The 72089-nt window shown below is 41.7% G+C and overlaps 1 protein-coding gene and 1 long non-coding RNA gene across 6 annotated transcripts; one reads left to right on the forward strand and one right to left on the reverse strand.

The window, feature by feature from the left end:
- Window positions 1-8664: 8664 nt before the first annotated feature.
- On the reverse strand, window positions 8665-10762 carry LOC134297418 (uncharacterized). Its single transcript, XR_010004149.1, has 2 exons — window positions 9726-10762; window positions 8665-9051 (listed from the first exon to the last, which is right to left on the reverse strand). It is a non-coding gene; the product is annotated as an uncharacterized LOC134297418 (long non-coding RNA).
- Window positions 9485-36282, forward strand: LOC103278380 (uncharacterized). Of its 5 annotated transcripts, none has more exons than XM_008107670.2 (2): window positions 9485-9632; window positions 24449-36282. In XM_008107670.2, exon 2 carries the CDS (start codon window positions 24467-24469, stop codon window positions 25439-25441), a length of 975 nt encoding a protein of 324 aa, XP_008105877.2. In that variant the 5' UTR covers window positions 9485-9632; window positions 24449-24466; the 3' UTR covers window positions 25442-36282. The 5 variants fall into 5 exon arrangements, 2 of the variants coding, with proteins under 2 accessions (XP_008105877.2, XP_016848009.2); XR_010004147.1 differs by lacking the exon at window positions 9485-9632 and having other exon boundaries at window positions 12128-25064; window positions 27620-36282; XR_010004148.1 differs by lacking the exon at window positions 9485-9632 and having other exon boundaries at window positions 12128-24905; window positions 27620-36282.
- Window positions 36283-72089: the final 35807 nt, after the last annotated feature.

Genomic DNA, 72089 nt, shown 5'->3' on the forward strand with positions numbered 1-72089 from the left:
ATCAGCTTTTCCTTCAATTTTGTCAAGGAACTTTCCATGCAATGTTTTGTTGTGCCAGCTGTCAGCTCTAGTTTGTAGTGCGGTTTTCTTGTACTGGTTTTTTGTCTGCTGTGCTTTGAGGAGTTTCTGATTTTTGACTTCAAAAATTTATTTATATAATCTGCCAGGGCATGTTCTTCTTCTTTGACTGCTTGTTTTACTTGTAAGAGTCCTCTGCCCCCTGTTCTTCTAGGCAGATATAGCCGGTCAACATCACTGCGAGGGTGCAGTGAATGATGAATGGCCATGAGTTTTCTTGTTTTTCTGTCCAAATTGTCCAGTTCCACCTGTGTCCAATTTATAATGCCAGCAGTATATCTTATGACAGGTATGGCCCAGGTGTTTATGGCCTTGATGGTGTTGCCTCCATTGAGTTTGCTTTTGAGAATTTTTCTGACCCTTTGTGTGTATTCTTTGCTGACCACAGTTTTTACATGTTCATGTTTGATGTTGTTCAGCTGCAGTATGGCCAGATATTTATAGGCCTCTATAAATATCGGGGTATACTGCAGCTGGACAACATCAAATGTGAACCTCTGGGGGACACAGAAAGAGCCTCCTCGAAGACTGAGTAAATCCAGTCGGGCATCCCCTGCGCAACGTTTCTTGTAAACGCCCAATCTTTCCAACCCAAAAGCACTGCATCACTTTAAAGCATTTTTTAACATTTTAAATGTGTTTTATCTCTCCACAAATGGATGAATACCAAAGGTCTTTATCAAGACCATTGCTAACGATTATGTCTATTAATATAGAAGGTTTGTCACTTGTTAAGGAAGAACTATTAGCCAAAATGTCTGAGGACATCTTGTGTGACATCTTATGTATACAGGAAACACACAGAGACATCACAATGAGAAGACCAAAAATTCTTTTAATGCAATTGGCAGTGGAACGACCTCACAGACAATATGGTAGTGGTATTTTTGTACAATCTGGTATAGTAATATCTGCAATCTCTCTCACAGAAGTGAACAACATTGAAATCCTATCTGTGGAACTGGATAGTTGCAGTGTATCATTACTCTATAAACCACCTGGGGTTGATTTCTATTTTATGCCCCCAACCAATTGCCACAATTGTGGGAGATTTCAGTAGCCATAGCTGTGTCTGGGGCTATGACGAAGATGATAAAAATGGCGATGTAGTTCTAATGTGGGCTGACAATAGTAGAATGAGCCTCCTTCATGAAAGTAAATTACCACCATCTCTTAATAGCGGCCTATGGAAGCGGAGTTATAACTCTGATCTGATTTTTGTAAATGAAAGAATAATCCATCAATGCATTAAAAAGGCATTAAACCCAATACTCAACACAGTGTCCCATTCCACGGAAGATATAACTTCAATAAAGCTAACTGGACAAAGTTTATAGAGACCTTGGAGCAGCTATTTCTGATATAGAACCTTCTATAGAAGGCTATGATCTGTTTGTAGAAGCTGTGAAAAGATCCTCAAGGCTCTCAATCTCTAGAGGCTGTTGCACAAGCTACCTACCAGGCCTAAATGAAGAATCGCTAAATCAGCTACAGGAATATCTGACTATTTCAAGAGAATCCATACAGCAATGAGACTATAGCAGCAGGCCAAAAACCATCTACAGCCTTAGCTAATGCTAAGAAAGACCGCTGGATAGAGCTGCTTGAAAACCTTGATATGTCCAAAAGTAGCCGAAAAGCCTGGCAATCGCTGAGACTCCTAGATAGTGACCCTCTGGTCAACTATGGACACGCAAACGTGACACCAGACCAGATAGCTCAGCAGCTAATTCAGAACAGGAAAACCAACTGCAGTAGAGTAAAGATGAAAATCAACAAGGTGCCAGAACTTGAAACTCACCAGTTGTCAGCTCCTCTAAACTTGACAGAACTCAGAGAAGCTATCAAGTGATGTAAAACTGGTAAAGCACCTGGTCTAGATGACTTAATGATGGAGCAAATCAAACATTTGTGGCCCAAAGCTGAAAACTGGTTTTTGAAATTCTACAATCAATGCTTGGCACACAAACAGATTCACAGAGTATGGAGGAAAACTAAGATCATTGCCATTTTAAAACCTGGCAAAGATGCCTCCAATGCCAGGAACTACCGACCAATCTCCCTCTTATGTCATCTATATAAAGTATATGAGAGGATGCTTTTAAATCGATAGGACCTGTCATTGAACCTAAGCTTATTGCACAACAAGCAGGTTTCAGACCAGGGAAAAACTGTACAGGTCAAATTCTTCATCTGACTGAGCATATCAAGGAAGGCTATGAGAAAGGCTGCATTACGGGAACAGTTTTTGTGTACCTTATGGCAGCCTGTGACACAGTGCAACATAGAAAAATGCTGCATAAAGTCTACCATATCACCCGGGACTTTAACTTTACAAAAACTGTCCAGACCCTCCTGGTAAACTGCAGCTTCTATGTGGAGTTTCAGGGCTGGAAAAGTAGATGGAGGAGGCAAAAGAATGGTTTACCCCAAGGAACCGTTCTTGCACCGACCTTGTTTAACATCTTCACAAACGATCAGCCACTAGCACCACTCACAAAGAGCTTTATATATGCTGATGATTTTCCCTTCTTCAATGCCACTGTCGAACATTTTTCCAAACCAAACTCCATATTGATATCAGAGCTAAAGATTCAGACAGTGTTAGTCAGAGACTCAATTTTAATTTCAGTTTTCTCATACAGCTTCAGGTCATCCATGTACATCAGATGTGAAATTTTGTGAGATTTCTTAGACGTTTGGTAGCCAAGGTTTGTTTGGGTTTTTTTTGTAAGTTTATTGACAGAGGGATCATGGCAATAATGAAAAGCAGTAGGAATAATGAGTCTCCCTGGAAAATTCCTCTTCTGATGATGACAAGTTTGTAGTTTTCATTTCCAACAAATAGTTCAGTTTTCCAGTGCTCCATCATATTTTCAATAAAAGTGCCAACGTTTTTACAAATCCTGATGGCATCCAGACACTTAATGATCTAGATATTTGGGAGTGAGTCAAAGGCCTTTTTGTAGTCTATCCACATCATGTGAAGATTATTTTTTTGGCTTTTACAGTTCTCCAGAATCATTTTGGCAATTAATAACAGCAGCCACACTGTCACGATACAGACTCCTCTTAAAGAGTCACACACAATAAGGAAAATTAACAAATGTTTATTAAATGATATTTTGAACTTAGAAACACTTAACCTCAGTGTTTCAAACAAAAGTAAATGTCTTTGTTTCAAGAAACGTCAATAAGCAGGAACAGGAAAACAACTCGGATTATCTAGCTTGATAATCCGGTTCAAATTAAGCCAAAACGTTCACTGGAACTAGTGCCACGCTACGCTATGCCAACCGCTCTTTAACAATGAGTGCAAACTATACTGTTGTCAAAAGCCAAGACGAGTTCAAAAGCCAAAGGGGAGCCAGAAATGCCAAGGCAGGAGCAAACACTGTCGTCATCAGGAGCCAGACCAGATTCAGGAGCCAGAGGAAGCCAGAAACGCCAAACCAGAAACGCCAAACCAGGAAACGCCAAGCCGAATTCGCCAAGCCAGGAGCAAACGCTGTCGTCATCAGGAGCCAAACCGGAATCAGGAGCCAAAGGAAGCCAGAAAACGCCAAGCCAGAAACACCAAGTCAGGAACGCCAAGCCAGAAACGAGCGCTGTCATCAGGTGCCAAACTGGATTCAGGAGCCAGAGTAAACCAGGAACGCCAAGCCAGAAACGCCAAGTCAGGAACGCCAAGCCAGAAATGAACGCTGTCGTCAGGAGCCAAACTGGCTTCAGGAGTCAGAGGAAGCCAGGAACGCCAAGCCAGAAACGAACGTCGTAGTCAGGAATCAATCCGGATTCAGGAATACGAAGCTGTACAGCCAAGATCCAAGGAGAACAGGCAGCGACAAAGCAATGTCCCAAAAAGACACCTTGCCTTCTGCAAGGGACCTTCACTTTCAACTCCACTTTTAACTTACACCTCGGAGTCCGATGATGATGAGGCCTCTGCCCTGTCATCATTATCCACAGCTGATCTTGATCTCATATGTGAACCTCTCCCATCAGCCCTCCAATCACTCCATCTTTGTTCAAGACTTAGATCTCCCCATTTCCCTGGTGTACCAGTAGTTTGCCAGTCTCCCGATGCATCCTCAGAAACTGGTGCTGCACACACATTTACTTGAGTCCAACCTGCAGCCTCTTCCATCCCACTCTCAGACCCATCATACCCAGAAAAACCCTCAAACGTTTCATCATCTGTGGGAGCAGTAAGTATATCCCGGATCTTCTTTCTTTCCCTTTCCTTATCTGATACTTGCTCCTGAGTTGACCTCTTAGTTCCTCTACTTTCTGTTAACCCATCATCTTCCAGCATTGACTCCTCTTCACTAGAGAACCCTTCCAACGTTTCATCCTCAGTAGGAGCCATAAGTATTTTCCAAACCCGCTTTACTTGCTGTTCCTCATCAGACACCTGTTCACCATTATCCCTTTTTCTCCTACTAGCAATTTTACCAGTAGTACCAGAACTGCCCCTTGGCCCAACTACAACACACACCACGTCGGTCAATACACTTTTTATTATTATTATTATTATTATTATTATTATTATTATTATTATTATTATTTTACTGATATATATTTTATTATATATGTGATTATTTATATTTTGTAACTATGTATTTTATTATATAATTGCAATGATTGATGTTGCATTGCTTTTTTATATTTGGGTGGAGGAATAAGTTCAGGCTTCTTGTGTGAAAGAAACATGTGTGTGCGTGCATACACACACACACACAGAAGTCACAAGGAAAAGACTAGAGTCAAAGGAATGATAATAATTTTTTATGAAGAATAAATGTTTTTGGGGAGGAAGGCAAGAGTGGTGCAGCTACACAGCAGAGGGCACAGGCACACACACAAACACACACAAGCCTGGCACTGGTGAGGGGCAGGCACAGGTTTTGTTTGGTGTGTGTGTGTATGTGTGTGTGTGTGTGTATGTGTGTGTATGTGTGTGTATATATATATATATATATATATATATATATATATATATATATATATATTCCTGAAGGATAGATGAGAGAGAAGAGAAGCCTGGTGCTGTGTCAAGGGCAAAGTTAGGCTTCAAGCCTAGCCTAATTTTTTAAAGTACACCAAGCAAGGGATGGGAGGCCTTTGGTCTTCTTCACACACACACACACACACACACACTTCATTTTCTTTGTGTATGCATGTGTTTGAGGGAGGGGGTCTGTCTAGGATTCATTTGGTGGGGTTCTTTTTTCCTGCTTTTTTATTTTTAATCCTACAAACTGCTTTCATTATTTATTTTTCCTTTATCAATTGTGAATCTTTCTGAAACTTGGGAGAAGGAATGCCCTGGTTATGGTGTGTCATTCATGAGAAATTCTAGAGGAGAAGCTCATGTTTGTTTGTTTTTAAATGTTGTTCACAAAAACTCAAAAATATCCTTAAAATCAGTGGATGAGCAAAATGTTCTGAAACTTGGGTGGTTTAGATTGATAATTGTGTGCTATGATTGTTGCAAGTTTCATCACAAGAGTCCTAAAACTGTGGGAGAGCAGAGCCCCTGTAATGTCCCCATTGGCACAATGGGCGAATAACATAATGAAAAATTAATGATATTTTTGGAATGTCATAATAATTTCGACACAGACCCCTTATGATTTTTCCAAAACACTTTACAATAAAAACAGGGGTTGCTTGATTTTCATTAAGATAAATGAGGCAGTTTTTTTTGGGTCATGCACACCTCTACTACTGATTGAAGGACAGTTCTAAGGCCTAGGGACAACCACTGAGAAGGCATTTCTCGCATTCCCATTGACCATGCTTGCTAACAACAATCTTTAATAAAGTATAGTATTCTCTCATTTTCTCAAAGATGGGTTTTAGGAAGCTTTATTACTTAGCATTTATGAAAGGGGTAATCATTAATTGATCATAAATCTGATAGTCCTGATTACCATAACCATAAACTCACTGAATCAATAGAATTTACCTATAGTTTCATTAGCTATACAACTGTTTGAATGTATATAATCTGGTTCAAAGTAATCATGAGGATTCCAACCATTGTATGCTATTTCAGATAGTAATACTATGAAGTTGCCAGCTGAAGAAACAGGGAAAAAAGTGCAACATAGCCATCTTAGATCTGGAGAACAAAGAAGCATTGCTTATTCTAAAAACTAGAATACATGGAAGAATGAGGCAGTTGATATTCTAGTCGAGTTTCCTGTTTTGTCTGATAGATTATCATAAACAATAGAGGTAATAGTAAAATGGCCCTCTGTCTAAAGTTCTGCAATAATGTCAAGATGTTGACTTCAGATGAAACATCATTATACTTTGCAGCATAAGCGAATAGAGAGCGAGCCACACCAGCATCATTAACACTATCATAAACATTTGCCTCCATATTCTTCTTAATTAGGCCCAAGAGTCTGCTATAAGAAGATAAAGAAAAGTTTGTCATATGGTTTCTAATATATAAAATAGAGGCTGGTGAAATAGGATGCTGCTTATAATCTTAAAATAATTAACATTTTGAAGCAAAACGACCTGGGTAAAATTGGGGAGGTGGGAGGAATCTCACCTTGTCCACGTTCTCCATACAAACTGGTGAATTAAAATAAATTGGCACAATGGAGACACGAACAATCCAGACTAGGGAGTCCTTCCTTTCTTCTCATTCAGGCACTTCTCTCAATGTCATAAGAAGGCAATTACAGCTGTCAGGAGCTCACACAGATCTTTTCAGATGGCTGGAAGCAGTGACAGCGACACTGAAGGCGAGTTGATGGTCCAGTGGGGCCAGTGCCGTCTTAGACCATCTGGATCGTGTAGATTCCAATTGCAGAAGTTTCAGGGAGGTGTGTGTGGCCACCTCCAGGACCAATCTGGAGCATTTCTGCTCTGGCCTGGCCCTATATTTAATGCTTAATCAGGTTAAAAAAGAGGGAAACAAACAGGCATAATAGCATGCTATAATATAAATGATCCAATCCTACAAAATTTGTAGTGGTCAACATGGCAGCCACTACAAAACCTGCAAGGCTGGATCATTTATACTATAGCATGGCATTATGCCTATTTGTTTTCCTTGGTTTTTTTTTGAGAAATTACAGTAAAGATGCTCAAAGAGGCTTGCTCCTACCTTCTACTATTTTGTTCTCACAATAATTCACACATTATTTCATTCTGGGGAACTATCAGGAAAATAAAATGATTACCAATCAGAAACACCATGAAATGACAATGTGTTGCGATCTAATGCTCAAAAATTATCTAGGATAGGGATGAGAGGCATGAAAGAAGTCCTGATCACAAATACGCCATATGGAGAAAAATCAGCTTCTGGGAGGGCCAACAAAGCTATGGTAATGTGTTCACTTCAAAAAGCAAGAGTAGGAAATGTGGAGTTGCCACTGTATTCACTTCTCCTGGAAAAAAGGATCATGTAAAAAAAGTTAGTGCAAATGCCTGGGTACTCTAGCATGTAGAGCAGGAAATGAATAATGTTGGACTCCAGCAAAAAATGGGGAATTCATTATTTTATCAATTACTACAGCAGCTAGAAGTTTTTCCTAAAATAACATCCTGGGATGTATTAGGTTTGGTATTTTGTTGGTCTTCAAAACACCAGGTGGATGATAATATCATTGCCCATTTCACAAATTGGAAATATATTGCTTGGTACAAATAATCCAAGCCAGGGTTCTGCTCATCTGCTATGCAGTGCACAATGTTTACAATAACATAACTGTGTATTGGAATGCCAGAAACCTTGGAACATAGACAGAGAATCATATCATCTTTGTGTATTGGATAGCATCATCTATTCCAAATCCCACAATCCCTTTTAATCTCACAGCAGAACAAAATGTATTTATTCCATGGTATGTACAATTTGAGAGGAAAGAAAAGCTATTAGTGCTGTTCACTCTTAGTTTAGTAGACCAGAAATGAATTGATAATATTTGTGACCATGATAAAAAATATTGCCAACATATCTAAACAGTTCTTTTATTCACTTCTGAAATAAGAGTATAGCAAGTTACTTGTGAAAGTTCTGTAAAGCAAAACATGAAAGTGTACCTAGAAATGGAATGAAAAGTCTATTGGATTTTCCATTTTGTCATATTTGTGCAGAAGGTAAGCCCAGAGACTGAAGGGATAACAAGACAACATTCACAGCTGAAGCTACAAGTAACCTGCAACTAATAAATTTATACAAACTTTTGTTAGCTGCATGTACTTGGCATTAACAAGGTTTGATGAAAGGTATACATGACTTGGATCATATTAACATCTATGAAATCAATACAGCCTACTGGAATGCTAAGAAACAGGTTATTTATCCACTTAACTAAAATCTGTAACTGCAATGCAAGAAGGTTCATTAATGCACATTTTTATTTGGAAACTATCTGGTATTGATTTTATTGTGTTTAGGTTGAGAATGAAATACATTTTCATCAACAACATGTTAAATTGGATGGCAGTTGGGGAAATAGCTAGCTATTTCACAACTGCCTAGTTTTGTAAGTGTTATGATACATTTCAAGTAAATTAGAACTGTGAGCAAAATCTGAAATCAGTCAGCAAACCAAGGCATTTTGAAAACATTTTAATGAACTCCCTGCAGCAGGTCTGGAAACAATAAGTCTCTTGGAGCAATGTAACAGAATGAAAACATGCAACAAATTTCAGAATGATGCATTTATATTTATATGTATACATTTCATTGATGTATGCATATTTATAAAAATATTTTCAGCTCTTTATTTCATGTAATAAAGTTTTTAAAAAGCACTATTAAAAACATACATATTATGAATGACCATTACCCATTACCAGAGCTTGAAAAATCTCCTATTTTGAACCAATGTTCCCAGAATTCCCCCAGCCAGCATGATCTACTCTTATCTTTCACATAGTAGAGGCCTGGGTTATTTTTCAGCCATCTGGACTGTTTCATCTTCATTGCTTCATTCATTGCTGTGGAAGAAAAAATGCATAAATATGTATACCAGTGGATGATGACAATACAGTGCATATTGATATATATGTGTGTATCAGACCTACATCAGAACAAATTAGAGTGAAGTCTGATACCAAAGGGTTTGAAATAGAACTTTCAATTTTCCCTTTTGTTTTTAAATGAATTATTTCTATCACATTGTGAAAAAATATAAGCAGATTTCCATTTTACAGATCTCCAAAGAGCATAGCAGATGTATATTGTATTGCCAATATTTTTTTAATAGAAGGAAATGAAAAGGTTAGGTGAATCCTTCTCATGCCAGTCTCTCTGTCCCTGTCTCCCCATTCAGCTCCTTTTATCATTGCTATGATCCAGATTCATGTTTACTGAGAGAAGGGCCTTTCTCGCCCCAGCAAAGCTGGGGTGAGGGAGGAATTTGCCGCCTCCACTGTGGAAGAGGCTTTTTGAAAATAGTCCCTCTGGACTACTTTTAGAGGGGAGGGTGGAGCCAGGTGAGGCCCACTACCCTCCTCAGTCTTGGTTCAAACTGCTTGGAGGATGGACGTCTGGGACAGAGCCTGCCAGTCTACATTAGGTGATGTATGTGGGGCCTAACGCCCCAGATGCCCTCCATGTTTTTTCTAGGATTCTATAATATTTGGGGCCTAAGAGAGAGGCCTTCACTCACCTGGTTTCCTTTGCTGGCACTTTTCTTTACCCATGCTGCGGCCTCATGGCCCATTTCTTCCCCCAGGTTACAGCCGATGGCCAGTGTGAGGATGGGGGGGGGGAATGGCCAGGCGGGCGAGCAGGGATGCTCTTTTCTTTTTTTGCCTTGCCGTGGCCTCGGAGGTGAGGGGTTATGGCTCCCTTGCTCCTTCCTACAGCTGGATGTTGGGGGAAGAGGAGGGAACCCAGGGAGGTTCTTTGTGGGCCCCAAGCTGTGGCCTCATGGTGTGGGGATGCTGGCTCCTTCCCCCCCTCCCGGGTTTCTTTTGCTGGCACTTTTCTTTACCCATGCTGCAGCCTCATGGCCCATTTCTTCCCCCAGGTTGCAGCCGATGGTCGGTGCGAGGATGGGGGGGGGGAATGGCCAGGTGAATGGGTGGGGGTGCTCTTTTTTTCCTTTTTCCCTCGCCGGTCTCGGAGGTGAGGGGTAGTGGCTCCCTCACTCCTTCCTGTTGCTGGACGTCGGGGGGAAGGGGAGGCAACCCAGGGATGCTCCTTTGTGGACCCCAAGCCATGGCCTCAGGCTCCTCCCCCCCCCCACCCCCGTGGGATGGTGGCGGGGAGACGGGCAGGGCTGGGGATGCTTTTTCGTGTGTTGGGCTGGCTCCTTCATGGATGCACTTTTGGGCACCCCAGGCATTGGGCTGGCTCCTTCGTTCCTTCTTGCTCAGTTGCAGGTCTATTTTTCCCCACGCTGCAGTCTCGTGGCACGGAGATGGTGGCCGCGCAGCATGGGCATGCTGGTTCTGCGGCTGCTCTGTTTGTTTTCCCATGTCATGACCTTGTGGGTAGGAATCCATGCTCCCTTCCCTTTCCCGGGATAGCAGGGGGGAAGGGAGAGGTGAGAGCCGCTACATTTGCCTTTTGCTGCTCCCTTTGTTTTCCTGCAGATCCCTCCACGCTCCTTCCCCTTCCTGCCTCCCGCACTGCTCTGGAGAACTGGGACTGCCCCGTCGGCCTTTTTCCTGAGCCAGGGAGCTACTAGCAGCTGAGCCGGCCTGGCAACCTAGGGAGGCCGACTTTGGGGCCAGAGGGGCTCCTGCGAACATTGTTTTTTCCCTGCATGACTCCTTCCCCCGCCAAGGCCTGCTCTTCTTCTTTTCCTGCACTGCGGACTCATGGGCTGCCGGGGGGGGGGGGGACAGGAGTTCGCTCCTTTTGTCTTTCCAGGCATCTGGGGAGGCTTGTTTTCCTGCGCAGCAGCTTCTCTCCTCCCCCAAGGTCCTTCCAACCCAGCCCCTCTCCTTGACTCCTCTGATGTATCTTAGCTCCTCCCCCCTAGCCCTCTTCCTGCGGTGGGTGAAGGGGCAGTTATGATAGCCTTTTGTTCTGCTCAGACCAACTAGGCCTTTATGACCTCCCCTGCCAGTAAGCCCAAAAGGAAGGAGCAGGCACAGGGGTAAAAGGAATATATACACACACACACACACACACACACATACACTAGCTATGCCTGGCCACTTGTTGCTGTGGCTTATTCTGGTGGGGTGGTCAGTCTACATTAGGTTGTATTTATGCTGTGACCTCCACCCTTCTTTATACTCACATTAGTAGTAGTATTTGAAGTCTGTTACCTTCTTCAATTTTTGTGTTGACTGATAATTGCTTGAGATCCCTGTTGTATTTGGTTTGTTGTTAATCGTGATGTCTATTTCTTCTGAGTGTGGTTTATATTTTTATTGTGGTAGAATAGTCTTTTTTGCCTGTGTAGGTGTTTATTATTGTTGTTGTTGTAGTGGTGATGAAGGTTGGATAAGTTAGATGCTACTGTATTGTTTTTTTGGAGGACCAGTGTAGCACTGACTGGCCTCTCAGCTTCAATGCCTGGCTGCTTCTTGCCTGTGATGGTGTTGATTCTTATTGTTGTTGTTGTTATTGTTATCATTGTAATTGTTTTTTGGAGGCCAAGTGTGAATGTAGGGATTGGGGAGGTAGATGAGCACTGAATGGCCTTGTAGCCTCAGTGCATGACTGATTCTTGCCTGTGTAGGTGTTTATTATTATTTATTTATTTATTTACAGTATTTATATTCCGCTCTTCTTACCCTGAAGGGGACTCAGGGCGGATCACATTATACACACATAGGGCAAACATTCAATGCCCATAAACACATCAAACAGAGACATACAGACACAGAGGCAATTTAACCTTCTCCTGAGGGGATGTTCGATTCAGACCACAGGGGGGAGCAGCTGCTTCATCATCCACTCTGACGGCACTTCCTCATTCCAGGTCGTAAATTAGTTAAACTTGCCTCCCAACTTTTTTTTAATAAGTGGTACCTTATTTCCTACTTGATAGATGTAACTATCTTTTGTCAGGTTATTGTGAAATGTTAAAATCAATCTGGGTTATTTGAAATGCCTTATGTGTTTGTTTTTCGGCAAGGCATTTCCAGCAGTTATGGAGTTAATGAGAGTCTGCTATGATTGACGTATCACAGGACCAATGGGGTCAAGTTTGTTTTGACCGGGACTTTCTTTCCTGTTCCTGTGGAATGCAGAGGAGTTTCCTGAGTAGAGCGGAGAACAGCGTTGAGCAATGTGCTGTGTGTGCATGAGTTGCTTCGGGAAGCACTCATGGAGGAAGGACTGATTTGCTCTGTTTGTATATAGAAATGTAAATAAAAGATTGATTGCCGTTGGATTTCCAACCGAACCCTCATCTGCTGGAGTGTGTTTGCCCAGTGCTGTTTTTTTCCACACAGGAGACAGTCTGGAGGAGGTGAAGACCGGGATGGTGAATTTTTGGATTTCACTCTGCTACCCATCATCCCCGCTGACACTGGGTTATGGGCCCAGGCCTCCATGCTTCCCGCTGCGCAGTAGATGGAGATGCTGATGGCTGGTGAGCTTTCAGCAACTGTGTGGCCGTGAGAGGGATTCCAGAGATGGAGGGGACCCGAAAGAGAGCTCCAGTGAAGCTGCAGGAGAAGATTGTGACCGCCTGAGTCTGCACTTGAGTAAGTGGCAGTACGGCTTAATCTCGGGGACCGAGGGTCACGGAGGCAGCTGATTCACCGGGAGCTTGGGGTGTTGTTGAATCTTGATGGCAGAGATGGCTGGAAAAAGCTTCATTTCCAGCATGGAAAAGCTGTCTGACGAAAATTATGCTTCGTGGTCAGAAATGATGCGGTCGTTGCTCGCAGCAGAGAACTTGGAGAATACCCTCGATGGTTCAGACCAAAATGCTGAACACAGGAGGAAAGCCAAAGCATATTTGATACTGTGCCTGCAACCAAACCAACTGGTCCATGTGAGAAATAAGGACACTCCTGAGGAGATATGGCAAGCTTTGAGAGATGTCCAACAGAGGGAGACTTGCATGTCTCAGATGATTTGGACTAAGAGGCTGTATTCAGCAAAGCTTGTTCAGGGCCAGGATGTCAGAATGCATTTGGACAATCTAAAGCAATTATTGATTGGAGCTGAGGAAAGAGGCCTACAATATTCAGAAGCACAGAAGTGTTATCTGGTGCTGTGCAGCTTGTCTGAGGACTGGGACTTTCTGGTACATTCTTTTCAGAATGTGAGAGTCCAGGACTTAACTTTGGATTCAGTTTGTGGGAGAATCCAAGAAGAAGTGGACCGGAGGGCATTTGAACGAGCCCAGAAGCAGACGAAGGCGCAGTGCGACCAGGAGGGGGCGCAAGTGGTCGGCTTTGGTCCAGATGGTGTTCCTGGGAATCGTGAGGAGGTTGCAGTACATCAGGTCAAAACACGGCGTTGTTTTGTCTGCAACAAGCCGGGGCATTTTGCCAGGAGTTGCCCAAACAACAAGGCAAGAAGTTCTCGTGGGAACAGAGGGGCGAGAAATTTGTCAACAACTAAGCCCCAGGTGTTTATGGCTGCGGTGAATGGAAGGATCACTGAAAAGAACAAGTGGTATTTGGACTCAGGTTGTACACACCATGTTGTTACAAATCTTAAACGTTTGAAAAACAGAAGGGATGTGTCTGGAACAGCAGTGACTTTGGCTGATGGAACTGACAGGAAGTTCAACAAATGTAGCACTGTGTTCATCCCTTGCTTGAATGTGGATTGGGAAAATGTACTTTACATCCCAGAATTAAGTTCTAATTTGTTAAGTGTGGCTACCTTAACAGAGAACGGATATAGAGTAATTTTTAGCGGAATCTATTGCTATATTCAGAGAGATGGACGAGTAGTGGCAAAATGTGTAAAAAGAAACAAAATCATCATCATCATCATCATTTAAGTACTTATTAATCGCCCTCCATCCACGATGCTCTAGGCGATTTACAAGATAAAATTGTAAAGGATAAAAATACATACATACAAATATTGATTAAAAAATATTAAAATAGATTAAAAGCTCTAGTAAAGAGTCATGTCTTGAGTGCTAGGGTAAAAGGCCCCAACTCACGCATGGCTCTCATATAGGGCGGCAAGGCATTCCATAAGGCAGGGGCAGAAACAGAAAAAGCTCTGCGCCTGTTCCTCTCCAAGTGCACTTCTCTAGGACCCGGTACATAGAGTAAATGTATATGATATGAAAATGTATATGATGTTTGACAAAAATAACTTTCCAGATGGGGCACAAGTCCATTGTGTGAAACAGAAGATAATGCATGACAGGTGTATCCATCATCTTCACGGAGCGATGGGTCATGCACATGTAGAGGTGCTCAGAAAGATTTTAGAAATATGCACAGATTTTGATTGTGAGAAATGTGAAAATTTATTAGACTGTGCAGTTTGTTCAGAAATGGGAATTAAATCAAATGAGCACCCTAAAAGATCTGGAATTAAGGCCAAGGAAATGTTTGAAATAGTCCATCTGCATGTGACAGAATCTGATGTAAAAAGCCAGGGAGGTTCTCAATTTACTTTGCTGTTAGTAGATAGACACACGAGATTTGGTTAAGGGGAAGTACAGACTCCCCAGAAGAGTCAGAAGAGAGGGGGTAAATGGAAAAAATCACCTAAGCTTGAGAGTGAAGAGCAGGTGACAGGTAAGAGTGAAGATATATCTCTTCTTGAGACCGAGATTGAATCAGATGATCAGTGGTCTCCAACATGTCAATTGGCACATGTGTTGCCAAAGCGCCAGAGATGCAAAAACATTGTGCCTGTTTATTAGTCTGAACGGAAATTGAAATATGTATATATGTTCAGAGAGAGTTAAATCAGTTTTGTGAATAATTGTGATGGAAAAGTATGATTATGAAATGAATTGGTTTTAAGAAATTGGATTTTAAGAGAAATTGAAATCCATGGTTAAGCCAGCATTGAGTTGAAATATAGCCTGGCAGCATCAAATGAATCTATGTGGCACAATGAATTAAGTTTTCAGAGGTTGGGGAAACTATTGATTAATGAAGTGAAGCATCAGTGTATTGGGTTATGGTTCTAGCATCGATTGTGTTAATAAAGATGCAAGAAAAGTGTTGATGTATTGTGATCAAAGCAATTTTACATGTGATTGAAAAGGACTGTATGTATACATGTATTGATCCTGTGGAAGTTCAAGAGAGATTGATCAAATGTGTAGAGTGTTAAAGTATGTAGAGAATTGATTTGAACATTTCGGAGGGGAATTGTCAGGGTATTGTGAAATGTTAAAATCAATCTGGGTTATTTGAAATGCCTTATGTGTTTGTTTTTCGGCAAGGCATTTCCAGCAGTTATGGAGTTAATGAGAGTCTGCTATGATTGACGTATCACAGGACCAATGGGGTCAAGTTTGTTTTGACCGGGACTTTCTTTCCTGTTCCTGTGGAATGCAGAGGAGTTTCCTGAGTAGAGCGGAGAACAGCGTTGAGCAATGTGCTGTGTGTGCATGAGTTGCTTCGGGAAGCACTCATGGAGGAGGGACTGATTTGCTCTGTTTGTATATAGAAATGTAAATAAAAGATTGATTGCCGTTGGATTTCCAACCGAACCCTCATCTGCTGGAGTGTGTTTGCCCAGTGCTGTTTTTTTCCACACGGGAGACAGTCTGGAGGAGGTGAAGACCGGGATGGTGAATTTTTGGATTTCACTCTGCTACCCATCATCCCCGCTAACATCTTTTGGGTTGCTAGGTCAGCAACGAGCAGGGGCTATTTTATTTTATTAGTGGGTGAGTGAATGGATAGATGAGTGGATGGATAGATAGAGTGGGTGTCTCCTTGTTTCCTTTATTTCTATGTTATTACCTTTCTCTGCTCCGATCCTGAGCTCACTGATAAGAACACACTGGTCAGAAAGGAGGGTAAATATAACCGGATCAATGGTCTTTCTCTCCCTTTTGCTCTTGGCCTTCCGGGCAGAGAAGGAGGGCTCTTGTCCTTGGCATTCCTTTGCTTCCCTCCCCTCCCTGCTTCCTTCGTTCTATCCATCCCAGTCTTTCCTGCCTGCAGAGCCATGGAACTGAGTCAGTGGGTTGGATGGTGGGGAAAGCGAGAAGGAAGAGGCCTCTAATTGAAATGCATGGACTCCATGCCACGGGGTGCTGGAATTTGTAGTTTGCATCCAGTCCAACCCCTTTCTTTCTTTTTGTCATGGAGGAAGACCCCACACAAACCACTCAGACAGATGGCCATCCAGTTTAGTTGTGCTATTATAGTCACAATGTGTTGTTGTGAGTTTTGTGGGTCCGGATTATGGTTTTGTGGTGTGGTTGTGTTGTTACAACCGGGAGTCAAGGCTTTTAAGTTGTGTTGTCAAGTTTTGTATTTCTGGAACAAATTAAGCAAATACCTAAAGGAAAAAAGAAATATGGAAATATAGAGGGAGATATTGTTTAAGAGCAGAGACCCTTGGGTTCTAAGAACATTGTTTTGGGAAAGAACTGGGAAACTAAGAATCAAATTGCAGAGCAGGGGAACTGGAAGGTAATACAGAGAGGAGGGAGGGTTGAGGGGGAATATGTGGTTGTTGGGTTTTTTCTTTTTCTCCTTTGTTATGTTTTTGTTTATGTAGTCACATATGGCTCTCTCTTTTTATTGCATCACTAAAATTATAAATAAAACGTATAAAAAAGTTTTGTATTTGCATTTAGTTGTGTGCCAAGTTTCATATTTCTGGGGCGTTTAGTTGTGTTGTTATAGTCACGAGGCGTTGTTGTGAGTTTTGTGGGTCTGGATTGTGGTTTTGTGGTGTGGTTGTGTTGTTACAACCAAAAGGCAAGGCTTTTGCATTGTGTTGTCAAGTTTTGTATTTCTGGGGCATTTAGTTGTGTTATAGTCACGATGCGTTGTTGTGAGTTTTGTGGGTCCGGATTGTGGTTTTGTGGTGTGGTTGTGTTGTTACAGCCGGGAGGCAAGGATTTTGCATTGTGTTGTCAAGTTTTGTATTTCTGGGGCATTTAGTTGTGTGCCAAGTTTCATATTTCTGGGGCATTTAGTTGTGTTGTTATAGTCATGATGTGTTGTTGTGAGTTTTGTGGGTCCGGATTGTGGTTTTGTGGTGTGGTTATGTTGTTACAACCGGGAGGAAAGGCTTTTGCATTGTGTTGCCAAGTTTCGTATTTCTAGGACGTTTAGTTTTGTTGTTATAGTCACTGTGCAAACAACTTTATACTTTTCTATATATAGATATATATGGTTATATATATATGGATGATGATGATGATGATGATGAAATAATAATATCATCAAGGAAAAGGGGCTAAAGGAACACAAGATAATAATAATAATAATAATAATAATAATAATAATAATAATAATAATAATAATAATAATAATGGAAACTGAAATCCAGTCTCTGAACAACACTGTCTGAATTTTTAGCACTGATATCAGCATGGAGTTTGGTTTGGACAAATGTTCGACAGTGGCATTGAAGAAGGGAAAAATCACTGAAAGTGAGGGCATAAATATGCCTAATGGCCAAACAATAAAGTGTCACCAGCCAGAGGCCTATAAATATCTGGGCATATTACAGCTGGACAACATCAAGCATGAACATGTGAAGACTGTGGTCAGTAAAATAAAATAAATAAATAAAAAGCCCCGACTTGCTGTTGACCTAGCAGCCCCGAAAGACAGTTGCATCTGTCAAGTAGGGAAAATTTAGGGACGCTTTATGCGGGAGGCTAATTTAACTAATCTACAACACCATAAAACTGCTCACGAGGAAAAGAAGAGGAAGAACAGCCACCAATGGTCGGTGAAGCAACAGCTCCCCCTGTGGCCGGAATCGTGAAGCTGGAAAGATGTTAAAAAAATCCCTCTGTGTCTGTCTAAAACTGAATGTTGTTTGTCTGTTGGCATTGAATGTTTGCCATATATGTGTTCATTGTAATCCGCCCTGAGTCCCCTTCGGGGTGAGAAGGGCAGAATATAAATACTGTAAATAAATAAATAAATAAATAAATAAATAAAGAATACACACAAAGGGTCAGAAAAATTCTCAAAAGCAAGCTCAATGGAGGCAACACCATCAAGGCCATAAACACCTGGGCCATACCTGTCATAAGATATACTGCTTGCATTAGAAATTGGACACAGGCGGAACTGGACAATTTGGACAGAAAAACAAGTAAACTCATGACCATTCATCATTCACTGCACCCTCTCAGTGATGTTGACCGCCTAGAAGATCAGGGGGCAGAGGACTCTTACAAGTAAAACAAACAGTCAAAGAAGAAGAACATGCCCTGGCAGATTATATAAAGCAAAGTGAAGAACTCCTCAAAGCGCAGCAGACAAAAAACCAGTACAAGAAAACCGCACTACAAACTAGAGCTGACAGCTGGCACAACAAAACATTGCATGAAAAGTTCCTTGACAAAATTGAAGGAAAAGCTGATAAGGAGAAGACCTGGCTCTGGCTCACAAATGAGACACTGAAAAAGGAGACAGAAGGCCTGATCCTTGCAGCCCAGGAGCAAGCCATTAGAACAAATGCAATTAAGGCTAAGATCGAAAAATCAGCTGATGGCCCAAAATGCAGACTCTGCAAGGAAACCGACGGAACCATTGATCATATCCTCAGCTGCTGTAAGAAAATCACACAGACATACTACAAACAGAGGCACAACTATGTGGCCCAAATGATTCATTGGAACTTATAGCTCAAGTACCACCTCCCTGCAGTAAAGAACTGGTGGGATCACAAACCTGCAAAGGTTGTGGAAAATGAACAAGCAAAAATACTGTGGGACTTCTGAATCGAGACTGACAAAGTTCTGGAACACAACACATGAGACATCACAGTTCATAGAATCATAGAATAGTAGAGTTGGAAGAGACCTCATGGGCCATCCACTCCAACCCCCTGCCAAGAAGCAGGAAATCGCATTCAAAGCACCCCCGACAGATGGCCATCCAGCCTCTGCTTAAAAGCCTCCAAAGAAGGAGCCTCCACCACAGTCCGGGGCAGAGAGTTCCACTGCCGAACAGCCCTCACAGTGAGGAAGTTCTTCCTGATGTTTAGGTGGAATCTCCTTTCCTGTAGTTTGAAGCCATTGTTCCATGTCCTAGTTTGCAGGGCAGCAGAAAACAAGCTTGCTCCCTCCTCCCTATGACTTCCCCTCACATATTTGTACATGGCTATCATGTCTCCTCTTAGCCTTCTCTTCTGCAGGCTAAACATGCCCAGTTCTTTAAGCCTCTCCTCATAGGGCTTGTTCTCCAGACCTTTGATCATTTTAGTTGCCCTCCTCTGGACGCTTTCCAGCTTGTCAACATCTCCCTTCAACTGCGGTGCCCAGAATTGGACACAGTATTCCAGGTGTAGTCTGACCAAGGCAGAATAGAGGGGGAGCATGACTTCCCTGGATCTAGATGCTATACCCCTATTGATGCAGGCCAAAATCCCATTGGCTTTCTTAGCAGCCGCATCACATTGCTGGCTCATGTTTAACTTGTTGTCCACAAGGACTCCAAGATCTTTTTCACATGTACTGCTGTCTAGCCAGGCGTCCCCCATTCTGTATCTTTGCATTCCATTTTTTTCTGCCAAAGTGAAGTATCTTGCATTTGTCCCTGTTGAACTTCATTTTGTTAGTTTCGGCCCATCTTTCTAGTCTGTCAAGATCGTTTTGAATTCTGCTCCTGTCTTCTGGAGTGTTAGCTATCCCTCCCAGTTTGGTGTCATCTGCAAACTTGATGATCGTGCCTTCTAACCCTTCGTCTAAGTCGTTAAAATAAAGATGTTGAACAGAACCGGGCCCAGGACGGAGCCCTGCGGCACTCCACTGGTGACTTCTTTCCAAGATGAAGACGACACATTGGTGAGCACCCTTTGGGTTCGTTTGCTTAGCCAATTAGAGATCTACCTAACCGTAGTTTTGTCTTGCCCACCTTTTACTAGTTTATTTGCCAGAAGGTCGTGGGGGACTTTGTCGAAGGCCTTACTGAAATCTAGGTACGCTACATCCACGGCATTCCCTGTATCGACCCAACTCGTAACTCTATCAAAAAAAGAGATCAGATTAGTCTGGCATGACTTGTTTTTGGTAAATCCGTGTTGACTATTAGCAATGACTGCATTTGTTTCTAAGTGTTTGCAGATCACTTCCTTAATGATCTTTTCCAGAATCTTGCCTGGTATCGAAGTGAGGCTGACCGGATGGTAATGGTTTGGGTTGTTCTTTTTTCCCTTCTTGAAGATAGGGACCACATTTGCCCTCCTCCAATCTTCCAGGACTTCTCCTGTTCTCCAAGAACTCTCGAAGATAATTGTCAGTGGTTCTGAAAAAACCTCAGCTAGTTCCTTCAATACTCTTGGATGTAGCTGATCTGGCCCTGGAGACTTGAATTCGTTTAGAGTGGCCAGGTGTTCCTGGACAACTTGTCTCCGTACTTGGGGTTGGATTTCCCCAAATCCTTCGTCCATTTCATGTTGCTGAGGTTGAAGATGGCTTTCTTTTTGTGAGAAGACCGAGGCAAAGAAGGCATTAAGCAGGTCTGCCTTTTCCCTGTCCCCTGCCGCCATCACCCCATCTTCTCCTTACAGAGGCGCTATCGCCTCCTTGTTCTTCCTTTTTCTACCAACATAAACAAAAAAGCCTTTTTTTGTTGTTTTTAATGTCCCTGGCAAGCCTGAGCTCATTTTGCGATTTAGCCTTGCGAACATTTTCCCTACAGGAGTTGGCTATACGTTTGAATTCTTCTTTGGTGATTTCTCCCCTTTTCCACTTCTTGTGCATGTCTCTTTTGAGTCTTAGTCCGGTTAGAAGTTCTTTGGACATCCATTCTGGCTTCTTTGCACTTGTCATATTTTTTTCTTTGTTGGCACTGTTTGCATTTGCGCCTTGAGTATTTCACTTTTTAAAAACTCCCATCCATCCTTAACTCCCTTGTCTTTTAATATTGGCATCCATGGAATGCCGCTCAGTATTTCCTTCATTTTTTGGAAGTCAGCTCTCTTAAAGTCCAGAATGCGTGTTTGACTTGACTTAGTTTCAGCCTTCCTTTGTATGGCAAACTGCAGGAGCACATGGTCACTTGCCCCTAAGGATCCAACGACTTCTACTGTATTGATCAGGTCTTCCACATTTGTTAAGATTAGATCAAGAGTTGCTGATCCCCTTGTTGCCTCTTCTACCTTCTGGACCATAAAATTGTCTGCAAGGCAAGTGAGGAATTTGTTGGACTTTGTGCTCTTGGCCGAGTTTGTTTTCCAGCAGATATCAGGATAGTTGAAGTCACCCATGACTACTATATCTCTTCTTTGTGCCTGTTTGGTCAGCTGCTGACAGAAGGCTTCATCAAGTTCTTCATCCTGGTTCGGAGGTCTGTAGTAGACACCCACGACGAGATCTTTTTGAGTCCCGGTTCCCTTGATTCTTATCCAGATGCTTTCAAGCTGGTTTTCCGGATTACAGTCTTGCATTTCTTCTGCAACGTAACTGTTTTTGACATATAAAGCTACTCCCCCTCCTCTTCCCTTTGTTCTATTTCTGTGAAAGAGGTCATAGCCCTCAATGGCTAAATTCCAGTGATGGGAGTCATCCCACCAGGTTTCAGTGATGCCCATGATGTCATACGTGTGATGCTGTGCTAAATGTTGGAGTTCGTCATGCTTATTTCCCATGCTCTGTGCATTAGTGTAAAGACATGTAAGCCCCTGTGATCTTCCCCCGGGCTGTTTATTTGGGATTATTATGCTCTCGGTACTTGGTCCTTGCTGTTTTTGTGCAGCCCTCCGTTTAGCCTTTTGGCGGTTCCCTGTGGTCGTGGGTAATATAGTGTTCGCCAGGCTGTTGTTCCCCTCCCCCAGTGGATCTAGTTTAAAGTGCGCCTGATGAGATTTGTGAGTCTGTGTGCAAAAAGATGTTTTCCACTTGGCAAGTGATGCACCCCATCACTTACCAGTAGGCCATCCTCCTGGAAGAGTAGACAATGATCAAGGAAGCCAAAATGCTCCTCTTGACACCATTTTCTGAGCCAGTTATTGACCTGTACTATTTTTCCGGCCCTTGTAAAGCCGTGTCCTACAACAGGGAGGAGGGATGAAAAGATCACATGTACATTATACAGTTTTAGCTTTGTTCCCAGAGCTCGAAAATCATTTGTGATCTTTTGAAAAGTATGCCTAGCGGTGTCATTGGTTCCTACATGAATCAACATAAGGTGGGGAGGGTGATGGGGCTTTAGGAGCCTGCTGAGCCTCTGAGTCATATGGTGTATTTTTGCCCCCGGGAGGCAGCATGTTTCTCAAGCCATCCCATCCGGTCTGGAAATGATGGCTTCCGTTCCTCTAAGGAGGGAGTCACCTACTACCAAGACCTGTTTCCTTTGAGGATTGACAGGGTCCCTTTTGTGCAAGACAGTGTGTATATTCCCTGAAGAGTGTTCCAGTTGAAGTGAATCATGTAGGTATAAAGTGTTGTCCTCCTCCTCAACATCCCCAGTGCATTCATCAATGACAATCCATTGAGATGCGTCCAAGAGCCCATCACTCTCCCAAGGGTGTTCCTGCTGTGCCTGGTCTACGATTGGGGATGGAGCATTTGCATGATTACATAAGTGTGAATGTGGTGATGCACTGTCCCCGTCAGGGCTATCCCCTGCGCATTGATCAAGAGTGGCCCACTGAGTGGTATCTAAGTAACTGTGGTCCTCCACAAGATGTGTTTCCTGATTGTATATTAGTTGTGTAAGAATTTGGAATCTGTTGTGTAAATCCAGCTGAGAAGAGGAGTTCTGTGGAGGCTGCCTGGTCCTGTGTCTCTTTGTATGGGTGACCTCCTTCCAAGCCTGAGGATTATCTGAGTTGATCTCCCCGTAAAGTTCCTGATCATGGTGGTGTTGGTGTGATGCAGGTTGCAGATCTACAGCAGCGTATTGTGCAGTGTCCAAGAAGAGCTCAAGTGCCTGAATGTCCTTAAGGGTCTTAATGTGGGCCTCGAGTTTTTGGAGCCTCTTTTCCATCTGAGTCAGCTGTTTACACTTGGTGCAGGTGTAGTTGAGTAGTTGTTGTGCAAAGAAGGTGAACATGTCGCAACTTGTGCATGTGGTGGCAAGTACTTGCTGTTGATCCATCTCTTGGTGAGTGAAGTGACCTAGCAGGATCATGTGTGTTATGGGCAGAATGCTATCCACCTTCCTGTGTGTGTGTGTTTTAATGTTGTTTTGTTTATTGTATATACTGTAAGAACGTGTTTTAGTGTAGGGGTGGGTTCGCGAGCGCTGTCAGGTGCAAGCGACACTGGCTTAGAAAGCTTCAACAGGAAGCCAACACTTTCAATAACAATAGCCTTGCCTCACCTTCCAAACACTAGCAGAGCAGCAAGCCTTTATTACAGCTAGCCCACACTCATGAATCAGCACAGACTCAGGTTTTTAAAGGTAAAGAGTCCAACAGACACAGGTTTTTTTTAAGGCTATCTAAGAAAGGAGTAGGCAATCTAAGAAAAGAGTGCACACTGTCAGGTTTTTAAGGAAATCTTAGATAGGCCTTACCTAAACCAAGGAGCAAGCTTCCTTCTTGCTTCCTCTCCTCACCTCTTTGTGGAAAAGAAAAAGGTTTGGATCATTGATGTTGCCATCCCAGGTGACAGTCGCATTGACGAGAAACAACAGGAAAAACTCGGCCACTATCAGGCCCTCAAGATTGAACTTCAAAGACTCTGGCAGAAACCAGTGCAGGTGGTCCCGGTGGTGAGGGGAACACTGGGTGCTGTGCCAAAAGACCTCAGCCAACATTTGGAAACAATAGACACTGACAAAATTACGATCTGTCAGCTGCAAAAAGCCACCCTATTGGGATCTGTGCGCATCATCTGAAAATACATCACACAGTCCTAGACATTTGGGAAGTGTTCGATTTGTGATTTTGTGATACAAAATCCAGCATGTCTATCTTGTTTGCTGTGATATGATAATATCAGCACTGCCAATTGTTTTCCCCACACTAGGTGGCACCCTTCTTGGCTTGTGCAACCAGGGGGCCAGGGCTCAACTCCAGCTAATGTCCTCCACCAGCCGCAAGCCCAGAAAGCCAGAGCAGCACATAGAATTGTAGACTTGGAAGAGACCTCATGGGTCAACCAGTCCAACCCCCTGCCAGGAAGCAGGAAATGATAATGGTATTCATATTATTATTATTATTAATAACGCCGCCCTGAGTCCCTCCGGGTGAGAAGGGCGGGATAGAAATATTTGAAATAAATAAATAAATAAACAATAAGAACTGGAGCAGAAAAGATAGTAGTACTGACAATAATAGCAATAAACAGGAGTTGGATGCCTGCAGGATCTAACTATCTGCCATTTTCATTAGCAGGTCTACTCATTCGACAGCATGCCACCGAGAAAGAATGTGGGGGGCACCAAGGCCAAGGGTCCAGCGAAACAGAAGCAGCCCAAAAGGTCACCCTGTCCTACTGTTCCAGAGAATGGATCACTGGATGCTGCAGCAGTGCCACCCACACCAGTGGCTACCAATCAGGCAGTCACTGTTGTGCCAACAGAAACCCTCAATGCCATGTGGGCAACACTGCAAGTCTTGGAGCAGGAGAGAAGGGCGCCACCCCCTAACCTGGATAGTGAACAAGCTTTTAACACTTTGATATCCCATGTCTCTGCTCTAGAGAACAAGCGCAGTGCTCCTGGCACAGGTGACGGAGGCCAGCCTAACATCCAGCCAGCTGACCCAGTACCATCTGCTGAGCCGACGGCAGTAACCCAACCTGAAATGACGGCACAGACGCAGAACACCAGGAGCAGTGGTGGAAGCTCACGTAATGATGACACACCTACATGGCCATGGGACCAGCAAGGGTCACAGGAGAGCTCCCAAGTACAAAATCAGTTAGAAGAGCTCCCGGCCTCGCTGACTCCTATGCCCACACACAGTCAGGCACAGGGGTCAAGGCAACCTAATTCAAGTGGTAGCACAGGTACTTCTGGGTCATCAGCCATCAATGATAAGCAAAACCAGTATTGGGGAACGGAGAAGTGGCCAGTGGCCCTGCCTCCTATGCGGGCGGTGCGCTTGGGTTCACACCTCAACCAGAGGTCAATAAATAAGATGTTGAGGAACAAATACGTTGATATTTTTTCCCTCCACTTTAAAGACATGGACAAGAAGGAAAAAGATGAGCTAGATGAGGAATATAATGAGAGGATGAAGAAGCGGAAAGTAGACAATACATGGGATAACTGGTTAGCTTGTTACATGATATACGCTGGGGTTATTGTCAGAAAGTACCCCGCTAGTGGGCCTTTTTCAATACCTGTTTCAATACCAGAACATCATATATTCTGCCCACGTTAACTTTACGGGCAACGGATGGCTGGAGTACGATCAGCGTTTTAGATCAGATGCAGCTACCGACCCCACAATGTGTTGGGAAGTTATTGACAACCATCTTTGGATGGAAGTCATGAGTAATGCCAAGGCACTGCCTGGAGTAAAAGCAGACTGTGGGCACACAATTCAGTGTGCTAAAGGAGGGCAGTTTTTTCATCAGGGAGCATGTACATCACACCAGCAGTGTGTGCCATGCTGGGAGTATGCCTCACACGGGGCTTGTTCTCACAAGGGCTGTAGATTTCAGCACAGCTGTACCATCTGTAATGGAGCCCATTCCACAAAAACTGTGGGAGAATTAGACCATTTTGCCCAGCCCAGACAGACAACCAGTTTCAGAGGAAGGGAGCGACCTCCGCTGCCCTTCCCAAAGGGACTCAGCACAATTAATGTTCCAAAATTGGACCAGTGGCTGAGGACTTATCCAAACACCTTGGCAGCTAAATATCTTCTTGATGGTTTTAAAAGTGGTTTTTGGATTCCAACACATGATCCTAGGATCTCTTTCCAGCCCGAAAACTAAAAGTCCATACTAGGAATGGAGGTAATAGTCAGACAAAAAATTGAGAAGGAGGTTAAGGAAGGTAGGTTTTTAGGCCCCTTTCCTTCACCTCCGTCCCCCAACCTGAGAGTGTCACCACTCAAGAAGGTCCCGGGAGAATATCGGCTCATTCACAACCTGTCATACCCCAAGGGCACGTCGGTGAATGATGCCATATCTCTGGATGATTGCACAGTACACTACACATCATTTGACACCGCAGTGGGCTTAATACGATCCAAGGGCATGGCAGCGAAGTTGGTAAAATGCGACATCAAATCAGCTTTCTGTCTCCTCCCCGTACACCCATTGGACCTGACATTCTTAGAATTAAATCAGTTTTCCGTCTCCTCCCCGTACACCCATTAGACCTGACATTCTTAAAAAAAATTCCCATTCTGGTGACCGTCAGCCTATGGGGAGAGCAATTCGCAAACTCCACAGTGCACTTTTGGTGCGATAGTGCAGCCACAGTGCAGGTCATTAATTCCCTTACATCCAGATCAGTCAGGGTTATGGGGTGGTACGACACTTCACCCTGCTTTGCTTAAAGCATAACATACTGTTCAAAGCCTTTTACATTGTGGGTTCAGAGGATGTACTAGCTGATGCACTGTCCCGCTCACAGATGGAATGCTTCAGGCAGCTCGCCCCCAACGAAGACATGAGAGTGATGCCAATGCTGAAGCATCTGTGGAAAATTGGAGTGAGGAATTAGTTCATTTCATTGGCAAATCCTTGGCTCCTAGTTTCAGAAAGGCGTACATCAGGACAGTGCAAGAATTTCATGAATTCAGACAGCAATACAGAAGGAAGGGGTCACCAAATGTCCCCTTTGAATATGTGGCCCAGTTTGCTATCGTCCTCAGGAGAGAAAGCCTGGCGCCGAAGACGATCAGAGCTAAGCTATCAGCAATGGCTTTCTGGGTCAAGGCGCAAGGCCAACAGGACATCACCATGGAATTTGGGATTTGCAAGTGGCTCAAGAGATGGTCACATGAGTATGGCAGGCCCTGCGACCAGTGGGAACCCCTCACACCGGAAATATTGAAAGGGCTTCGACAAACGTGGCCTTCAGTCTGGACATCCAGCTCTTCCATGCAGCTGCCCTGGTGGTGTTCTTTGCGACACTCAGGTTCAGCGAATTGGTTGTAGCATCCAAAACTGACCAATCTCAGAGAGCACTGCTTATCTCAGACCTCAGTCTGAGTGGTGATACAGCGGACCTGTTCATTAGAGTGTCTAAGACCGACCAGAGAGCTAGGAGGACATGCATATAGTTAAAGAAATGCAGTGAGCCTCAGTTGTGCCCTGTGCAGGCCCTGACCAACTAAGGAGACCACAGTGGGCCCTTTGCTTTGTCACCAGGATGGCATCCCTTTAAGTTTCAATTCTGGACCATCACTGCCAAGGCGCTGCAGAAACTGGGCATGCAGGGACATAAGTTCGGGACACATTCGTTCCGCATTGGGGTGGCATCTACCGCAGCCGCCATGGGATATGGGGTGGAAAGAATAAGAACAAATGGAAGATGGCGGTTCGAAGCCTATCGGTCCTACATTCGCCCAGTGCAGTTGTTATGACTCTTGTTTTTTTTGCAGATGGAGTGTCGATGACATATAGATGAAGGGTCCTGACCTGTGGACACAGCTACATTTATTGGGCCAAGGAACACGCTCAGAGATCCACCTATGGCCAGCACCTAGGCCTTGCGTCTATTGCCACTGTCGAGTGGAAGGGCAGCCGAGGACTTTGTTGGGATGGACTGCTCCCCCTGTTGTCCAATTCCAGGAACGCAGAAGCACCCGATGCAGATGGCATTCCCACGCAGGGCTTCCCTCCTGACGTGTTGGTGGTCCACCTGGGGGGAAATGACTTGGGCCTGCTCAAAGGCAAGGCATTATTCCTGTAAGCTGTGGCTGATTTCTGCAAGATTAAAGAGGAGTGGCCTCACACTCACATCGTATGGTCAGAGGTAATCCCACGGCTGAGGTGGCCAGGAGGCGGCGATGCATGGAGAATAGACAGTGCTCGTAAAAGAGTGAACCGGGCTATCTAGAGAATCTGTAAGGGGGGTATGGGCTCATACCTACAGCATGATATATTGTATGCCAAATGAGAGTATTACCGACCTGATGGAATTCACATGTCTGACCTGGGCAATGACCACTTCCTGGCCTGCCTACAGGCGGGTATTCGTGCAGCTATCGAGAGCTTGGTGGGGGATAGGGACAAAGTAGACGCCTGCCCTTATCTGTGGCGTAAACAGTAAAGATGTTGAATGCGAAGCACAGACTTGGTGCCCACTTTGAGAGGCCAGGAAATATAAAATGTCCAAATGATGTAAATAAATAAGGGGCCGGTCGAAACAGGGGGCCCAGATATTGGGAAGCAGAAATTGATTATTAGAAATCATCCTCATCAAGTTTATTACCAAGTTAATACTGGAGCCAGGTTAGATTACCATATTTTAATTATAATTCTTAGAATCATAGAATAGTAGAGTTGGAAGAGACCTCATGGGCCATCCAGTCCAACCCCCTGCTAAGAAGCAGGAAATCTCATTCAAAGCACCCCCGACAGATGGCCATCCAGCCTCTGCTTAAAAGCCTCCAAAGAAGGAGCCTCCACCACAGTCTGGGGGAGAACAGCTCTCACAGTGAGGAAGTTCTTCCTGATGTTCAGGTGGAATCTCCTTTCCTGTAGTTTGAAGCCATTGTTCCGCGTCCTAGTCTGCAGGGCAGCAGAAAACAAGCTTGCTCCCTCCTCCCTATGACTTCCCCTCACATATTTGTACATGGCTATCATGTCTCCTCTCAGCCTTCTCTTCTGCAGGCTAAACATGCCCAGCTCTTCCTGTGATTTCAATTTTATTTCCCTTCCTTCTTTTTCTAGTATATCTCTATACGTAGGCCATGTGTTCCATCCCAGTTCTCTTCTCTGGCATGCCTCCATAGAAGACACCCAGAGGGGGGGGGGGTTATTATAGATTCTCTGTTTATATTTATTCCAGATCTTGAGTAAGGCCGAACGGATAAAATGGTTGCCGAAATTTTTTCGATTGGTGCTTTGTTGTACCACAGGTACACATGCCAACTGACTCGCAAATCATGTCCTTCCAGGGTCAACATTTTCTTATTGCTAAAATTAATCCAATCCCTTACCCAATCTAATCCGCAGGCTTCCAAGTAAAGGGCAAGGTTCGGTAAACCTAAACCCCCTCTATTTTTGACATCTGTCAAATTTGTATAATTTATTCTTGGTTTCTTATTATTCCAGATAAATTTTGATATATCTTTATTCCATTCTTTAAATAACTTCTGGTTCCTAATTACTGGAAGGTTTTGGAAAAGATATATCATTTTTGGTAATACATTTGTTTTAATAACCGCTATTCTACCCAATAAGGATAATTTTAATGAAGAACAATTCTTGAGATTGTTTTTAATTTCTTTCCATTTATTGATATAGTTGTTTTGGAGTAACTGTGAATTCTTTGTTGTTAGATATATTCCTAGATATTTTATTTTGGTTGACGTTTTCATACCTGTGATATCACTTATCTGGGATTGTCTTTCTTTTGATACATTTTTTGTTAATATCATGGATTTATCTTTATTTATTCTGAAACCTGATATTTTGCCGAAGTCCTCTATTTCCCGTAGCCACTTTTTGATATTACTTAATGGATCCTCTATAATGCACACTAAGTCATCCACAAAGGCATGGAGTTTGTATGTCTCTTTGCCTATTTTTAAGCCTTTAAAATTGTCGTCATCTCTCAAATTATTAAGGAGTAATTCCAATGACATTACAAATATTAGCGGGGATAGGGGACATCCTTGCCTAGTCCCCTTCTCCACCCTAATTTTGTTAGATGATTGATCATTTACCCAGATATTTGCCGTCTGATCTTCGTATATAGCTTGTATCACATTCATAAAATTATTCCCTATATCCATTTCTCTCATTAACATTTTAAATAAATCCCATTTTATACGGTGAAATGCCTTTTCCGCATCAACCGTCATTATGGCTACTTCTTTTTGATTATGTTTTTCATAGTATTCAATTATATTTACTAAGCTTTGTACGTTGTTTTTAATACTCCTATCTGGTAAAAATCCCGATTGTTCTTCTTTTATCCAATTTGTTAACTTGTTTTTAAGGCTGTTTCTGGTGAAAAACTGGACAGATCTCCCCAGAGGGACTCGGGGTGGCTTCCATGGGGACCAAGTCCAGTATAGACAAGAATTACAAAACTACACAATTAAAAAGCATATAACAAATAAACAATATAATTAAAATGATTAAAACCAGAAAAGTAAAAACAACATAAAAATACAGCAATTGACATCCCTGCCAAATAAAATCAATAAACCAAATATAATCCAAATATAATAAACCAAATATAATCAAATAAAACAGTCATGATTTCATGGGCTAAAGACTTAGGGGAAAATACTGATTTGAAAAAAGGGGATTTTTATGGAAGAGAAGTTTTAAATTTTTGATAACTGGATCCATAAGAGAAAATATGTACAAAATGTTCAATAGAAGTTATATAACTCCTGAGGTGATAGCTGAAATAGATAAATCCCACTGGAGAAAATGTTGGAGATGTAAAGCAAAGAAAAGTACTTTCTTCCACACTTCGTCAGTACTTTCTTTTAAAAATGTAATAAAAGTAACAAATAAAATGATTACTATAATGGTTAAGAAAAACCCAGAAATGTTTCTCTTTAGTTTATTTTGTGAAAGAATTAATAAAGAAGATTTAGAAATTTGTCAATACAGTTTAGTTCCTGCATGATTAATAATAACAAAATCATGGAAGGGGAAAAAAGCTATTTATAAAGGACTGGAGGGGGAAATTATTAGACTATATTCAAATGGCCAAGCACTCCAATGATATTTGGGGAGGAAATAATGAAGATTTTGATAGAAAATGGAAGCCTGCATTTGAATACTTAGAAAGGAAGACAAATGTTGACTTTAAAATTTCTGCAAGGTTCACGGGTGGGAGGAGGAGTGGGTTTGCTGAACAGATATATTTGTATTATGTGTATTTGAATTTTTCTTTCTTTTGCATTCTGTATACAACATTTACACAAAAAACAAAAAACATATCTCTGCAAAATTCGAAGTGGTCAGGATTGAGATGTCTTGGTACTCAAGACAATGTAACTGCAGTAGGGTCTCGCTTATCTAACAAAAACGGCCCGGCAGAATGTTGGATAAGCGAAAATGTTGGATAATAAGGAGGGATTAAGGAAAAGCCTATTAAACATAAAATTACAGTATGATTTTACAAATTAAGCACCAAAACATCATGTTTTACAACAAATTGACAGAAAAAGCAGTTCAATGCATGGTAACGTTATGTAGTAATTTCTGTATTTACAAATTTAGCACCAAAACATAACATTTACTACAAAAACATTGACTACTAAAAGGCAGACTGCATTGGATAATACATAATGTTGGATAAGCGAGATTCTACTGTATTTTCATTATTTGTGTGTATCTTAGAAGTAGTAAAACATCCTTATACAAAAATACGAGAGTATAAATGTCTGTGCTATTCGTTCCTTTTAAGAAGAGATCATTAGATACACATTTATTAGTTGTAAAATCAATACAGCTCGGGGAATCATCCGTTCTCGTTTTCTAACTTTTGTGCATTTAAATTCCTAATTGTGGTGATGATGGTGTTGGATTTCTTCAGCCTTCTTTGTCTACCAGATGTTCTTGAGTTCTCTGGTCCTTCTTTGGACCGCAGCTTTTGCACTGGCATAGATCTTTTTCTTAGCAGCACAGTTGGTGTCTCTCTGTCATGTTTGGAAGGCTTTCCTTTTGTTATCAATTAGCTGTTGGATCTCTTTGTCGTTATCATCAAACCAGTCTTGGTGTTTCTTAGTTTGGTATCCAATGGTTTCTTCGCAGGCTGTGATGATGGAGGTCTTCAGTTTGTTCCAATGTTCCTCAACATTTTTGGGGTGTTCTGTGGGTAGATGATCTTTGAGTGTTGTTTGGAGAAGGGCTCGTTTAGACGGCTCCTGAAGGGCTTGGGTGTTCATTTTACGCCTTGTCTTTCTTCCTTGGAGTTGCGTTTGGGGATAATCTTGATAGCCATCATGGATTGGATTAACCTGTGGTCTGTCCAGCAGTCATCAGCACCTGTCATGGCTCTTGTGAGAAGCACATCGTGGCGGTCTCTGGCATGTGTAATTACATAATCCAAGAGGTGCCAATGCTTTGACCAGGGGTGCTTCCATGATGTCTTGAGCTTGTTTTTCTGGCGGAAGAGCATGTTGGTGATGACAAGGTTGTGCTCTCCGCATTTGGTGAGAAGCAAGATGCCATTTGAGTTGCTGTTTCCGACCCCGTCTTTTCCTATGATCCCTGGCCACAGGTCGGAGTCCCGTCCGACTCTTGCATTAAAGCCCCCCGGGAGGATGATTTTGTCCTCCTGAGGTATCCGATAGGATGATGTCCAGCTGACAATAAAATTTTTCCTTGATGTCTTTGTCAGCATCTAGTATTAGTGCATAGGCACATATGATGGTTGCCTGTTGGTTTTTGGCAAGGTTAATTCGGAGGGTTGAGAGTCGTTCGTTGATGCCAGTGGGTGCTTCAGTCAGGTGCTTCACCAGGTCATTTCTAATAGCAAAGCCAACTCTGTGTATTCTTCGCTCTTCTTCAGGCAGTCCCTTCCAGAAAAAGGTGTAGCCTCCTTTTTCTTCCTTCAGCTGTCCCTCTCCTGCTCTCCAGGTCTCCTAAAGGGCTGCTATCTTGATGTTAAAACGTCCCAGCTCCCTTGCAAGGATAGCAGTCCTGCGTTCGGGTTGTTCGCTGTCAGTGTTACCCAACAGTGTCCATACGTTCCATGTTCCAAAGTTCATTTCTCTTTTTTGGCCGCAGAGTGGTGACCCCTCTGGACGTGGCAGTCCAGTCAGGGATAGGAGAGGCAGACTATGTTTAGGGCACCTTTTCTAGCCCCTTCCCCATGTGGGGTGAGCAGAGAGGGTCCTAAAAAGGGCTGCTCAGTCATGGATACAGCTGCCGGACTACTCAACTGCCTCGGACCTTTAGGTAGAGCGACTGAGTCCATATCCTCTGCCCATGTGCCAGTCTGTGACTAGGGGCTTCCAGATTTCACAGTCCTGCCCCCATTGCCACTCGCTGATCGTCATGGGACTTTTGTTGGTTTGTTTTTATTTTTCTTGGAAGAAAATGATCATATATCATCATACACCCATCTTTACACTTAATCTCCATTTTTTATTTGTTCTGCTACAGACCATCCAAAATGGAGAAAAAAGAAGGAAGGAGCATGTAACAAGTTATTTATTTTAAAATCTAGATGTGACACTCACATATACACTCTATAATGTATACACTATGGTGTGTTATGATACCACATGATAAAAATACCTTTCCAAAGAATACAAAAGTGGTTTATTCTGCCTATCCAACAGATCTTGTCAAAGATGGCAATGTGCCTCCTCCAATAATCTGTCTGTATAGTTGTGAAAGTTTTCACTCCACCTGCAGGCTTTGATGGGTGTTTTCACATATTTGAAATTTGCTGTTATTAATGTTTTCACTATTTTCTATTGTCAACATGAAGTGTCAGACAAATTAAGAATGGAAAATGAAGAATAGTAGCCATTGTCATTGGCAACAGCTAACATAAAAGCTATGTTGGAAAAATCTATTGAGGTATGCTGTCCAGGCAACCGTGATAAATGATTTAGTCCACTGCAGCAAACACAAAGTTTTATTATGCAGTTGCATGAATATATTGAGGTAGCTGATAGGTCAAAACCAAATCTTGCAAGTTATCACTCAATTTCCATTGGTATCATTGAGTTGAGAATTCAAGGCAAGCTGTGGAGAATCTAAATTTCTATTGAAGCTGCCTTGAGTGCCATTCTTGGAATGGTATCCCATGATAATAGGATTGGATTTTTGCCATTTTGCAAATCAGTTTTTGGTTTTCCTACCCACATCAGATGTTTTCCTTTTCTTTGCTTTCTTTAGGATTTATACGTTTGATTTGCCATTGCATGGTAGAGATTTGTTTCCTTCCATTGTACCTCCAAGATTCTGATTTTCTTATCTTTTTTTTAAACTATCACCCTTGATCATAGGAAGCATTTTTGAATTAACCCTGATCTTTCCCCAAGCCTCTGCGATGGCAATCATAGGAAGCAGCTTAAAATTGGGGAAATTGGCACTTCAGCTCCTCCCACACACAGTACCATCATTTTAATTACAAGCGGGCAACAGGAATAAGCATCACACGAAGAAATTGGCCATTTTGCCCATCTCTACGCAGGGAATTTAAGAATGCATTGATTGCCAGCCAGCATAGAAATAATCGGAGAAAACAACACTTTAGAAATAGCAAAATATTATTTATTTATTTATTTTACCTTATTTCTACTCTGCTTTTCTCTATCCCAAAGGGGACTCAAGGCGGCTTACATATGGCAACCATTAGATGCCTTAAAATACATACAGAGACATAATCAATTACATTTAAAATTAATACATATTAAACATTTAAAACATTACATTCAATATTAAAATCACATCATCTGAAAATCATAGTCCAAGGCCGTTCCGTCGTCAATTATGCATAATTCCAAGTCTATTATTGCACTGTACTAATCACCAAAAATCTGATCCCAGAGCCAAGATTTTACTGTCCTTCTGAAGGGAGGGGGCTGATCTAACGTTACTAGGGAGGGTGTTCCACAGCTGAGGGGTCACCACTGAGAAGGCCCTGTCTCTCATCCCCACCAGCCATGCTTGTGAAGCAGGCGGGACCAAGAGCAGGGCCTCCCTGAATGATCTTAATCTCCAAAGTGGCTCATAGGGGAAGTTGTGTGCTCCCTGTATGCCACTCCGGTGAGCAGCCTGGCTGCCACCCGTTGGACCAGCTGGAGCTTCTGATCAGTCTTCAAAGGCAACATGTTGCAGTAGTCTATTTGGGGAGTAACAACAGTGTGGACCACTGTGGCTAAGTCAGGCTTCGCAAAGTACAGGCACAACTGGCACACAAGTTTTAATTGTGCAAAAGCTCCCCTAGCCACTGCCGAGACCTGGGGTTCCAGGCTCAGCAATGAAGCTAGGATCACTCCCAAGTTGCGAACCTGTGTCTTCAGGGGGAGTGTAACCCCATCCAGCACAGGTTGTAACCCTATGCATGTATGTGTAAAGGAAAGTGTCATATTGCTCCCAGTTAAGCATTCACAAGAGTTAGCTTTCAAAGTTTTTTTTTCTGTCTGAAGCTTTTTTGTACTCTGAAAGTTTTGCAGTTCCCCCAAGTCAGTTGACACCTCCCTATTGTATGTGTTGCTGCTTTTCTGGCACCTGAGCAATGGAAATAGAGAGGATGATGCCTTCTCCTCTTAACAGTCATCTCCTATCGTGAATCAATAATTAAGCCAGTTCTGGTATCAACAAGGCCTTTGTAATTTCTCATTTCTCTGATCTTTTTTTCAATCCATGGTCCACATTTTACCAAGTTTATTTTTTGGATAGAAAAAATATCTACTACAAATTTGGAAACTTGTTTATTTCTGACACCTGGTCCTTGAAGTAAGTTCCCGAATTAGTGTCCTTATGCTTTTAGAATGTACTGTAGCTGAGCAACAAGGAATTCAGCTTTAGTTGGCTTGTCTCAGGTCTATTCCTCTAGGGCCTCACCTGCCCCAATCTTTGAACCAGGAAAGGTATCGTCTTCACAATTGTGGCCGTTAATGAGCCAGACTTGTACAGAACCTGAGCAGCTTGGTGAGGGCTCTGACACCTACCGGATGGGTGTGTCAAAAGTAGAGCATTGCCACCTGGTTGCAGTTCTGCTTGGCAGACTTTGTATCTCTGTTTACACTTCACTCAATTATAATTGGCAGTTCTGTCACCATTTCTTCATCAGTTCTGGAGCGTATTGTTATAGCTGAATACATATAATAGCTGTCACTTTTCTCTTCTCAGCATTTAGTTCTATTTGTTAGTTTCCTCTGCTTTTAGTAGCTTAAGTCATGTCACTTATATTGCATATGCACTGACAGATTTTTGACTGATGCACAAATTAATTCAGAGGAGAAAGAAGTAAAAGAACAGGGGTTTGTTTTTGTCCTGACACATTTATTTTTATTTTTGCGTGCTGTCTTTGACAGGCTTTAAAATGATGTTCACTTTTTTTAAAAAAAAAATCTTATTAAAATAAAGAGCAATTTGGTACATCTGAGACATGTTTTTCATTTTTTTAAAAGTCTGTTGCATGTCCATGGCAATGCAGAAAAGATAGCAGAGTCATGGAAAGGCAGCTGTAACCTTCAGATATTTTAACGGTTTGTACATTCACATCAAGAGCCATCAAAATAAAATGCCAGCATTTCATATCCTAAGGTATGAAATCTAAATGTCTGTTTGATTGCTTTTCCGTGATATCTACATCTGCTTTCCCCAATGTGATACTATTTGATTGCTTTTTGGTAATATCTATATCTGCCTTCCCCAATGTGATATCCTTTTCATATTTTGCGTGCCATCTTCCATGATCACCAGACTGGTCATGTTATCTGGAAGTGATGAGATCTGTAACCCAAACCATCTTGAGTTAACTATATTGGAACAAGCTGAAACTGAGAAAATAACATGTTCATAACAAAGTTATCCTATACCACTCATTGATGCCCAGATCCTGGAATTCTTTCTGGTACAGTAAAAAAAAAAATTGGTTAGTTAGTTAATAAAAATAATCTCTACTCAAATCTTTATTGCTCACCCATTTAAAAAAAAACATGAAAAACATGCTTCCATCAAATAAAATTACAAGGTATGTCAGGAATACTGAGTTCCATAGGACATGAGTATTGCCAATTTGACATCCTGAAGTTGGCCAGCAATGTTTTATGGAGAGGGAAAGCAGACTTGTGTGGAAGATCACAATTTAATTGGGTGATCAGCTCAATTTTTCTTGTTTGATAAGCAAAATACATCTTTTTTTTTTTGTCATAACCATCAAATGAGCCTGAGCCGTTAGGTGGAATCTCTTTTCTTGTGCATTGAATTAATTGAATCATTATCTAGTTTCGTGAGCAAATAGTTCTTTAGGTATTGAAATATGACTATCATGTTACTTCACAGTCTTCTCTAAAGTAAACATGCCCAGCTACCTAAGTCATTCTTTAAAAGACTAGAATCCCAGATCTTTTGACATGTTTCAGTTAGTCAGAAAGTATCTTTGTTGAATCCTTTGGTGCCAGGAACTGGATACACTCTTCTGAGATCAGACAAAAGCAGAAGCAAAGCTTAAGAATTTGACACTCTTAAAACTATATATAAGACTCAAGACCAGATCTAATTCATTCTGGAGAGGTATCTCTCTTGTCTTGGGAAAAAATACTGTTCAAATCAGTAAACTCTAGAACAGTAGGCTTCTCCCCAAAACCCTCCCTTTCTCACACTAACCAGAATCTTGAATCTTAGCCAGTAAATCTAATTTGTTTATTTTGTTTTCTAAAGATCATAATGCCACACGGCATATCTTCAGAAAAACCTCACAAGATTCAGACAAGGTAATCTCTGTGACTTTAAAATCTATTTTTTCAGGAAGTACCTTTTTTTGTACATTGGCAATTTAATCCACCTTCTTGAACTTCTTAGCATCTTATCTCCCTCTGTAGTACCTCTGGAACTCTGAGTCTCTTTCTTTGAGGTAATATTTTCTCGTTATAAAGCAATATAGTTTTATTATCTACATATCGGTGTTATCCATTTACCATTTATCATATTTGAATCTCAGTCATTGTATATATTTTGATTTTTGTATGTTCAATAATGCTCTTCTTTTAGTGGCTCTTTTAGGAGCTTGATTACCAGGTGAATTTGCCTAATATAACTATTGCCAAGATCTGAAGCATATATTCTGAAAACATGTAGGAGTTCATAAATGTAGGAAGAGAGTCCTTCCGGCAGCAAGCTAAAACCTTTTAAAGAAGGAGGGTATTAAGATAAAGTCAGGGGGTGCTGTGGTTTTTAGCTTTGATTATGTTTTTGTCAATTTTAACTTTGAATTTTTAATACCTTCATATTTAATTCTGTTTTAATGTTTGCATTTTTTTAGGTTTTAAATATTATTGAAATACTTTTAATGTAAGCTGCTTTGTGTCTCCTTGTGGAGAGTATAAACATATAATAATAATAATAATAATAATAATAATAATAATAATAATAAGAAGAAGAAGAAGAAGAAGAAGATGATGATGATGATTAGGGAGCTGTCTTAATTAGGGAAAGCCATTTGATGAAGTTCATCTAGTGGATATTGTTATTTCAGCTGCACAAGAACCACTTCCCATCAGTAGCTTTCCTGGGCCTGGAATAATGTTGAAATGGTTCAGTGACATGGTCAGGAGTTAACACTTATATAAGCCTTCACCATTGAATTGTCATCTTATAGTGAAAGCAAAATTTAAAAGCTCAGGTAGGAGTTTGCCAAGGAACAGCTTGAACTGACACAACCCAGTACAAGAATATATTCCACTAAACAGCCCAAATAAGCAGTTATTAAGCTCAGCCAACACCCAAGAGAATAACGGGATAAAACTTCAAGCTTTATTCAGGTGTTTAAATTAGCATTTTCTTTTCAAATTGAAACATTTCTTTGATTCCTTGGAGACATTCTAATAGCAACCACCTGTCTGAAAGTGATATTTGACCCTTTCAGATCATACACAGCAGATGTGTCCATTGTATGAGCCAGTTCTCGGGAGACAAATCACTAGAATCTGAATGATGGAAATAGGCTACTAGTTGCACACATAAAAAGGAAAGGGAAGAATAGATATCAGGTTAACACTATTTCTCAAAAAGCTACCCAACACATTATTAGGTCAGACTGCCTAGTAAATCATTTTTATTTCCAGAAAGAACCCTGACTGCAAAGAAATACATCTGCCTTGGGAATTCCTTTTTAGTGCCATTGGCTGGCATTCCCACATCTTTTCCAGGTAATATTTCCAACACAAATCACACTTGTTTTGCCTCCTGCTGCATGTCTGTGCAGTAAAAACATCTATCTATATCTAGATTGCTATTTGGAAATTCACTCCATTAATTACAAAATAGGGACCTCTGTGCTATAATTTTGCAGAAACTGCTCTGTCCTGTAGATTTTAGTCCTTTGCTCTACCCCCCCCCCCAAAAAAAAAAAAACACAAAAAAACCCCAAAAACAAAAAATAGTGTAGGACATAACTACTTGGAAGGTAATGCCATAAACTATCTGGTCATGGACAGAAGAAACTAGGGGTGCAATTCATCAAAAAAAGTCCCGTTTGCAGTCCTGTTTTCATCTGCCCCCCCCCCCCAATTCTGTTTACCAGGAAATTCCCGAAATCAGGAGGGGAAAAATACCATTCTGTGATTTTGCAGATGGAAGCTACATTTTTACTTCGAGAGGATCCGGCCTCTTGGAGGCAATGCAAGAAATGGTAAGGCTTATTTTTCCATCATTTTTATGGTAAATGGGATGAAAATGGCCACACTTGGAGAACAGATTTATGACTGCAAGCCCCCCAAGTTTCAGAATGTTTGGGTAATCCACTGATTTTTAACGTTTCTACAAATAAGAAGACAGGGGTTTTTTTGGGTAATTTTTAAATATTTAATATAGTTTTAAATTTGCAGGGGGTGGGGTGGGAAGGCTGCTGGACTGCTGCAGGAGTACACACAAGCCAGAAAGTAGGGCTGGGGAGGGAATAGAGTCAAACAGATGAACTAGAAGAAAGGGCTTTATTTGAAATTTTAAAATATTTTTTTTGGGGGGGGGGGGGGTGAAGCCTGCGTGTGCAGGACAGAGTACAGAAGCCAGAAGGTAGGGCTGAGGAGGGATTGAAATTCAAATTTGCCATGTGAGGACTCAAGGGAGTCAGGCTGCTCCCTAAACCTAAACCAAACACACACATACAAAACTTCTTAAACTTACATCCCACAAATGCATGCATGCCCATTCCTACCTAGTGAAATTAGAAGGGGGGAGGACTATAAGAAAGATATTAACTAAGAAAATTTAATGCAGAAGAAAAAGATTAGAATTTTCAAAAAGCGAGCTCCATACACTAAGAAGCAGCGACAGCACTAAGGTAGAAAACGCAGCTAGCTAGCACACAATCTCTCTCTCTCAGACACTAGGATGCCACAGAAAATGACAGAGTTCACCCTGGTATATATAGACCAGCTCTGCAAAAAGACACATGATCTGCTTTCTTCTTATAATTGACTCTGGCAAGACTAATGGGGAAGGGTGGGGACCCGCACGGCTGCTCTTTTCAGGTGGCAGCCAGATGCAGCCAAATATTGGCCATTATGCACCACATGGCTTTCAGCTGCCCCCACCCATCCATCTCATTTCCAGGGATCTGGCTATCGGGTAGACCAAATTCCCCCAAAACGGTATCACAAAACAATATTGTACACACCCCAAGAAGGAACCATTGGTTGAACCATTGGGTCGGGGGGGGGGGGCATGTTTGCTGTTATGAATTCTTCTTTTCCAGTGTTACATTTCAAAACATTTTCCTTTCCCTTGAGAACTAACATCACAAATCACTGAAATTTTTCCCTGTGCCTAAAAGTCCAGAAGAAAAATAAACTCTGGTCTTTGAGTGGCTTTGTTCTACTGTCCTTTTGAACTTAATCTAAGGTGCCTGCTGTTCCTTTTGAAACTTCATCTTACTGGCATTTATATGGGCCTTGACCCACACATACCTTGTTGTCACATTTCTAGAATGTAAGGCAGAGCTGCCATAATCTTTCAGTCCTCATTGTGGTAGATATGTTGACGTTTATAAACAATCTTGCTAAAAGTGTATTTTTTCTCTTTATTTTTCTGTTTTCTGGAACTAGTATTCTAACATCTGTCCCTCAATAGCTGTTCTTGTCTTATTCGTTTTCTTTTTAAAATCTCTGTGTGCATAAAAAGCCGCCTCTTTGTTCTGTATAAACATGGTATGCAATAAAAGACCAATTTAAATCTACAGATGGGTTAAAATGCTAACTTTTTCCTAAATTAGCAGTTCATTTGATCATTTTTATTTTTAATACCCCAATCATGTTGATGGTGAAATTGCATTTTGTAAAAGCTAAATGTTATAGAATATCATCTGCTATGTTATATGGTTAAAAACATTATTTTCATAAAGTCCCAGTTCTTGTAAAGACCAGATTAAATGGTAAATTCTTTCTAAGTGGAACAGTTTAAGAGTATTGGTAGAACTGAATATTCTTCCGTATCAAAATAGTTCCTGTATATATAAAAATAATATGTCAATAAATTTTATTAATGTTTTAAACCAAATTCTGAATCCAGTTAGAGTAGAGGTAAACCAGGTATAGGTAAACTTCGGTCCTCTGGGTGTTTTGGACTTCAACTCCCACAATTCCTAACAGCAAGTAATTGTTAGGAATTAGAATCATAGAATCATAGAGTTGAAAGAGATCCCATGGGCCATCCAGTCCAACCCCTTGCCAAGAAGCAGGGAAATCGCATTCAAAGCAATTTTGTAGCTGAAATTTGCCCATGCCTGATGTAAACTAATGTTTCAATTAAAATTTGTTAAATAACTGCTTGTGTAAATCCTGTTGATTTAATCAGCCTACTCTACTTACAACTAACAGTTGGATTTTGTTCTTCATAACCCAGTTTTTTGTTTTGTAGCATTTTACATGCAGAGCTATTTATTTTTCGCATGCAGAGGCAAATTAAGCAATTACCCATATGCACTGCATAATGCTGACTCAGAATTTAGAGAGATAAGGAGCCTATCTACACTGTGTCATGGATTCATCTGGTGTTTCTTTTTCTTTCTTTCTTTCTTCATATATTTTATTGAAAGAAAATATTTTTACACTATTTAAAAGGCAGATCTAGGTCAGATGGGTTGGGGAAATAAAAGGGGGAGGGAAAAAAAGAAAGAGAATAAAAATAAAAGTAAAAAATGTAGAAAATGTTATAACAACAATTTATTTATTAATTAGCCAGTTGGCCTTATCAAGCACAGACAATACAAACATGAAATACAACGTACATCTTGTACACTTAAAATAAAATAAAAATATACAGGTATTTGCTAGCTTGGTGCCAATGTTGCTTAGCCATAGATGTATGCATCAACTATCCTCATCTCTCCTACACTGCACCCCAATCTGATCTATGTACTACAATCTCCTTTTAGAAGCTTTAAGCAAATACAGGGCCACTTTTGTTGTCACAATGGGGTTATAAACGGCTAATAAAAAATGTAGTTTTGGCTGCTATGTCCCAGCTTGTTTTATTACAAATAAAAGGCCATAAGTATTGTTTCCTTTCCTTTTCGTATAAGTTACAATTATGCAAAGTGTGGTTCACATTTTCGACTTCAGGGGCACCACAAATACATAATCTTTTTTCATATGGGATGTGGTTGAATCTGCCATATCTCTCCATGGACTCCCTTTGTTCAAATCTTGCCCTGGTGAACACGATTCTTAGGTATCTGGGCATATCTGCTTTTAGGTATAACGCCCGCTGGAAATTACGTTTAAAACGTCCTAACCACTTCAGAGATCCTGTGTTTGACAGGGTGGCTATGTCTTTCTGGGCTTCAATATCTAGGATCCTTTGGGTTACTGTCCTTCTTTAAGCCTCCCTATTCTGGCCTAAGGAAGTAATTTGTAATCCACAGATGTGGAGATACCTAGTTAGTTGTTCTGCCCATGAATCTTGGGTTTGGCCATTCGATTGTTCTAAGAAGCACAATTTTGGGAGTCTGTTATTTTCGAGATTTTTTATTTTAGCCCAGTAATTAAAGGCCCTGATTTTGGCAAGTCCTTCAATAGAATATATTTCTAACTCTGCTCTGACTGCAGCAGCCGTGGTTTTAGTGTCAACGCCAAGGATCTGTCTTAAACATTTTGATTGTGTTTGTTCCAATATTCGTAATCTGGTTAGGCCCCAGATTTCTGCTCCATATAATATTATGGGGAGGATTTTTGCTTTATAAACTTTGATTATTGGAGTTAAAGAGCCAGGATATCTGTGGGTTAGCAATCTTGTCAGTGTGTTGGAGCGTGCCCTAGATTTGGTCGCGCAAGATTGGGAGTGTGCCAGCCAAGAGCCAGTCTCTGAGTATACTAAGCCTAGGTATGTAAAAGAGCTAACCTGTTCTATGCCCTCTGCATCTAGAACCCATTTGTGTCTAGATGGGTGCTTTCCGAACACCATGATTTTTGACTTGGATTTGTTTATATATATAAGAGTGATGGAATCAGGGCAGCCAGCAAAACTACAGGCCCCCCAACCTCGAAATTTGACAATACAACCCATCATCCACAGCTCTAGGTTGATACAACAAAAAGAAAAGAAAAATAAAGTCTTAATTACAGGGAGAGGAATAAATGTTTTTATCCAATTGCTGCCAGTTAGAAGGCTAAGCTCCACCCACTTGGTCTCCTAGCAACCTACTCAGCCCAGGGGACAGGCAGAGTTAGGCCTCACTTAGGTCTCTTCCACATATTATCTAATTTGCACTGGATTATATGGCAGTGTAGACTCAAGGCCCTTCCACACAGCTATATAACCCATTTAGAATCTTATATTATCTGCTTTGAACTGGATTATCTTGACTCCACACTGCCATATAATCCACTTCAGTGTGCATTTTATCCAGCTGTGTAGAAGGGGCCTCATATAATCCAGTTCTAAGCAGATAATATAACATTATCAATATAAGTAGAGTCTCAATTATCCAACATAAACAGGCTGGCAGAACATTGGATAAGTGAATATGTTGGATAATAAGAAGAGATTCAGGAAAAGCTGATTAAACATAAAATTAGGTCATCATTTACAAATTAAGCTCCAAAGCATCATGTTATACAACAAATTTGACAGAAAAGGTAGTTCCATGCGTAGTAATGCTATGTAGTAATTACTGTATTTACAAATTTACCCCCAAAATATCACAATGAATTTAAAATACTGACTACAAAAACATTGACTAATAAAAGACAGAATGCGTTGGATAATCCAGAAGACTGGATAAGCGAATGTTGGATAAGTGAGATTCTACTGTAATATGAAATAATTACTGTGATAGAATAATACAGAACAATATAATCTCTAAAACCAGCACAGTAAATAAAGAACAACACTCTAAAAGCAGGGAAATTGGAAATTCCACACAGGAAACAATCAGGGCCAGCTAACATCTCCCAAGAAACGATTCTTCCAGAAAGGAAGCTGAGAAGGGAGTGAAGCAGTGTGTATTACCAAAGTCATTATTATTATTATTATTATTATTATTATTATTATTATTATTATTATTATTATTATTATTATTTTATGACACAGCAAACAAGATAGATATGCTGGATTTCGTATCACAAAATCACAAGTCGAACACTTCCCAAGCATTTAGGACTGTGTGATGTATTTTTGGATGATGCGCGCAGATCCCAGCAGGGTGGCCTTTTGCAGTTGGCAGATCGTAATTTTGTCAATGTCTATTGTTTCCAAATGCCGGCTGAGATCTTTTGGCAGGGCACCCAATGTGTCCATCATCACCGGGACCACCTGCACTGGTTTCTGCCAGAGTCTTTGAAGTTCAATCTTGAGGGCCTGATAGCGGCTGAGTTTTTCTTGTTGTTTTTCGTCAATGCGACTGTCACCTGGGATGGCAACATCAATGATCCAAACCTTTTTCTTTTCCACAACTGTGATGTCTGGTGTGTTGTGTTCCAGAACTTTGTCAGTCTGGATTCTGAAGTCCCACAGTATCTTTGCATGTTCATTTTCCAATACTTTGCAGGTTTGTGATCCCACCAGTTCTTTGCTGCTGGCAGGTGGTACTTGAGGCATAAGTTCCAATGGATCATTTGGGCCACATGGTTGTGCCTCTGTTTGTAGTCTGTCTGTGCGATTTTCTTACAGCAGCTGAGGATATGATCAATGATTTCATCGGTTTCCTTGCACAGTCTGCATTTTGGGTCATCAATTGATTTTTCGATCTTGGCCTTAATTGCATTTGTTCTGATGGCTTGCTCCTGGAATGCAAGGATCAGGCCTTCTGTCTCCTTTTTCAGTGTCTCATTTGTGAGCCAGAGCCAGGTCTTCTCCTTATCAGCTTTTCCTTCAATTTTGTCAAGGAACTTTCCATGCAATGTTTTGTTGTGCCAGCTGTCAGCTCTAGTTTGTAGTGCGGTTTTCTTGTACTGGTTTTTTGTCTGCTGTGCTTTGAGGAGTTTCTGATTTTTTACTTCAATCAAAGCAGGTTTACATAATCTGCCAGGGCATGTTCTTCTTTGACTGATTGTTTTACTTGTAAGAGTCCTCTGCCCCCTAACCTTTTAGGCAGACATAGCTGGTCAACATCACTGTGAGGGTGCAGTGAATGATGAATGGTCATGAGTTTTCTTGTTTTTCTGTCTAAATTGTCCAGTTCCGCTTGTGTCCAGTTTATGATGCCAGTATATCTTATGACAGGTATGGCCCAGGTGTTTATGGCCTTGATGGTGTTGCCTCCATTGAGCTTGCTTTTGATAATTTTTCTGACCCTTTGTGTCTATTCTTTGCTGACCACAGTTTTCACATGTTCATGCTTGATGTTGTCCAGCTGTAGTATGCCCAGATATTTATAGGCCTCTGGTTGGTGATGTTAATGTGGGATTTGTGTATTGGTAGTGTTTAAATGAAATTTGTGTCTGGCATGTATTGCATACAGGTTGCGTCATCCAGAGTATGCTATAGTCTGTAAAAGGTTAATGTCTGAGAAGCTGTGTTGACCTTGATGTGTGGCCAAAACCTGGGGAGTATCCAGACTCAAGTGTGTTTGTACATTACTGATTGAGTCAGTTGAGATCTTGCTCTGTTCTGAGTTGGTGTCTGCCTAGAGTGAAAGCCAAGCCTGTGTTTGTCTGCAATTCTGTTTGTCTTGTAAAGTAAAGCTTTGTATATATTTTTTAACATTGTTTCTGACGTCTCTTCGTTCTGCGTTCCATTGACAACATACAACTGCTGCTACGCTGCGAATTACTCTGACAATTGGTTATGGGCCCAGATCCCAGACCAGTTTGACCAGACTGACCAGTTCCCAGACACCAGTACCTAGACTGGACCAGAGTTCTGGAGTTTGGAGTGGAGAGAAAGTTGGAGTTGCGAGTGTGACCAGAGACAAGACCTGCTGTTTTGGTGAGCCTGCTTGAGTGTGAATCTGGTGTGTCTTCGGAGGAAGATTGATTCCTGGAGAAGCAGAGCAGCGCAGCGGGGCGTGCTGAAGCCTGACTGATTGATGGCTAGAAGTGAGAAGTGTGGAGCCATAAATCCAGAAGCTTGAGGGGGAGACAGCCAGACGCTGCTGAAAGTGTGGAACCATCAGTGGCTGGGCTGAAACTCGAGAGCGAGGGTCTCCAGAAGGTGAGAGGATGGCTGCCTCAAACTTATTTATGACTTTTGAGAAATTAAATGACCATAATTATAAAGAATGGTCTGTGTATATGCAGCATTTGCTAGTGAGAGAAGGGCTGCAGAAGACAATCTTAGGAACAGAAGCAGACAGAGAGAAAAATGAAAGAGGGCTGGCAAATTTGATCCTGAGCATAATGCCAGATCAATTAGTTCATGTACAACATCTACAAACTGCTGTAGAAGTGTGGCAAGCTCTCAGGAATGTGCACCAGAGAGAAAGTACACTAGGAAAAGTCATCTGGACAAAGAAGCTATACAGAGCAAAGCTGTCTGAATGTGGAGATGTAAGACAGCATGTGAAGAAGATGAAAGAATTGTTCCTAGAATGCCAAGCCAGAGGTGTTCAAATAACCAAAGAGCATCAGGCATACATCATGATGTCTAGCCTGACTAGTGACTGAGACCATCTGCTGTATTCACTGCAAGCTGTGCCATCTCAAGATTTGAGTTTAGATCTAGTGTGTGCGAGAGTGCTTGAGGAACAGAACCGGCATTTCTTTCAGCAGGAGTCGGCTGGAGGCTGCAGGAGCAAGGGGGAGTCGTCCCAAATGGAGCCGAAAGAAATGGAGCCCGTGTCTGCAGATGTGCGTGTGTCAGCTGTATGAAATTGTTTTGTTTGCAACAAGCCAGGGCATCTAGCCAGAGACTGCCGAAGCAAGGGACAACAGGACAGAGGACGAGGACAGCGTTCCAGAGGTTTCAACAGGAGCAGAGGTACATCTAGCAACTTCTCTGGACCTACGGTGATGATGGCTGCAAATGAAGACACGGATACTAGACAAAACAACAAGTGGGTGCTGGACTCAGGTGCAACTCATCATATCACGAACAATCTTTCTTGTCTGAGAAATGTGCAGTCAACAGAAAGAGCGATTGTTACTTTGGCTGATGGGTCATTTAAATTGTTTTCTCAATTTGGCACTTGTTATATTCCCTGTTTGAGAGTATATTGGGAGAGAGTTTTGTATGTACCTGAAATGAAATCCAATCTGCTAAGTGTTGCTACCTTAACAGACCACCAGTATAAAGTGAATTTTAAAGGGATCTATTGTTATGTTTATGACAGAGAAGGAAAGTGTATAATTATGTTCCAAATTACAAATTTCTAAGAATTTTTGGTCAGAGAGCAAATGTATTAATTCCAGCAAAAGAAAGGACCCAAAAGAAGCAAAGGCATAAGGAAATGACTTTCATTGGATATTACAAAAGGTCTTACAAGTTTTTAGATCCACCACAAACAGTCAAAATATCCAGAATAGCTTATTTTGAAAGACCTAGAGATTGGAAAGAGATTCATTCAAATTCGGAACAACTGCATGGTTTCCAGAAAGCTAGAGACATTGTTACAAGTGAGAAACAGCATCTAGTTAAATCTGAATCTGAAACACCTAAGAAAGTTACATCAGGTAGTGAACATGAGATGAGTACACAAAAGAAGGCTAGTATTGGAACACCGAAAGGTAAAGTAACAACTAAGCAAATAAAACAAGAGATAACAGAAGATGTACACGTGAGTGTAGGAAAGAAAGAAAGAAAAAGATGTGCGCTAGTACCGTATTTGTCTGATCCAACGAAGTTCCACATGTCACCTGTTGGAAAAGACTATGTTGGTAGTGGTGGATATGAAATAGTTGATTGTTATTGATCAAGTGTAACAGTAAAGTCTTGAAAGAATGCATCTGAAGTAGAGATTTGTGTTCATGTATAATTGTCTAAGAGTAATGAGATGTTCCCTGTGTATATAGAGTGTAAGAAACAACTGTGTAAAGATTGTATGTGATTGCCTAGTTTAAAGAAAAGTGTTATAAGACATTCAGTGTGTAAAAACCATGAGATGTAATGAATGTACAATAAGTTGATTCATATGTGCTTAGGTGATATATATATATTTAAGGAGACAAAATTACATTTAAAGAGGGGGGATTGTTAATGTGGGATTTGTGTATTGGTAGTGTTTAAATGAAATTTGTGTCTGGCATGTATTGCATACAGGTTGCGTTATCCAGAGTATGCTATAGTCTGTAAAGGGTTAATGTCTGAGAGCTCAGACATTAGCCTGAGCTCTGCGAGTGCAGCATTTTTCCGTATGAAGCAGAGAGTGTTCGATGACCGGGACATCCGTAGAGAGACCAAGGTGCTTGTTTATAAAGCCATTGTCCTCCCAACCCTGCTCTATGCCTGCGAAACGTGGACTGTGTACAGACGTCACACCAAACTCCTGGAGCGTTTCCATCAGCGTTGTCTCAGGAAAATCCTGCAAATCTCTTGGGAAGACAGGCGGACAAATGTCAGCGTGCTTGAGGAAGCAAAGACCACCAGCATTGAAGCGATGCTCTTACGCCATCAACTCCGTTGGACTGGCCACGTTGTCCGAATGCCCGATCACCGTCTCCCAAAGCAGCTCCTCTACTCTGAACTCAAGAATGGGAAACGGAATGTTGGAGGGCAGGAAAAGAGATTTAAAGATGGGCTCAAAGCCAACCTTAAAAACTGTGGCATAGACACTGAGAACTGGGAAGCCCTGGCCCTTGAGCGCTCTAATTGGAGGTCAGCTGTGACCAGCAGTGCTGCGGAGTTTGAAGAGGCACGAACGGAGGGCTTAAGGGAGAAACGTGCCAAGAGGAAGGAGCGTCAAGCTAACCCCGACCGGGACCGCCTTCCACCTGGAAACCGATGTCCTCACTGCGGGAGAATATGCGGGTCAAGAATCGGTCTCTTCAGTCACCTAAGAACACACGCCCAAGATACCAAGGTTGGAAGACCATCGTCCTCGAACGTCGAGGGATCGCCTAAGTAAGTAAGTAATGTCTGAGAAGCTGTGTTGACCTTGATGTGTGGCTAAAACCTGGGGAGTATCCAGACTCAAGTGTGTTTGTACATTACTGATTGAGTCAGTTGAGATCTTGCTCTGTTCTGAGTTGGTGTCTGCCTAGAGTGAAAGCCAAGCCTGTGTTAACCATTGACAACATACAACTGCTGCTACACTGCGAATTACTGTGACAGGTGACACTTTATTGTTTGGCCATCAGGCTTATTTAGGCCCTCACTTTCAATGATTTTTCCTTTCTTCAATGCCACTGTCAAACATTTGTCCAAACCAAACTCCATGCTGATATCAGTGCTAAAAATTCAGACAGTGTTGGTCAGAGACTGGATTTTGGTTTCCGTTTTCCCATACAGCTTCAGGTCATCCATGTACATCAGATGTGAAATTTTGTGAGATTTCTTAGATGTTTGGTAGCCGAGATTTGTTTTTTGTAAGATGACAGAGGGATCATGGCAATAATGAAAAGCAGAGGGGACAATGAATCTCCCTGGAAAATTCCTCTTCCGATGTTGACAAGTCCATAGCTTTCATTTCCAACAAACAGTTCAGTTTTCCAGTGCTCTATCATGTTTTCAATAAAGGTGCCAACATGTTTACAAATCCCGATGCTGTCCAGGCACATGATGATCCAACTGTGTGGGAGTGAGTCGAAGGCCTTTTTGTAGTCAATCCATGTCATGTTAAGATTAGCTTTTCGGCTCTTACAGTTTTCCAGAATCATTTTGTCAATCAATAAGTGGTCTTTTGTGCCCCTGCTTTTCTGTTTGTTGCCTTTCTGTTCATCTGGCAAGATGTTTTTTTCTTCAAGATAATCTTGAACTTTGTCAGCTATGATGCCAGTCAGTAGTTTAAACATAGTGGGCAGACACGTTATTGGCCTGTAGTTTCCTGGTGCTGCTCCTTTTGCTGGATCCTTTTGTATCAGCGGGGATGATGGGTAGCAGAGTTGATATCCAAAAAATTCACTATCCCGGTCTGCCTCCTTCTCTCCAGACTGTTTCCCCGTGTGGAAAACAGCACTGGACAAACTCACTCCAGTAGATGAGGGTTCAGTGACAATTCCCCTCCGAAATGTTCAAATCAATTCTCTACATATACTTTAACACTCTACACATTTGATCAATCTCTCTTGAACTTCCACAAGATAAAAACATGTATACATACAGTCATTTTCAGTCACATGTAAATTGTTTTGATCACAATACATCAACTCTCTTCTTGCATCTTTATTAACACAATCGATGCCAGAACCATAACCTAATACACTGATGCGTCACTTCATTAATCAATAGTTTTCCCAACCTCTGAAAACTTAATTCATTGTGCCACATAGATTCATTTGATGCTGCCAGGTTATATTACAACCACTGCTGGCTTAACCATGGATTTCAATTTCTCTTAAAATCCAATTTCTTAAAACCAATTCATTACATAATCAAACTTCACCCAAAAAACTCTAGAGAGTTCTTTCTCTCACTCTCTATCTCTTTTACATCTTTATTTTTCATCACAATTATTCACAAAACTGATTTAACTCTCTCTGAACATATATACATATTTCAACTTCCGTTCAGACTAATAAACAGGCACAATGTTTTTGCATCTCTTGCGCTTTGGCAACACCCGTGCCAATTGACAAGTTGGAGACCACTGATCAACTGATTCAATCTCAGTCTCAAGAAGAGACATATCTTCACTTTTTTCTGTCACCTGCTCTTCACTCTCAAGCTTAGGTGATTTTTTCCCTTTACCCCCTCTCTTCTGGGGAGTCTGTACTTCCCCATGTTTCACTGGAGTAACCATCTCCTCCTTAATGGTTCGTTGCATATCCTTTTCAACAACAGAACCCCCTCCACCTGAAGCTTTCTGTACCTCCGCTTCCTTGGTGGAATTGTTATTAAACAACATCTCTTTGTTCAAATGCAACCTGTCCCAGCCTTCATCCTTCTCAAAGAACGCCTTCTTTGAGAAAATAAGCCTCCCAAGACCACTGTGAAATTTAAGCTTGTCTTGGTAGTAGCCTAAAAACTGCATCCTTCTCCACTTAGGCTCACCCTTTTTCCTTTGGTTGGCTGGAACTAATGCATTAGCATTTTGACCATATACTTTTAGATATCCTATATTTGGGGTTTTTTTGTACATTCTCCGAAATGGGATGTCATCCAATTCCTCATCCCATAACCTGTTTAAAATGTAATTACTTGTGTGTGAACACTCTGGCCAATTCTTAGTTGAGCTTTTGGAATCTCTAATTAAACACTCATTCATGTGAAGAATTTGCTTCATCCTATTTTGAGCCACGCCTTCTTCATTTGACTTATTTGACTTTACATTTTTAAATCCTATATTCCTTTCACTCAACATTTTCTTCATCTCTTCATTACACACATTAACACCTTTGTCAAAAACTATTTGACCTACATGCTGTTCATAGACCCTTTGAACCATGTCTATCCAATTAGACACCTTTACAACAGCTTCCTTCAAATCCTTAAGGAAGTAAATATAACCAAATCTTGTGTGTCTATCTACTAACAGCAAAGTAAATTGAGAACCTCCCTGGCTTTTTACATCAGATTCTGTTACATATAGATGGACCATTTCAAACATTTCCTGGGTCTTAATTCTTTTAGGATGCTCTTTTGATTCAATTCCCATCTCTGAACAAACTGCACAGTCTAATAAATTTTCACATTTCTCACACTCAAAATCTGTGCATATTTCTAAAGTTTTTCTGAGCACCTCTACACGTGCATGACCCATCGCTCTGTGAAGATGATGGATACACCTGTCATGCATAATCTTCTGTTTCACACAATAAACTTGTGCCCCATCTGGAAAGTTATTTTTGTCAAACATCATATACATTTTGTTCCTTTTTACACCTTTTGCAACTACTCGTCCATCTCTCTGTATATAGCACTAGATTCCGCTAAAAATTACTCTATATCCATTCTCGGTTAAGGTAGCCACACTTAACAAATTAGAACTTAATTCTGGGATGTAGAGTACATTTTCCCAATCCACATTCAAGCAAGGGATGAATACAGTGCCACATTTGTTGAACTTCCTCTCAGTTCCATCAGCCAAAGTCACTGCTGTTCCAGACACATCCCTTCTGTTTTTCAAAAGTTTAAGATTTGTAACAACATGGTGTGTACAACCTGAGTCCAAATACCACTTGTTCTTTTCGGTGATCCTTCCATTCACCGCAGCCATAAACACTTGGGGCTTAGTTGTTGTTGACAAATTCCTAGCCCCTCTGTTCCCACGAGAACTTCTTGCCTTGTTGTTTGGGCAACTCCTGGCAAAATGCCCCGGCCTGTTGCAGACAAAACACCACCGTGTTTTGACCTGATGTACTGCAACCTCCTCATAATTCCCAGGAACACCATCTGGACCAAAGCTGGCCACTTGCGCCCCCTCCTGGTCGCACTGTGCCATCGTCTGCTTTTGGGCTTGTTCAAATGCCCTCCGGTCCACTTCTTGTTGGATTCTCCCACACACTGAATCCAAAGTTAAATCCTGGACTCTCACATTCTGGAAATAATGTACCAGAAAGTCCCAGTCCTCAGACAAGCTGCACAGCACCAGATAACACTTCTGTGCTTCAGAATATTGTAGGCCTCTTTCCTCAGCTCCAATCAATAATTGCTTTACATTGTCCAAATGTTTTCTGACATCTTGGCCCTGAACAAGTTTTGCTGGAAACAGCCTCTTAGTCCAAATCATTTGAGACATGCAAGTCTCCCTCTGATGGACATTTCTTAAAGCTTGCCAAATCTCTTCAGGAGTGTCCTTATTTCTCACATGGACAAGTTGGTTTGGTTGGAGGCACAGTATCAAATATGCTTTGGCTTTCCTTCTGTGCTCAGCATTTTGATCTCTTCCATCTAGGGTACTCTCCAAATCTTCTGATGCCAGCAAAGACCGCATCATTACTGACCACGAAGCATAATTTTCATCAGATAGCTTTTCCATGCTGGAAATGAAGCTTTTCCCAGCCATCTCAGCCATCAAGATTCAACACCCCAAGCTCCCGGTGAATCAGCTGCCTCCGTGACCCTCGGTCCCCGAGATAAGCCGTACTGCCACTTACTCAAGTGCAGACTCAGGCGGTCACAATCTTCTCCTGCAGCTTCACTGGAGCTCTCTTTCGGGTCCCCTCCGTCTCTGGAATCCCTCTCACGGCCGCACAGTTGCTGAAAGCTCACCAGCCATCAGCATCTCCATCCACTGCGCAGCAGGAAGCGTGGAGGCCTGGGCCCATAACCCGATGTCAGCGGGGATGATGGGTAGCAGAGTCGAAATCCAAAAAATTCACCATCCCGGTCTGCCTCCTTCTCTCCAGACTGTTTCCCCGTGTGGAAAACAGCACTGGACAAACTCATTCCAGTAGATGAGGGTTCAGTTGGTAGTCCAACGGCAAACAACTTTATTTACATGATCTATTTACAGATAGAGCAAATCAGTCCTTTCTCCTCCATGAGTGCTTGCCGAAAGCACCATGCACACACACACACAGCACATTGCTCATCGCTGTTCTCCGCTCTACACAGGAAAACTTACTCCCTCGCATTCCACAGGAACCAAGATAGTACGTCCCGGTCAAAACACACTTGACCCCATTGGTCCTGTGATACATCAATCATAGCAGACTCTCATTAACTCCATAATTGCTGAATCCAGATTGATTTTAACATTTCACAATACACAATACCCTGACAGTATGCACTTCCAGTTGTTAGCCATTCACTGATACTTCCTTTCTGCAGCATCTCATTGAATTGTTGGGCCATTTTTCCATGTAAAGTAATCAGATGTTTGAGCCAAACTCCATGAAGTTGATCACTACCAGGCGATGTCCAGTTCTTGACTTTTTGCACTCGTTTGCTGATCATTTCAGTTGTTATTTCCATCTGTTCCATTTTGTTCTGTGAGAATTTTCCTTCAAACGCCTTTATCCACCCAGCATTTTTGTTGTAGTCCTTATTATTTTCCCAAAGTTCTTTCCAGAACTTCATTGTTGCAGTTTTCTCTGGCTTTATGGTTACTGTTTCTGTTGTTTGGTTCAGACTCTGGTAGAACCATCTTTGGTCTGATTGAAACAATTGATTTTGTCTGAACTTGATGATTCTGGCTTTATACCTTTCAATTTTTCTGGCTCTTGCTGTAATTTGTTCTTTCATGATTTCCAAAGCTTCTTCAATTTTTCTGGTGTTCAGCCAGTATTTCGGATCAGGTATTGCTTGATTTTGTTATTATTGTGTTGCTGTGAACTGTGAAAATGAATACAATCTGGCTCCAAGTATTCAAAAACACTAAAATCTGAATATATAAAAATTACTGTGGTATAATAAAACAGAACAATACAATCTCTAAAATCATAACACTAAATAAAGAACAACACTCTGAAAACAGGGGAATTCCACACAGGAAATAATCAGGGCCAGCTAACACCTCCCAACAAAGTATTCCCATCACCAAAGTCTGGCAAATCCTCTGTTTTCTGAGGGCCACAGACAGTAGAAGCACATAAAATATCGCAAACAACACTACTCTGAAACCAAGGGAATTCCAGACAGGAAACAATCAGGGCCAGCTAATACCTCCCAACAAAAAATTCACTCAGGGAGGAAACAGCCAGGCTTTAAAGCTGCAAGGTAATTACATGCTTATCATTTTCCCTAATTGCAGCATTCATACTTGCCTCCAACAAACAAAAAGATCCAGAAATATTTTATATTCACAATCTTTAGGAAATAATATCCCGATTGAGCAGCGTGTTAAAGCGCTGAGCTAATGAACTTCTGGACTGAAAGGCCACAGGTTTGAATTGGGGGAGCTGAGAGAGCCCCCACTGTTAGCCCCAGCTTCTGCCAACCCAGAAGTTCAAAAACATGTAAATGAGAGTAGATGAATAGGTACTCCTCCGGTGGGAAGGTAACAGCACTCCATACAGTCATGCCGGCCACATGACCTTGGAGGAGGCTACGGACAATGCCAGCTCTTCGGCTTAGAAATGGAGATGAGCACCAACCCCCAGAGTCAGACATGACTGGACTTAATGTCAGAGGAAAACCTTTACCCTTTACCTTAACTACCACCAATTCCTCAATACTTTATTTTCCATACCACCATACTTTGCCACAGCAATGCGTGGCCGGGCACAACTACTACAATATAATAAAGAAGTATAATAGATACAATAGGGCAGTGCTTCTCAACCTGGGATCCCCGGATGTTTTTGGCCTTCAACTCCCAGAAATCCTAACAGCTGATAAATTGGCTGAGATTTCTTGAAGTTGGAGGCCAAAAACATCTGGGGACCCTGGGTTGAGAACTACTGCATTAGATGCGTATTGTTGACTTCCAATCACCTTCATCCAGGTATTTACTCCTCTTATATTGTTTCATATCTGTTTTTTATTTTCTCATACTCCATCTTTGATTTATCTATCCATATCTTCTCCTTGCATTATAAAATCGTCTTCTTTTTTCTTGTTTCAAATATTCTTCAAATAAAGTCCAATCTGTAGCTTTAGTAGTCATGTCTTGATGTCTTTTCAAATACTGTGTAAGACAGTTCATATTCATTATATCCACCATTTTCATTAACCATTCTAAGATACCAGAACACCTCCATGCCATGAGTCCAAAGAATGCATAGCATCTGCCCAGCATGGTTTTTGTTCCTGGATTCTAAATGTCATTTCCTAATTGGTTCTGTCATAAAAACATGCAAAAGGTTTATTAGGACATCCTGCAGCACATTTTGCTACAATTGTTCAATGAATATCTTAAGTCTCAACCAATTCAATATAGTTGGTGGCAACCACAAAAATGAAGTTTCTAGAGTATAACAACTACTTTCAAAGAAGGCACCACACAATTAGAATCATAGAATCATAGAATAGTAGAGTTGGAAGAGACCTCATGGGCCATCTAGTCCAACCCCCCGCTAAGAAGCAGGAAATCGCAGGAAATCGCATTCAAAGCACCCCGACAGATGGCCATCCAGCCTCTGCTTAAAAGCTTCCAAAGGAGCCTCCACCACAGTCTGGGGGAGAGAGTTCCACTGCCGAACAGCCCTCACAGTGAGGAATTTCTTCCTGATGTTCAGGTGGAATCTCCTTTCTCCTTTAAATGGGAACAATGGGAACAACATGGGAACAACACTTTCAAACCAGAAACAGAATTTCTTTTTCAAATTTTGTTACATAGTGTAATCTGGCCATAGCCTGAGAAGAGACTAATTATGAAAACCAGCTCAGCCTGGACCTGGAAGCTGCTTGAAGTAATTTTTGTGAACTTGGGGGGGGGGGGGGTGTCAGTGGAATATTGAACTGAAAGTTTGCCTGCATTTTCTTTTTTTAATACCCTTGCTGTAGTGTAATAAACTGGCATTAATATTCCCAATATTCTCTTGTGAGTGACTTTGACTGCTATCAAGGTTCTGCCAATATCACACACTGCCATACAACACAGTTTGAAGCTGAATTATATGGTCAGTGTAGACCAGGCATGGGCAAACTTCAGCCCTCCAAGTATTTTGGATTTCAACTCCCACAACTCCTAACAGCCTACCAACTATTAGGAATTGTGGGGGTTGAAGTTCAAAATACCTGGAGAGCTGAAGTTTCTCCATGCCTGGTCTACACTGACCATATAATGTAGTTTCAAACTGTTCTATGGCAGTGTAGACGAAACCATAGTCTCAAGAATCTATCTTCTAAGCTCTGTTTTAGCCTGAGAATACACTAATTATTTCATCTGTTCATTATGATAACTGAATGTAATATGAGCTTCTAGCACTGTTTCTGTATGAAGCAGAGAAAGGGTATCATTAATGTAACTGTATATATGGAACTAAGTTCAAAATATTGTTAATAGGTGTTATGACTTTTTAGTCATAGATACAGTTGAGGAATACTCATTTATAATATATTTTTCATTATGTACAATCTCAAAAACAGTCCACAACTTTTTGTGACTAATAAATATCCACAATTCCTTATGAAGTAGTTTGAGGTCAGGCATGTAGCTGGGAGGGGGGGCTTGAGGGGCTTCACCCCCCCCCCCCCCGAAATCAGAGTGGTCTATGAGAAGGCCTTAAATTTATTATTTAAACTGTTATGTTTATTCATATCATGATCTGATCGCCATACACAATATATCCCATTTGCATGGGGGTATTGGGATAACAATACGAAAGGTTTGCTAGGGTAGATCCTCTCCCACCCAGACTCAGCTCCCCCCCCCCCCCAAATCAAAATCCCAGCACCCCCTGAATCAAAATCCTGGCTACGGACCTATTTGAGGTAGTTCTCTTTCCCACACCATTTTATTATTACAGTCATTTTGCAATGTAGATTAGGTTGGCAAAGCCATTGGTCCACACTTGTTCATTGTGTTTCATGTCTAAATAGATATTTGAAACCGCATGTATGGACCTTCCAAGAGGGAGACCACCAAACTGAAAGAAGGTTAAATGTGGAAGGACTATTCCATTGAAATAAATGTTAAAAGTGGAGTTAAAATTCTGTTGATATCCTCAAGGGGAGGAATTGAAACAGAAGAATGGAATATCCCATTAAAAGGAATGTTTTAAAATTGTGACATGGGAGGAAACACCTCCTCTGGTGTTTAGGGCTTTGGGGAGGGTAAGGGATCCCATTGAAATAAGAGTTTTAAAAACGGTTTCCTGTCTCATTGAATGTTAGGGGTTTTGGTCAGGGTAAAGGATTTTTTGGCTTTCAGATATTTAAGTTTTTCCTGATGAAAAAAAAAATATGGAGAGGGCAGAGAAAAGAATTCTCCATATGATGGTAACAAACACAGGCAACAACAAAATAAAACCTGAATAGAGAAACATGTGTGATGGGAAGACAGAACTTGAAATGGGATGATTGGGGATCTAACAGTACGTTTGCTAGATAGACGGTCCCCAATGCTTCCCAAGGTCCATGTGATGAGGTCCCTAGAGTTCATCAGTATTCACTGGGATATTGGTTTCCTTGATTTGCTCCAATCAGTGCTGAAATGGGCAATTATAGTTACTATATAGTCACCTCAGTGGTTGTTGTCTTTTGTTCTTTAAAATCCTACTAAGAGAAGTATGTTTGGGATCAGATTGATGTGTCAATATAAACTATCTCTCCTGCGGGCTGTTTGTGGGTGATTTAAATGGGAAGATTCTGGAATCTTTGAGAAAAAAAAAGGTTCTTGGGAAATAAAAACATAAGAGGTTTTTCATCTGGGAACTTAGCGTATCTTCTAGTTTTTTCACATTGAAGGGGTCACTGAACCAAAGTGACTCCATTTTGGAATGCCTGTCTGATTGGAACTTAGAAGACCAGTCTCCCCTCTGAATTAAAGATAAAAGTTTGCAACTGGCTGTCTTGCGACAGATAGCAGATGTTCTATGTTTAGCAATAATCAGTTGATTCTGAGAAATTTATGCAATGTATGCAATACATGTACTTTTTGCTGCACCTGTTGAAATATTCTACAGTTCATGATTGGGCAATATCCCGAAGTTGTTTACAACTCAGGAAGTGTTTGTGGTTTTTCCAGTAAAGCCCAGTTCAGAATGGGGAACTAGAAGTTCAGAAAGGGGAACTAGAAATGTAGTAAACAAGTAGGGTATATATTGTCCGGGGCTGATTAGCTCTGGACAGACAGTTTGGATCAGCAACAGCCCGTGTTGCCCTGTCTGTCGGTAGCTACCTAATAAAGGTGTTTTGTCCTCAACTATTTTGGGCTCTTGAATGGTCTCATAGCGGCTTGGCGAACTCGGGTAATGTATAAATGTCTGGGGGACGCCCAAATCACCCCTTACATTTCTGGGGGCTCGTCCGGGATGAAATTATGGGCTTTGTAGTGATGAAATTTTGGGCTTTGTAGTGTTTTTTAGTTGCCAAGGTTCCGTTGTAGCCCACTCGGAGCTGCTCTTGGGAGCAAGGCGTGTCCGCTTCCCCCTTCCGGGGTGCTGCGTACGGTCCGCGCCGAGACGTGCGCACGGCCTCTCAATAGAGGTAAAGACCGGTGGTTCCCTTCGCGGCACCCGAGCGAAGGAAAGGCGTGCTCTCCTCCAAAACAGAAGTTGTGAGACAACCACCGTTGGGAAAGTCGGCCGGCCGCCGCGGGACGGAACGAGAATTAGGCAAGTATACCTCTTAAAACCGCTTGTTGTTTAGCATTGCGGGGAGGGAGAGTTTTAAATTGTAGAAGCAGTTCTGGGTCCCGTAGGAATCCCTTGGGAACCAAGAGAACCCCAAAGGGAAGAGAGCTCTGGGAAAGACCTGCAAGGGGAATCCGACCAGGTCCGGAGGCAGGCCCTAGTAGCAAGACGTGCAAGGATGGTCCGACCACGGTCTGGGGACATACTCCACTAGGAAAATAATCTTTCACGTCCAGTGGGAAAGCGGAGGAAGACCGTTGATCTTCCGGCTGTGCGGGCCAGGGTCAAATCCGCGTACCCCAATGGGTGGGAAAGAATCGAAAGGGACAGGAGGGCCAATGACCCCCCTCCGATGTATGTTGAATAACTTTGAGCAATTGAAGGAGTACACAGCCGAGGCAGAAATGGTGCCTTGTTTGGAGGTTTGGATGCTGTGTTTGGTTTGGATTTGTGTTTGGTGGTTTGGATGCTGTATTTGGTTTGTGTTTGTGCTCAGTGCACTGTTTGGAAGTTTGGATGTTGTGGATGTATACCAAGAGAAAGTGTTCCCAGTGAGAGTAGACCCTCAAGGGGATCTGAGTATAGTAAATGGTAGAAACTCATTGAGGCTGTATCAGAACCTGAATGTTTGTACCCTGGAAAAAGGGACTCCAAGAGTTCCAAATTTGAGAAAGATCTACCAGATGGAGCAGGAGCAGAATGAAAGTCCAGTAGCATTTCTAGAAAGGCTCAGGGAAGCATTTGAGGAGTTTTCTCCTTATGATATGGATGATCCTAGTGATCGAGCTGAAGGAAGGATAGTGCTGAAGAGTGTTTTTGCCAGCCAATGTTGGCCGGATATACGGAGAAGGTTACAAAAGGATGCTAGATTGACTCATTTGACTTTGGAGAGGATAATGGAAATAGCAAATCAGGTTTATTTGTCCCGGGAGGCCGTGCAAGCCAAACGGGAAGAGGCAGCGGTGTCTCGTAGGGCCAAGGTTATAGCCGCTGTGTTAGGGCATGAGCTTGGAAAGAATAAATGCGCACGGTGCCACAAGCAAAGGCACTGGGCGGCGGATTGTAAGGTGGATCTTGGAGGAGGACAGAATAGGAAAGTGCAAAATGGAAGTGGAAGTTGGAAAGGAAGGAGACAGAACCGTGGAGCTGTTAACCAGCCCAGTAGGGGTCCGGTTGCAATTGGATTGGTTGATCCTGCATTGGATGAAGCATGGGCTGGTTTTTCTGAGAGAAGATGATGAATTTGAGTTTCCAGGAATATCTATATAAAATGAACAGAAATGGGAGCTGAGGCATTGTGCCCTACAAGAGTGAAAATGCATGATTGTATGAAAATGTATATGGCTGTTATTTGTGTGTGTATGAGAAGAACATAAAGTGCATGACACTATAGCTTATTGGAAGCTTTGCAGGCGGATAATAGAAAGGAATAAAGGCATGCAAGTTGCGTGTGTCGCGTGAGATAGAGTGGCCCTCATTCCCCTTCACTCCCCAGTGACTTTCCGAAGGTTCACTTGATCCTGTTTACACTTTAAGAGGTTAAGAGTTTGTGTATCTGTGTGAGGTTGTGCGAAAGGATCCAGAATGGGTGGAAGAATGTTAGTGTATGGCAGAAAACAATGGGATGACTGGAAGGAATAGAGTTATAGTTACAGGTGGTTCCCAAATGGAAATTGGCATCCTAATGGAAAGGAAAAGGGGAAGGCAAGACCTCCCCTATCCAGACTCAAGGTGTGTTTTGTGAGTTTTGTGGGACCAGTGTGGTTTTGTGTCATTATAACCTAAGATGCTTTGTTTGTTGCGTGTTCTTTGAACAGATAGTAGAGAAGAATGTTTGAGAGGAACTAAGGCTTTGTTATAGCTTTGTTTTGTGATAAAGGTTACAAGGTTTTGGGAAAAAGGCTCAGCCAGTGTTAAGTGCATGGGATTTCGTTTGGAAAAAAAAGGTCTCCGGAGGTTAGAGGTGGAATGCAAAGAAGCCATTTGCTCCATCCCTACCCCCGGACTAGGAAACAGGTTAGAGAATTCCTGGGAGAGGCAGGGTTTTGTCGTATATGGATTCCGAACTTCGGACTATATGCCAAACCCCTCCACGAGGCTACCAAAGGGAAGTCAGGAGACCCCTTGGCGTGGGGAACTGAACAGCAAGATGCGTTTGAGCAATTGAAGAAAGCTTTGATGTTTGCCCCAGCATTGTATGTATGTATGTATGTATGTATGTAGGAGAACGCAAAGGAGTGGCTGTAGGAGTGTTGACTCAGCCGGTGGCTTATTTGTTTAAGCAATTAGACAATGTGGCCTGTGGATGGCCTTCATGCTTGAGAGCTGTAGCGGCTGCTGCGGTTCTTGTGGAAGAAGTAAACAAGCTGACCTTAGGGCAGCCTGTGATTTTAAAATGTCCCCATGCGGTAGTGACTTTAATGGAACAAAGGGGACACCATTGGCTCACCAATAGCCGAATGCTTAAGTATGAGAGCATGTTGGTAGACAGTCCACAGGTTAAATTGTCAGTGTGTGCCACTTTGAACCCAGCTACCTTGTTACCTGTGGAAGGAGAATTGATGCAGCATGATTGTTTAGAAATAGTGGACAAAGTATATTCAAGTAGGCCAGATCTCAAAGATCTGCCACTTTAGGCTCCGGAATGGGTGCTTTTCACAGATGGGTCAAGTCGTGTGGTTGGTTCCGAAAGGAAAGTGGGGTATGCAGTGGTGAATAGCAATGGGGAAACCCTAGAGGCAAAGGGGTTGCCTCCGGGGACTTCTACACAACGGGCCGAGCTGATTGCTCTGACTGGGGCCCTCCAATTGGCTAAAGGAAAAAGAGTTAATATTTATACTGACTCGAAATATGCCTTCACCACTTTGCATGCCCACGGTGCCATTTATAAGGAAAGGGGACTGCTGACCTCTGCAGGACAGCAGATCAAAAATGCAACAGAAATTTTGCAACTTTTAAATGCAGTATGGGAGCCAAAAGAGATAGCAGTCATGCATTGCAAAGGACATCAGTATGGTGAGGATCAGGTAACACGGGAATCGCCTGGCAGACCAACAAGCTAGGAAAGCAGCAGATGAAAGCACATCAGAAGAAGCAATTTTACAATTGGATGTTACTCCCGTAGTAGAGTCCATGACTTACTCCGCACAAGAGAAGGAGTGGGCCCTAGCAGAAGGGGAAAAATGGAAGGGTAAGGTTTTTATCTTACCCAATGAGAAAATTTATGTCCCAAAAGCTTTGGGATGGAAATTATCAAAGAAATTCGTAGATAAACCCATTTAGGTGCAATTGGAATAGCTTCACTCTTGGAGGGGCAGCTCTGGGTGGATGGCTTGCAGGCCTTGGCCGGAGCTGCTGCCCCAGGATGTGAAATTTGTAAACAACACCCTTTAAATCTTTTGAGTCCTTGGTAGTTGATTTCGCCGAAGATGCCAAGGGTCTGGAGTATTCAGGGTGGATTCCAACCACCGCTGAAAGAGTTGTAGAGGTCAGGCGTGCCTTGTCAAGGGATGCAATCCCTGGGCACGGGATGCTCTACACATTGGGGTGACAATGGCTCAGTCATTTGGTCACCAGGTGGCAGAGGCCCGCGGCCTTTGTTCACCAGGTCCTTGGGTGCCTAGCCCAGGTGGGAGGCACCGCTTGGAAATTGCATTGTAATTGACCCTAATCTTCGGGTAAAAGAATGAACAGGGCTCTGGAAAAAAAGTCCAATCTTTGGACAGGTTGTTAACCAACATGTATGAAAGTGGGGGTTTGTCATCTTATGAGTTGTTGTATGGAAGACCCCCTCTGAAAAAATTAGATCTCTGCAAGGAGACATACATGAATTGAGAAAACAAGGATTGATAAAAGAAGTCCAAATTTTGGATATGGTGTTAAACAAACTGTATAAATGTACTGAATGCTGCGTTATCCCTTTCCCGGTTACTGCGCTACATGTTTTTCTTACCAGGAGACCAGGGTTGGCTGAAAGATTGGAAGTGTGATACCCTCGGCCCAAGGTGGAAGGGACCACCAGAGGTGTTCGACCACTGGAGGTGGTCCAAATAGCTCTTACTACTGTGAAGTTAAGAGATGTGAAGCCGGGGGTACCAAAAAAGGACTACACCACCAAAGACCCTGACATCTGGAAGGTAAACCTGCATAAGGACAATCCACTCAAATTCACACACCCTAAGGGTCAAGCTACCAAGAGCTGCCCTGAAGAGGAGGGGCCCGAAGCTACCTAGAGCTAGCCCCAGAGGTCAGGTTACCTAGAACCGCCTTGAAGAAGGAAGGAGGGTACACTTCCGAGAGTGTCCCAAAAGACCGAATGGACACTGGGTTTTGGGTGTGGGGATTCGTGGGTTGTATTGTATTCTGTTTTTGTGCTCTGTGCTGTAATATTGAGGACAAACACAAGTGTGAAAATGAGGACACAATTATGCTTTTTAATATTGATCATGATGCCGTTGGTGCGGGCACATATGGGTTGGGACAGAAACACGTTCCAACAACTAATTAAAGATATAGTAAAGAAGCAGAGGTTAAAGACTGCTGGATTTGTGCCCATAGCCCTCACTCCCAATATGAGGGTTGGGTCATGAAAGCAGGGCCACTGCTGGATGTATCTGGATGGAAATTGTTCACCCCTTGGACATATGCTGACCAAGAGGGGTTGACTGATTCGGCTCAATTTATGTTGGCCCATGATGATTCTGCACCAACTGCATCAGCTTGTTTGGCAAGATCCAAAGATGGGATCTCAGGAATTGATCATAAGAACTCTCCCCAAGCCACCCTCATAGAGGTAGGAGATTACCCCCATTGTAATCTCTCTCTCCCTGTATACTATGACAACATACACCATAGAGTTGAACAGCCACAACCACAAAGACTGAGAAGGCAAGCTTCCTCGCCAGAGGGTGATGACAAGAAACCACCCTCTCGTCCGGCACGTAATGGGAAAACAAATACGCCCCCTAAGATGTATGTGGTTACGCCCGGGTCGGAGCTGCCTCGTGCAGCAACTCAGCCACCTGCGGCGGGAGGCAAGCCTCCACCACGGCAAGATCTGGTCCGGACACGAGGAAACTTCCCAATGGAATATCAAATTCCTGGTAGGCCAAGGCCCGGCATTTTGCTTGACAACCATGCCATGGGAGGATTGCCTCCGGGGTATTTCTGGATATGTGGGAAGTGGGGAGGTAAAAATCTTACCCCCACTGTGGGTTGGTACTTGCACCATTGGTACCCTAGTCCCCACCAATATTGAGATACACCCGCGAGAGCAGCCCCTGCAGGCATTGGGCAACAGACCGGTGAAACAGGCCTAAAAGAGCTTATGATGAAAAACGTGGCTATGATCCTGATATCTAACTGAGGGAGAAAGATTTAAAACAGGTTCGCTGATTACCTTGTGGATTGGGTGGCTGAGGGACCTCAGCAAAATATTATTTGTCATGTTACAAATCATGATTCTTGCTTTGTTTCTTTTTGCCATGTATCATGTCATGCTTAAAGATAAAATAATGGCGAGACTGATCACTGCTACTTTCACTCAGCACAGAAAAGTTCAACATGTTACATACAGCTGAACACCCTGGAAAAGGGAACCACCCCACTATAATTGGATACCTGTGCAACCAAGAAATTGTCTTTCTTGGTTACATGAAAAAACGGGGGAATGAAGGGGTCACTGAACCAAAGTGACTCCATTTTGGAATGCCTGTCTGATTGGAACTTAGAAGACCAGTCTCCCCTCTGAATTAAAGATAAAAGTTTGCAACTGGCTGTCTTGCGACAGATAGCAGATGTTCTATGTTTAGCAATAATCAGTTGATTCTGAGAAATTTATGCAATGTATGCAATACATGTACTTTTTGCTGCACCTGTTGAAATATTCTACAGTTCATGATTGGGCAATATCCCGAAGTTGTTTACAACTCAGGAAGTGTTTGTGGTTTTTCCAGTAAAGCCCAGTTCAGAATGGGGAACTAGAAGTTCAGAAAGGGGAACTAGAAATGTAGTAAACAAGTAGGGTATATATTGTCCGGGGCTGATTAGCTCTGGACAGACAGTTTGGATCAGCAACAGCCCGTGTTGCCCTGTCTGTCGGTAGCTACCTAATAAAGGTGTTTTGTCCTCAACTATTTTGGGCTCTTGAATGGTCTCATAGCGGCTTGGCGAACTCGGGTAATGTATAAATGTCTGGGGGACGCCCAAATCACCCCTTACAACATGACTGTACCCATAAATTTATAATAAATAAATTTATTATTATTTATATTATACCCACTGTTTACCTTAATTTTCACTGTTCTTTATTGTATGCTCAAATATGCATGTCATAAAATGGCTTAATCCCAACCCCTGGAAGTATCTAGATGAAGAGAGGATCATTAGAATTTTTTTACCCCTCTTGGGATTGCGTGCTCTGTTTTTCCAATGTTGCAAAAAGCTCACAAGCCTAAAAAAAAACCTCCCTCTGCCCAAAAAAACCCAAAGGACCAGTTGTGTTCCCTAGGAGCTTTGGGTTATACAATTTGCCATAATGTGGGTTTGTTAGCTTTAACTGGCCTTGTAAGGCCTGTGGGCCATACTCGGCCCACCTCAATTATCTGACTACTTCTCCATCTGTATTCCATTTTCACTATATACAGTAGAGTCTCACTTATCCAACATTCTGGATTATCCAACGCATTTTTGTAGTCAATGTTTTCAATGCATTGTGATATTTTGGTGCTAAATTCATAAATACAGTAATTACTACATGGCATTAATGTGTAATGAACTATTTTTTCTGTCAAATTTGTTGTATAACATGTTTTGGTGCTTAATTTGTAAAATCATAACCTATTTTGATGTTTAATAGGCTTTTTCTTAATCTCTCCTTATTATCCAACATATTCGCTTATCCAACGTTCTGCCGGCCCGTTTATGTTGGATAAGTGAGACTCTACTATATGTAGTTTCTCCAGTATATGTACTAATCTTTGAACATGTAAATAGCTCTTCTTTTTAAAGTAAACTGACACTAGTCATCTCCATGTGCATTAAAAATTATGTCCTCATAGAAGGGAACTGAAAATGTGGAGGACACTAAATCACATCAACAAAGTCGGCACGGGTTGGCTAAGTGCAGAACTGTGATCATGGTTCATAGACACAGAGGACAGATGTTCAGGTGCCAACAGGTTTTAACATATTTTAACATATATGGTGGTGTAGTGGGTTAAAGCCTTGTGACTTGAAGGTTGGATTGCTGACCTGAAGGCTGCCAGGTTCAAATCCAACCTGGGGAGAGCCTGGATGAGTTCCCTTTATCAGCTCCAGCTCCATGCGCGGACATGAGAGAAGCCTCCCACAAGAATGGTAAAAACATCAAAACATCTGGGCGTCCCTTGGGCAACGTCTTTGCAGACTGCCAATTCTCTCACTCCAGAAGCGACTTGCAGTTTCTCAAGTTGCGCCTGACACGAAAAAAAAAAAATCCTGTCGTGAAAGATAATCCTATATTGAATTTCTTTTTCATTTTTAGATAGCTCGGAAAAGATTTTACAGCGTTGTTCAAAAATTATTTATAGTCCTTTCGATTATACCACCTTCCTCAATGATATGCTGTTTTCTTTTCAAATATTAAAATGAAAGTCATACCTGTGATCCACCAGGGAATACAGTGAATTTTCAAATGTAGCCTGGATTTATGCAGGTTGAAATGTAGATGTTTCTTGCAAGCATCAGTCCCTTAAGAAATGTTTTTCATCCTTCACCGATATCTTATTCTATATTTATTTTGTAGGTGGTTTTAAAAGAAATTAACTTAGATTTTGAGAAGACCCAATAGTTTATTTAGAAGCCATGAACTACTACGTATATTTGTCATCTCAACATTACATAGTAGAGTTCAGATGGTGCATTAATGATCTGCTTATATCTCAAAAGATTTGTTTGTTTTTTTTATTTGAAAGGCATAAAAAGTGACAGTTCAGGATAAAGCAAAGTATCTTTCTAAATATGTTGTTGAAAAATATCTTGACATATTGGGTATGAATGCATTACAAGCAATTTAGAGGCTTGGGTTATTTGGCTGTTGAAGTTTTCTGTTCTGTACCTGATTGCTTGATTGTTCCCCTAGAGAACAAATTATGTCAAGAGATATAGATAAAGAGGGATATTGGACATATACCTGTAACATTCTGACATTAACTACAGAAATAAATGAGATTTCTTCTTCCCTTCCTTGAAATTTTAGCATTAAATTACAAGGAAGCCTGCATGTTCCCTATATACACTGAAACCATCTTACAAGGGTAAAAGAAGTTTAAATATCCTGTGTGAAGACGTGCCTCTTCAACTTCAGGCAGAGGATGATCTTGTCATCCCAATTACTGCCACTAATAGATACATGCGGAGCCCCGGTGGCGAAGTGTGTTAAAGCACTGAGCTGCTGAACTTGCAGACCGAAAGGTCGCAGGTTCAAATCCCAGGAGCAGAATGAGCGCCCGCTGTTAGCTCCAGCTTCTGCCAACCTAGCAGTTCGAAAACATGCCAATGTGAGTAGATCAATAGGTACCGCTCCGGTGGGAAGGTAACGGCGCTCCATGCAGTCATGCCGGCCACATGACCTTGGAGGTGTCTACAGACAACGCCTGCTCTTCGGCTTAGAAATTGAGATGAGCACTAACCCCCAGAGTCAGACATGACTGGACTTAACATCAGGGGAAACCTTTACCTTTACCTTTAATAGATATATGGAGGTCCCTCTTCACAGAGATTAATCTGTGGGATCCTCTTCCCAGAGGTTTCTTCACACTCAGAGGAAAAACTTCTCTTTAACTCTCACTTAGTGTTTTAGAGTCACAATCTTGTGCTTGAATAAAACAGTAACAAAGTTTATTTTACTGTTGTCTGGCACAGAAGCGTGTTGGTTATATTGGAGTTTTGCTTTCTTAGTTGCTCTGATGAAATATGCCCAAGTACTACCTGTCTGACCATATGCATTCCTCTAGAGGTTATATCCCAGAACAGTTTCTCATTCTTTTGCATCACTGCTAAGGCTAGTTGTTTCCACTGTTCTTTGGCATATATGTCTTTTTTCTGCTTTATAAGAGCCTTATAAGATACCATCATCGAAGCTAGGGTAACAGCTGTATTGTTGTCTTTATTTCTAAGGGCCTGTTTAGAGTAGTCCATCAGTGCCTTCCTGGCACCTCTACATTCTGAGTCAAACCATCTATTGGTTCCCACTTTGTTGGGGTTAGATTGTTTTTTTACAGACTAATGTAGGTCTGAGATTCTGGATGATGGATTGGTAGGCAAATAATATATCTGAGTTGGTGTCTAGAATGTATTGGTGAAGATTTTTAAAAGGAGTACTCTCGATTATGTGGTGAAGGGAATTATCTAAATTGACAGACCACCTTATTCTCTGCTCTCCCATGTGAATTCCATTTAGATTTTGACAGGGCCATGATGGTGAGTACAATTCAAAGTCAAATATCAGTGACAGAGGGAAATGAACACTTTCTACCTATTTTCGACTGCAAAACTGGATGTCTGGGAGCAGGCTGGCAGAGGCCGCCATGTAATCTATTGTGCTAGCTCCTCTGTTAGTGTCATAAGTGTAGGCAGGCACCCTGCATTCTATCGTATTGGGTTCCATTAAGACACTGCAAATTATGGAGGGAAAAAATCTCTTAAAAGCTCCTACCGATTTGTTGCTGTTTGAGTCTTGTGAAATCCTAGCAGCAGGTGTAACCTGTCAGACTTGTCTAAAATTTGTGTCCCCACCTGTTTCAATTCTGTCCCAATTCTGGCATTGAAGTCTCCACACAGAAGGACCTTTGTGGAGGGGTATTGATTTTCTAGTAGGGTAAGGGTTTCAGATAGGCTAGACCAAACATTGTTAGGGCCTCCATTTCTTTTGATAGTCTAGGTGGAAAATAAACATTTATACAGATTAAACTACCAAAATGCTTGCTCTTAATGAGAAGGGCTTGTATGCATTGAGGGTAGGTACTAACTAAGGGTTGGATGTCGACTTGCAGTTCTACTGAGATAAGTGTAGCTTTCTTAGTTGAAATATAATGTTACAGTATTATTCTCTCACACAGTCTTGCAAACACAACAAGGAACACTTTTTACTTTGCAGAGGCAGAATTCTGACTATTCGCAACTTATTATATTAGTTATTCTAGCAAATATCTTCTGTTAACACATTCCTTAATCTATCTTCGCTGACAACTCACTATTTTGTCCTAGCAGATAGCTTTCCCCATCCTAACTGCTTTAGAATGTTCAGCTGCTCTCTCTACTGCCAACTGCACTTTTAAACTCTGGCACACGCTCATTTACATATGACCAATCCGGTCGCTGCTATGTAAATTAGTTCCTCTCTTGATGTCAGATTCCGAGTGCTACAAAATGGCGGTTCACACACCAACCCTGCAAGGTAAGCTATGTCTTAACTATTACAACAATTTATAAATCTCCCATATAATTACGCATTTTGCTACATCCTGCAAACTATTTTTCCCCAAAGCCTCAGCGTTGCTTATGTGCTTTAAAATAGAAAAGGGCTATTTATAAGGGGGAAAAATTTCTTTTTTAAGCCCCCAGGTATGAAGAGTTGAAAACAATGTTGTAATTTTGGTTAATTGTTGTCAAGTTGACTTCAAAGTTACCCAATTATCCAAAGTCACTAGAAAAATATTTCATTATAAAAAAAATCAGACTCAATACAATTAATTATATACCTTGCTATCCACTTCTAATAAAGTGATATGGTAGTTTTGAATAAGGTGAAGATGCCATGTATGTTATATTTTTCACTGCTGATACGAAAAAGCACTTTTAAGTCTGTTTTGTTAGATCCAGTAGTGGAAAAAAAGTGGATACTGGATTTACAGGCATGCACTTAAGCTGAATGTACATATAATATGCAGGTCTTTATTGTCTTGTTGAGAAAGTTACACATTCTCCAAAATGTGGAAAGTTTTGCACAATTAAATCAATTTTTGATGATGATGATGATTGCTTGTTGTACAGTATTGATTAAGATCTGTTTAATAAAAATAACATATTTCTAAAAACCTCATATTTGTTTTTAATAATAATTTGTAACTTTTCTCACACATGGGATAACATTTAAGAAAACTAAAACAAGTACATAAATAATAAGGCATGTTTTCCTAATCAGTGTTACTGATGATTTTAAATGAAATCTAAAAGAGAACTTTATAGGCAAGAGAGAAGTACAATCTACATCTGATGAATTAAAGTTTGTTTATAGTCCAGAATGATAGTTCTCTCCAGGGCCCAAAATGTGCAAGCTCTTGCACTTTTTCCAGAGCCATGCAAATGATGTCTTCGGTAAAAGCAAATTAATTCGAGACAAAACAGGAAAACTCTGCTTTGTTTTAAATTATTTATATAGCCCATTAGATCCAGGCCTCCTGAAAAGCCCGATTCTAATGGACTATGAGTCCTGTGTGGATGGACCCATGGGTAGTCTCGTGACTACCCAGGGGTCCGTCCCCACACCCACCTCACACCTTTTGGGCTCCTGGAGCCCAAAGATGTGAAATAGTGGCCTCCCCTTCCCCTCCCCCCCTCCCCGAAAGCCTTAAAAATAAAGAAACCCTTACCGACTTCCTGGAACTTACCAATGATGCACCAGGAAGCGGGGGGAATCGCTCCTGCTCCCCACCTGCTCATGCATCAGTGGTATATTCCAGGAAGCTTGAGAGAGGCCTAATGGCAGCCTAGTAAGGTTTTCTTTATTTTTAAGGCTTTTAGAAGGAGTTTTGAGTTTTCCCATTGCAGCACGATAGTTATCGCATTGCAATGGGGACAACCTACAAGAAAACTCATTTTTTCCATGGATTGTGGAGGCTTAAACCTGCTTCAGAGTGGGTTTAATATATGTCTGGAAGTGCCCTCAGTTGTCTTCAGTAACATATATGTTGTGGTCACTTTAATGGCTCTTAAAATGTTCAAAAATGAAGGCAAAAAATTAGAAATTGACAGGTTAAAAACCTATATTAATGCCAATGAAGTTCAGTGGTAGGAGATCAGACATTTGGATCCTAAATTGAGATATTTACTAATTCTTAAGAATCTTTGAGGATATACAGCTATGGTCAAACAGACTAACTAAATCAATACATGGAAAATGTAGCTGTTTATCCTCTCTATGCTTCTGTATATCACACATCCTTATTGTTGACAGGTATCGTGATACTAATATAAGCAGTCTCCTGGTTGAGTGCTATTACGTATATTCACATAACACACATAATTTAGTTAGTGAATGCCTATAATAGAAAAGGAAGTGGAAGTAGCACCACTTAAAATTGCCCATATACCAACTATCATCCAATTCATTTCACATCCAGAGCATCAAGTCCATGCATTCAAATTTTGAATGTTTACTTTACTAACACTCTTCAGATGCAATGAAACCTTCTTGGGTTAACCTGCCAACTGTGTCCAATTTGCAAGTAAAATATCCTTTCCTCCTTAATCATCTCTAGTAGCAAGTCATCATTTCCTC

The sequence above is a fragment of the Anolis carolinensis genome, chromosome 3 (assembly GCF_035594765.1).
Source record: "Anolis carolinensis isolate JA03-04 chromosome 3, rAnoCar3.1.pri, whole genome shotgun sequence".
NCBI classification, from domain to species: domain Eukaryota; kingdom Metazoa; phylum Chordata; class Lepidosauria; order Squamata; family Dactyloidae; genus Anolis; species Anolis carolinensis.

Excerpts from the sequence above, each read along its gene's own strand:
- LOC103278380 (XM_016992520.2), top strand. The coding sequence starts at position 24,204 with ATGGGTCAACCAGTCCAACCCCCTGCCAGGAAGCAGGAAATGATAATG. Across the intron at positions 24,252-24,445 it reads GGAAGCAGGAAATGATAATG|CAGGTCTACTCATTCGACAG; the intron begins GTATTCATATTA and ends CATTTTCATTAG.